Consider the following 60,948-nt stretch of genomic DNA (forward strand, 5'->3'; position numbering starts at 1 on the left):
ACATAAAGTCAAACACAAATTTTGGCAGCTACAATGTGTCTAAAGGACACTAAAAATGTTATTATTCAGACAGTTAAATTTTATGTTCTTGTGTGTGTATGACGCATCTGGTTCCACTGAAGAAGAGTATCAACATAGGGGCGGATTTGGTCTTTCTGGCGGCAAATGAAGGTACCGGAACAAGAAGAATTATGAGTTCTGGTAACGGCGGCCGTAGTTAGCGATTCTGCGGTGATTGTGTGAAGAGGAAATGTTTTTTGTTTTTATGATGGGAAGTTGTTTGATGAAAGTCACGGGAGAGAGAGGAAATGGGACGTTAGGAGCTTGGCAATGCCAACCCAACATTTTTGTCGCTTTTTAAAAAATTAAACTGTAGAGCCAGTTTGAGACACAATCCACCATGAATTGTAGAGCCGCATAGTATTTTAATTTTTATTATTATTATTATTATTTTGGGCTACTCAATTGGTTTGGATATTTTTTTTAATTTTTATTTGTCGAGATGGTTTTTGTAAAGTCAAGAAATTATTTTGGATCCTGGATAATGTTTAATTTGAAAAATAAAATTTAATTTTATTAATTTAAAATAATTAAAATTTCAGAAACAAAACAAAAATATCAATCTTTTCTTTTTGACAAATTAAAATATAACTAAAAGGAGTTAGTGTTTTACTGTGGACTGCACTTCCTTAGGGTTTTTTTTTTTTTAAGGTTATCTAATTTTTTTTAGCTTTTTTTTTATGTTTTTTGGGATTTTTTTTAATTAATTTTTTTCGTTTAGTTTAGTTTGTTAATGTTAAATTTTTTTCTATTTAGTTATTAGACTTTCATGACACATATCTCGAGTTTAACGGGTTAACCTGGTTTCACGGGTGAAGCCAGTTAATTTCGGGTTGACCCGTCAATTTTTTATTATTATTACTAAAAGGAGTCAGTGTTTTATTGTGGACTGCACTGTGCAGTCCACAGTAAAACACTGACTCCTTCCTTAGGTGGTTTTTTTTTTTTTTTTGCTTTTTTTTATTCTTTTAATTAATATTTTTCGTTTAGTTTAGTTTATTAATGTTAAATTTTTTTCTATTTAGTTATTAGACTTTCATGACACATATCTCAAGTTTCACGGGTTAACCTGGTTTCACAGGTGAACCCAGTTAATTCCGGGTTGACCCATCAATTTTTTATTATTATTATTTTCATAAATAATTTTTTTTAATTTAGTTTGTTAATGTTAAATTTTTTTTTATTTAGTTATCAGACTTTCATGACACAAATACTGGGTGTAACAGATTAACATGGTTTGACGAGTTAACTCAGATTTTTTTTCTTTTTAATTAATTTTTTTTGTTTAGTTCAGTTTGTTAATATTCACTTTTTTTTATTTAGTTACCAGACATTCATGACACAGATCCCGGGTTTAACGGGTTAACTTGGTTTGACGAGTTAACATGAATTTTATTTTATTTTTTTGCTTTTTTTTTCTTTTTAATTTTTTTTTTCATTTCGTTTAGTTTAGTTTGTTAATGTTAAATTTCTTTCTATTTAGTTTTTTTTCTTCTTAGAGGTTACACTGATTCCTTCCTTAGACATGTTTTTTTTTTTTAGGTTATCTAAGTTTTTTTAGCTGTTTTTTATGCTTTTTGGGATTTTTTTTTTTGCCTTTTTAATTAATTTTTTTCATTTAGTTTAGTTTGTTAATGTTAAATTTTTTTCTATTTAGTTATTAGACTTTCATGACACATATCCCGAGTTTCACGGGTTAACCTAGTTTCACGGGTGAACCCAGTTAATTCCGGGTTGACCTGTCAATTTTTTTTTATTATTATTTTCATAAATATTGTTTTTTAATTTAGTTTGTTAATGTTAAATTTTTTTTTTATTTAGTTATGAGACTTTCATGACACAAATACTGGGTTTAACAGATTAACATGGTTTGACGAGTTAACCCAGATTTTTTTCTTTTTAATTAATTTTTTTTTGTTTAGTTTAGTTTGTTAATATTCATTTTTTTTTTATTTAGTTACCAGACATTCATGACACAGATCCCGGGTTTAACGGGTTAACTTGGTTTGACGAGTTAACATGAATTTTATTTTTTTTTTTGCTTTTTTTTTCTTTTTAATTATTTTTTTCGTTTCGTTTCGTTTAGTTTGTTAATGTTAAATTTCTTTCTATTTAGTTTTTTTTCTTCTTAGAGGTTACACTGATTCCTTCCTTAGGCGTGTTTTTTTTATATATATAGGTTATCTAAGTTTTTTTAGCTGTTTTTTATGTTTTTTGTGATTTTTTTTTGCTTTTTTCTTTATTTTTTTTAATTAATTTTTTTCGTTTAGTTTAGTTTGTTAATGTTAAATTTCTTTCTATTTAGTTATTAGACTTTCATGACACATATCCCGAGTTTCACGGGTTAACCTGGTTTCACGGGTGAACCCAGTTAATTCCGGGTTGACCCGTCAATTTTTTTTTATTATTATTTTCATAAATATTTTTTTTAATTTAGTTTGTTAATGTTTAATTTTTTTTATTTAGTTATCAGACTTTCATGACACACATACTGGGTTTAACAGATTAACATGGTTTGACGAGTTAACCCAGATTTTTTTTTTTTTTAATTAATTTTTTTTGTTTAGTTCAGTTTGTTAATATTCACTTTTTTTTTATTTAGTTACCAGACATTCATGACACAGATCCCGGGTTTAACGGGTTAACTTGGTTTGACGAGTTAACATGAATTTTATTTTTTTTTTTGCTTTTTTTTTCTTTTTAATTATTTTTTTCGTTTCGTTTAGTTTAGTTTGTTAATGTTAAATTTCTTTCTATTTAGTTTTTTTTCTTCTTAGAGGTTTTTTTTCTTTTATTTTTTCTTTTTAATTAATTTTATTTAATTAATTTAGTTTATTAATATTAAATTTTTTTCTAGGTAGTTCTCGACTGATGCCTTTAGTTTTTTTTTATGCCTTTGACTGTGAACTGCACAGTGCAGTCCACTGTGAAAAGGCTGATGCTTTTTTTTAATTAATTTTTTTTATTTAATTTAAATTGTTAATGTTAAATTTTTTTCTATTTATTTATCAAACTTTCATTACACGGATTCCGGGTTTGACAGGTTAACCTGGTTTGACGAGTTAGCCCAGTTAATTCTGGGTTAACCCATTAATTTGTTTTTTTTTTTTAACTATCAAGCTTTCACGATGCAAATTCAAGGTATGACGGGTTAACCTGGTTTGAAGGGTTAACCCAATTAATTCATATTTTTTTTCTTTTTTTTTCATTAGTTTTTTTCTTCCTGTTGGTTTTTTAAAAAACTAATTTATTAAATTATCACACTTTTATGACACAACCTTGCAGCCAGACCTATGTCCAATGTTATTGGGTCTGGTATTGCAATCCAGACACTTTTATGCTAAGGGTTAACCCAAGTTTAATGTTATTATTAATATTATAAACATTACTCTTGGATCAGGCATTGCAACCAAACCTGAGACTCTTGGGTATAACTTTGTAAAAAAACCTAATATTTTTAGATCTTAACTATTTTTAAAATGCAAAAAATAATTGACCCGCGACATCGCGCGGGGCATGTAACTAGTCACATACTAAATTAAATAAAAAGGAGAAAATAACTGACGTGTATAAAGAAAACCATTACGCTAAAACAGTGCATGCAATTTCCTCCAATCTTCAAAGATGACCTTTTTTGATATTATAGGAATTGTTTTGGCGTGACTTTTTTATATAATAGCGCATGTTGACAAAGAAACTTTGATGTGGCTTTAACAACCCATTTTTATTTTTTTCTTTCTCTTTCTCCTCGGTTTCATTTCAACATCTAACTCTCTCTTAATTAGGAAAGTGGATTGTTATTTTTTTAATGTTAAATTCAATCATTGTTTTTTTAAATACTATTTGTAAAAACAATTATAATTTGAGTTGAAAAATCAACTTTTGATAAATCATGTAATGATGTTTTGAAGTCATTAACATGAAATAGAAAAAAATATTTTAAAAAACAATGAAAATGTAATATATGAGAAGGACACAATTCATTGTGAATTGTAACAGTTACCCTTATTGGTTTTTTTTTTTTGTTACTTAACTTTTTTTCTTGTAATTTAATCTTTTTATATCAAATTAATTTAGAATTGGACTTAATGATTTGTTTTGGTTAGTTTGATATAGGATTCTTGTGATGCCAAGAATAATTTTTTATTTTGAGTTATTTCACGATTTGACAAAATAAAATTATATTTTATTTATTTAAAACAATTGAAACTTCAGAAATCGAATTTGAGACTAAAATAAGTAGACCATATGTTTTTTTTTTCCATTGTAAACGAACCATTTTTTTATTGTTTTATTCCCCAAAGTTATTGTTTCTTTCATTTTTAGTCTTTGCTTCTTGAGGCTTTTTACATTTTAATTGAAAACTTTATTTTGTTCATATTTCAGTTTGAGAAAAGAGAGAAAGAATTGCAGGGAAACATGGGAGGAGAGAGAAAGTGAGTTGGTTGCTCTCAATCTAGTTATAAAAAAATTGTTATTGGTGTCAATAAATTTTATTTGATAAAAAGGATTGAATTATAGTTCTTAACCATTTATCTTGGCAAAACAGGTAGATTGATATCCAAAATGTTTTTTAATCGAACCGTATTTTTACTTTTAGGAAGATTGAAGGCTAATTTAAGATAGAATCATATATTAATTAAATCTAGCTTGGTTTATGACCTGACTCAAAACTCGGGTCATAAACTAGATGAGTTAATTAGAATTGACTCAAGTCAATCAAGTGCAAAGAAAAAAAAATTACAAAAAAAAATTAAAAAAGAATAAAAATAAGAATAAATGAATGGAATAAATAGATCAAGTGTAAAGTAATAAATATTATAAATGTAAAAATAATATTTTTTTTCAAGAAAAAAAGTGTAAAGAAAAAACTAAAAAATATATTACAAAAGAATGTAAATAAGAACAAAAAATAGTGATAAATAGACAAAGTATAAAAAATATGTGAAGTATAAAAAAAAATCAAAGAAATTGTTTTTTAAAGAAATAAAAATTACAGATTTGTCATCATTAAAGTAAAAAAAAAAATTAGAAAAATGTATAATTATGTTATTTCTATAATAGTTAGCAAAGTAAAGCAATCATATCATTATAAAAAAAAATCGGTGCCTAGAATAAAAATGATAAGGATACTCCGATCTTCTTTTTGCCATAGAAATTTTTTTATAAACAATGAAAATCAAGTAGTGGGAATGCCAATTTTTACCTAAGCTCGGCCCATTTAGCACCTCAATAAGCTAATGTTCTCTTTCGGTTTCTCTGCATAATCTCAATATAGGTCTGGATTGGGTCATGTTCTATCTTCCCGGCCCATATTTGAGGTCTCATTAATTTCAGCCTACTCCTTATTATTATTTTATAATTAAATAAAAAATAATTTTTAAATCCAATAAAATTCATCATGAATAGCGAATTTGAAAGGTTAAACTATGAAATATTTGTTGATTTAATATGCTGATGTCTTATTATTAAAAAAATCACCTTAAATCTTTTTTTTAAATTTAAATCATGTTTTTTATTAGTTGTAATTGAACTCGCCAAGTTGACTAGATTACATAGAAAAAACTCCAACACAATTCTTTAATAACAATGTCAAATAATTTTCTATGACCTTAACAATTTTTTTACATTCAAAAAATATTTTATTTGAGATGTCACCTAGTTTTTCAATCTATATGAGGGGATAAAAAGGTAAATTCAAGTTCTCTAGTGTGGTTTTTAGTTTTATATATATATATATATATATATATATATATATATATATATATATATATATATATATAACGTGGACATGTAATGAATATGTGTTGTATAAATGGACGGTATGCAATCAAGAATTGAAAGTATGAGGGTTGTTGTATCCAAAATCATAGTATTGGTGTTTTTCTTAACAAACTTTAAAAATACCCTCTAACTATATTGATATCTCAATTTTGCCACTAAACTTACTCGCAAACTTTCACAAATTCTCAATTGAGAACTTCCATTATTTTAAAGGTTTTTCATCTATATTTTCATCTGAATTGTATTTTTTTAGGTAAGGAGCGGGGTTATTTTATACGAAAATTAACTTTTTTATTACAATATGATTATATAATAGAAGTCCTTAATTGAAAAATAAAAATAATTTATGAATAAAATTGATATAAAAAAATAGTTTATATGTGAAATTGACAATACTATAATAGTTTGAATGTATATTTTAGGGTTTTTTTAGCAATAGAGGAAACTTTAGTTAATTAAGTCACAAGATAAGTACAAAGGAACAATCCAAATTTCTATTATAATAAAAACATGTCACAAGACTCGAACAAAACAATTCAAATCATTTCTAATATCCCAAGGATAATTATTCCAAGTAGAGGAGTGGATTTGGGGCAAGAAAAAGGAAAAAACACAGCTCTAAGAAAATATTCACAATATAGGGGTTGATTCAATCAAATTACAAAACCTGAGGGACCAGAAAATGTATTCACAAAATAACAAGAAGGAAACAAAAGAAAACAAAAGCAGAAGGCAGCATTGTATAGGATCCAACTTAGCACCATGTGGAATTTTTTTAAAGTAGCACACTTGGTCAAAAACTTTTGACAAAATAGCACATACCAAAAAAGTATTTGAAAAAATTAGAATAATTTTAATAAAGACAAGATTAGTAATAGTGATTTTAATAAAAAATATATAATTAGAAACATCGAACTTCATTGGAAAAGTCAAATTGTAAACTAATCCTAACTTTAACCTTAAATATAAACCCTAAACAATACCCTAATACCAAACTATAATACTAATATCAAAAACAAATCCAAATACTATCACTAATCACCAACTCTTAAAAAAACACTAATCAATAACCCTACAAATAAATCCTGACTAAATATAATAAAATCTTTTGTTTTTTCTAGGTTTTTTTTTATCTTTTGGTTTTGTCTAGTATTTACTATGAACCCAATACTAAATAATAAAAATTTCATATGCAATTGAAAAAAAACCTAAAAGATAAAAGAATAATTAGAAAAACCAAAAGATTTTAAAAAATGATAATGATTAGTGGTTTTTCAAAGCTAGTGATTAGTTTAGAGTTTAAGATTAATTTTTTTATTTTTTAAGATTTAGGATTATGGTTTAGGGGTAAAATATTATATTTTATAGTTGGTTTGTTTGCCGTCAGTTTTGTGTTTTTTTTATTTTTGAGGTGAAAGCTGTTTTTGATTGTAATTTTTTAAAAATCATTATTACAAATCATATGGTGTTTTTTCAATTAAAACTATATATGATATTTCCCAGAAATTGTTTTAGGCAACAGAATTTTATAAAAACTTTTAAACAAGGGTGTAAGAAAAGATAAATACCTGCTCCATGTGCACATAAATCTCACTAGTCATTAAGGACATAATATATATAATAAGAGGTGTCAAAACCCCTTTTCCTCGTTATAATGATGATAAAGCAGGTTTTTGGAACCAAACAGTACTTGGAATAAAACGACACTTTTTCACTATTTTGTCATTGAACCCACACCACCACCTACTGTCTGAGTGGAATCACAGAACGAGAAAGTGATGTAGGTCCAAACAGGAAGTGGCACATCATGTTAATTTGGAAGTAGATCAGCCGGGCTATGTATTTAAATATATAAAATAAATTTTGAGGGGTATAGTTTAACTGGTTAAATTTTAGATTTGTTTTTTAGAGGTCACCAGATCAAGTTCTACAAACTTCAGGGCCACTAGAGATTTATATGGTCATTAATTTCAGGATCTATAGGATTAATCAAAGTACGCGTAAACTGACCCGAACACTCACATTAATCATCGAATTACTCTTAATTTGACCATTGTTATTGAACTTGATTTGGGAATTCTTATAATGTAAAGCCGGAGTGTAAATTAATTGTTTTTCAAACTATAAAAACAGAGTTTATTTGATAATATATGATATTTTTTAAGTTAATTAGGTTAAATCAGATCAATTATTGTCTCAAAAGTAAGCCGACCGGACAGTGAAATAAGAGCACTTTCACCTCTCATATTGGGACAGGGTTATTTGTATGTATAGAAGATTGAGGACACTGTTGATGTAGCATTGTCACATAAAATGGCAAGAGGTCCAAAAAAGAGAATGAAAAGAATATGGTGCCAGTATATGATGGACGAGGACTTGGCTTGGGAGACATAAAACACTGTCAACTTTTGATCTTTGGTTTTAGACTTTGTTTGATGCTAAAAAGGAATAATCTCCGGGAACAATTTTACCTTTCTTTTGAGTTCCACTTTTTAATCGACCTCCTTTAGTTTATCCTTCAAATATTTTGCACTTGTGTATAAAGGAGAAAGCGGGGAAGAAAGGCCAAAAAAAAACCCTCCTCATGCGGGTGACTTTATCGATCGGAGTCAGACGTAAAGTGATGCCCTGCGGCCTGCCGCATGGGCAACGGGGGTTTCCATGGCCATCTCTCGCCCCAGTGCTAAAGGCGCATTAGCTAGCATTCCTTGCCGATATCTTCTCTCTTCTCAGAACCAGAGCACCCTGACAGTTTAATAATAATAAAAAAAAAATTGAATTTCTTTCTTGTCTCGTGTTCGAGTTTTGTAATCGTTAATATAATAGTCACTAGAGGCTTACATGGTCATTAACTTCAGGGCTCATTGAATTAGTCGAGGTGCGTGCAAACTGACCTGAACATCCACGTTAATAATAATAAAAAATTAAAAAATAATTTTGAAGAAAACTAGGGTTTTCTGGTTTTCTTACCGGGTCATTTTTTATTTAGAGTTCCATACAAACAAAGGTGTGAAGGTTTTATTTATTGATTTTTTTTTTATCTTATCTAATTGTAGTGTAAGTCTTGTAAATCCTCTTCGTAGCATTATTATCAACTCTCTATCATTTAAATTTTCTCTTGAAGTAAAATTTTATAAAAGAAAAATTTCAATAATTTCAATAAACTACCTAAATTAACATAAAAAAATATTTAAGTTAATAATAACCTAAAACTTTGAAAACCATGCATCGATCTGCGGTTTTCAACAAAATAATGCAAAAATTATTACAATAACAACTAAAATTCAACATAATTACTTCTAAGTGATAATATTTTTAATCATAAATTTATAAAAATTTATTCCAAATAGAATAAATACAAAATATTAATTAATTAAAATTAGTCCTACACATTTAATTGAATTTGTACAACAAATTGGAAAAAAAACTAAAACTCAACAAAATAATGAAAATCTTATTTCAATAACAACTAAAATTCCACACATTTATTAACTCATAAAATTATTAAGAACAGAAAAATGAACAAAAATAATGACAAAAAAGAAATAATGCAAAAAAAACAAAAGAAAGAAAGAAAGAAAAAGGAATGAAAAATTATCACCTTAATGGTGTTCTTAATTTCGACTGATAATTAAAAAAAAACAAAAAATAAAAAGAAAAGAAAAGAGATTGTTAATAAACCCAAAAATTAGAAAAATAAGGAAAAAAAATGAAGAAAGACAACATACCTGAGGATGAAAAGAGAAGAGAATGCATAATTTCGGCTGGGAAGGAGAGAGAGAAGAGAAAGAGAGAGAAACAGATCTATGAGAGAAGAAGAGAGAAGAAGAAAGAAGAGAAGATGAAGCTCTATTTGTTCTAATTTTAGTCTTTTAATTTAGTTTTACCAATAGAATTACCGATGACTTTTCATTATGTCGGTAAGGTCAAATGGAAATTTTTTACTTGCACAAAAAGTTTTAGAAAGCCCCCTCCAAATATTACTGACAACTTATCATTCCATCGGTGATGCCATTGGGAAAAAAATAAGCAGTTAAAAGAACATTAATTATCAGCGCATTGAGAAGTGAATAGTTCACATAGTATCTAGAATATACTAACAGACACATTCCATCAGTATACTTGTATGTAATGAACACTATGAATAGTGTCAGTTAGAAGAGGAACAGTTTCCATAGGCACTGAAATATATCGACGAACACATTTCATCGGTATATATACTCGTATATAATGTACAATCTGTCAATATTTTTATCGGTGTAAAACAATGTGTGATGCCAAATTCTATCTATATTCCTTTTTTATCCATCACATTGGCACACACAACATAATAATATCAATTCACATCATAATAATAAAATAAATATTTCCTTTTCATTCAATAATAAATTAACATCATTGTAATTACATTGAAGGGAATTTCATCCATCAATATTACATTATAGTTTATGGCATTAAAAATTCGTATTGTGCAAATTAATTAGAATTGTCTTCTTCTTTGTCAATTCACTCGTCCTCATCTCCATTGCAATCTTCTATATTGATTTCTTCATTGTCATCTTCATCAACTTGTGTATATCTGCTGGAGCTCAAAACATTATTCAACTCCTTAGCGTCAACATAAAAAAAATAATATTATTGGCCATGCAAAAATTTGAAATTTTTTAAGTCATTAAACAGAGTAACTCGATATGGATAACTCACCAAGTTGAAAGACATCATCTCCCATAATTAATTCATTATTGTCATCTTGAACAACCTCGACACAATCTCTAGGTTTGGTTTTCACTACGGATAATCAATCAACTCTTGAATGATCCTTTTTAAAAGGAATGAGCGTATGTGTGTAATAAACTTGCTGGCATTGCTTGGTGAAAACAAAGACATTGTCGACGTTGTGAAGTCTAGCCTTTGAATTAATTTCGACCAAACCATGATAAGGATCTATTATGATTTCTCTGTCAGTGGTGTAATATCAATAGCATTTGAATAAAAAAACTTTATTCTGGTTGCTATGATATTGCAATTCAATGACCTTTTCCAACTTCCCATAATAGTCAACTTCAAACTCATTAGAAGTCGATCTCTTAATACAAACCTCACTATTATATGTTTTTTTACCCTACCCATATTCTTTAGTATGAAACACATGTCCTTTCTTTCGGGATCCACACTTAGTAAAGACAAGGTAACACAACATTGTTTCCTAATTGATAAACCTGATAAATGAAGTACAACCATAAATAGTTAACAATAAATGTGTAATGAAATTAATTTTCCTGAGAGATAAGAATAATTAAAAAAAATACTTACATGTGTTCTGAACCATGTAAAAAATTGTTCATCTTGTAATTGAAAGATTTAGGTTTCAGTCAGCCGTGGGTTTTGGGAGAATAAATATTAATGATATTGTCTATGAGGAATTCAATAATGCATTATTCTATGATATTATAAGAGATAAATTGTTAAAAAATAATGACATGTTAAGTAGTTTACTTACTGAATAAAATGTCTTAATTCATCATAGTTAAATAACATATAATTTTGTGCTTATCTGAATTTTATTTTTGACAAATATCTTTCATTCACATCTTTTTTTGGTATACATCATCCATGATGGGGAATATTAACAAGTTTTCACATGAAGACACTTCCTTACCATTGTCATGCCATGAAACGCGATTGATTTTTGTTCTTAATTGAGGCTCGAAATAGTACGAGATAAATGTTAAGATTTTTTCAACAATATAGGCCTCACATATCGAACCCCAACATGCGTCTTATTTTTTACTTTTCTCTTAAGGTCGAACATATATTTGCATGGAATTAAATGAATGTTTTGAAATATGCAAAAAAAAAAACAATAAAATTTTAATTATGATGCATGTGTAATGCCTAATCTCTTGAATAGATATATCTATCTATATTGGAGTAAGCCTCCAACTTTTATCTCAAACAGTAAATATATGGGTAGATACTCCATCGAGTTGAAAAGTAATGTAGATAATATCATCTCAAGTTTGTATATTATCTGGACGATATACAAACATAAATTGTGTATAGTTTCCAACATTACTTTTAACCATTTACATCAATTGTATAGAGTTGATTTGGTATTTGGATTTTTTTATTTGAAATAAGTTTTAAAATTATGGAATTCATGTGACTTGAATGAGTGAAAATACATCATTAAACTTGCTCTCATCTCTATATATATATAAAAAATTCCAACCACAAGTGATAGAGTAAAATAGAGAGATGAGGGTGTTAGTAGAATTGATTTTTAACACATCAATTCTGAAACAAATCTCATTCCTTTTAGTGTGATTTATAATTTTATAAAAATCTCTCATTTTAATTTTAATTAATTGTAGAATTTATTTATGTTGTTTAAATCTTTTGAAATAATAGAATTGAATAAATGATGTTAAAATGATTTTATTCTGCTACTCAAATCTTAAGTTTCTAATTAGCCGAGGTAAATTTGATTCAAATATTTCAGAGAAAATACTAAAATAAGTTCATTTGGTTCAATGGATTTTGAACTACATAATCAAGATGATCATTCTTCAAATCCTTATGGGTTTGAATATGGAATTCTTTATTAATTAAAAATCTCGAATCTTTAAAGGATGATTTTATCCTTGTAATCATTAATAAAGCTAGTTAAAACTTGAATATTGATGAGGTGAAGTTTAATTAATTAAAAATATCCAAAACGTCATCACTTTAGGAATTTTACTTTCTTATGGAACATTTCTAGCTAGGAATATAATTCATGCATGTCTCTCCTTTCTTCAACATGAGTATAAGCTCTCCAAAATTTTTAATTCTATAAACGTGACACTTTAAGGCACGAACAAAACCCAGTATTTAAGAATTAATATGAGATTTTCCAAACAAATTTAAGTGTATGTGATATTCTTGATTCTAGAAAAGGCAATGAATAAAAGTTTCTTGATTCCAAAAAAGCTAGTAAAAACTTCAAGAATTTTTTTTATACTTCCAATTAATTGATTCTCTCCTATAAAAAATAGAAAAAAAATCTTGTCCCCTCTAATAACTCATACTCTCCACTTTAAATAAAATATTATTTCTCCTCTTTCTCACGTATGTTGTATGGGATACTCTCATGTTGATTTTTCTTTTTTTTATGAATATTGCACTATTTGTTTCTTTTTTTTTTAATTTCACTTTGAACCAATTAAAATATTAAAATTGCACTTTTTTTGTTTTAGTACAATTTTTGATGTCAATGAAATCTATTTAATTTACTCTATCATGTGTTTTGGTTTCATTACGGATTTGTTTTTAATTTGTGAAATTGATCGAACAAGAATTTTTATTAATATTTGTCCAAAAAATAACTTAATTTAGGATGAACGAGATGAAGTATTGTAGTTTTGAAATTGATTTTTTTTTTTATAACCTGCTCAATCTCTTTTTTTTTAATTGGAAGCCTTTTTTTCCCTGGTGGTTACCTTTTCTTGCCAGGGAAGTTAGGGAATTTATTTATTTTTTATAAATAAATACATTGTGGCCTCTTTACTTTTTAGTCAAGTATTTGTGTATTCTCGATGATCATGAGCATTTCAAAAATTTATTTGGTTTGAATCTTCCGTGAGAATGCACAGTGCCTTTGTCTAGAATGTATATATATACACAAACCGAAGCTTGTTTGTTAAACTTTTCTTACCATATCTTGGAAATACTAGTAACATGTGAGCTAATTTAATGGACTTAGAGGGTGCAAAAGTCCAAATGTTTTGATCAAGTTTCAAAGTCCAAACCTAACCTTGAAGAAGTAAGGTACATGGAAGTGGCTTGTTTATGTAGGTTATAAGCTAATTAAAACGTAATGATGGGATATTCTCATGTAATCAAGCTTGCCCAAAGAGAAAAGGGATTGCTGAGGGGAAATTAAGAAATTAAAAAAGAAGAGAAAAAGATCAGAAAGATATATGGAATCTTTCTGTGAGGAAGAAACGGATAGTATTTGCAGTATCTAGCTTAATTAAAGATCTTCAAATGGGTTCGAGTATCCTGAGGTGACACAATTCAAAAAATGCTTCCATGGGAATCTCATGCTTTGCTGTAATCCTTAATTCAAACTTCCAAAAGCGAGAACTAAAGGGCTAGTAAAACTTTCCTTGACAGATAGTTAAAGAGAGATGCATTTGAGGAAGGAACAGAAAAAAACATTTTTGTCCCGAGTCCTATTTCTTACCAGAGTGCTTTTGCAGGGAAGCCAAATGTACCCACAAGGCCACACATTCTCCCTCGATATGCCAAAAACTCTCTCCCCCACATATGTTCTTTCGTTTTTTATCCCTCTCTCTCTCTGTCAGTCCTGACTCCTGAGCTCTCTCTCTCTCTCTATATATATATATATATATGATTCCACTGACATTCTTTATTTCTTACGAGTAAAATCTGCGACCCTCCTGCAAAATTCTTATCTTTAGCTAGGCCCAATAAAACTTACTATCAGTAATTTTCGTATATTCCATTCCGCATACAGTCACGAACAGCCTTTTACTGTAGTCAGTAAAATACTAACTAACAAAGAATGGAGCACAAGAAATTTTCATGTATGACACCAGTTCCTGCATGCCTAGGGCTAAAGTCCAATCATTTACCCTTATGGCGAACCCTTGATCAGAAAAATTCGTGACATTTAAGCCTATTCTTTTTCTAATGTCAAGGCGACAGCTTGCACCTATGTGATTGGAAGATGTAGCTAAAACCAAAACAAGTGATATGTATCTGATAATTGTTTCCATAAAAAACATAATAATGGGTCCTTTTCTTAGATAAGTAGAGAGCTGGGGCATGAAAAGCAAGCACCATGGGTTTCGTGATAATTCTCTCCATATAGAGAGAGAGAGAGAGAGAGGGAGAGAGAGAGAGTCTGTGTCTCTCTCTTAATTTCTCTGAGGAATTGGCACGCAATATCTTGGATTTTTCTTCAACAATATAGCCCAACATCAATCATCATGCCCTCCTCCTCCTCTTCGCCCTTCTCACTTTCTCTTCACCACCATCATCATTACCCCCTCATCACCTCCACTACCTCATCCACCCACCACTCCTTTATCACTTACCATCAACTTCATATCCCAAAACCAAAACGAGGAAAGGCAGAAGAAGAAGAAGAAGAAGAAGAAGGAAAGGGAAGGTTTTCTCTTCTGAGAAAAATAAACCAGCTGCCTTTTCAACTTGAAATCTCTTTGTTATGAATATTGAAGGGTCTTTTTCACCGAAGGATCCAACAACTACTCGGGGGAATCAAGCGTATCGGTCCGATCTTTAATTTGCTAGATCAAGCAAATCTCTACAAGGGTTTTCAATTTGTTCTTTCTTTCTTATCTCCTTTTTATGCTAAATATATCACTCTCTAGTTTGCTTTAATATGTCAAACTTCTATCAAGTACTTACGGTATTTTTATGATTTTATATATTTTTGAAGAAACCACGATGGTGCTATGTGCCTATGTTTGTATTCGTTGTTTTGAATAGATCCTTATCATTTTGATCGCATCTCTCTCTAGCTATGTTTGTTCAAGTTTTGTAATTATAACTTTTTTCTTTGGGCTTTCAATTCTTGCTTGTTTCATGATATCTCTGGCTTGGAATTTATTGCTGTTCATAAAGATTTATGATTTGCCATAAGTCGCTTTCTTTTCTTGTTGAAATTAACCATCAACAATCGCACACAGTGCAAACTTTCCATTCTCGACGACTCTTGCGGAAATCTTAAATTGTCACCCGGCAAGCCCATGTGGTACATAAAACAAATTAGGGTTTGCTTCTTTCATGCATGAGAGATCATTATAGCTCTTCCCTAACATTCTTTTTTGATTTTCATGAGATCATCTGCTCTGCGGTACATATTCATCAGTGTAACAAGTTAATGGGAGCTATGCCTATATATATATATATATGCCAACGACTTATGTGTGCTATGTGTTTGTCTCTCTCTATAGATGTGCTTACGTTACATGTTATTACCTTAAGAGTATATACTTGTCCAAAAACCTGTCATGTCTAGCCCGCATAAGGCCTTGGGGATCGATGTATACTTTTTTTCCTCCTTTCCTTCAGTTGGCAGAGGGAAAAAAACATGTTTAATCCAGGATCCAGGTAGTCAATTTATTTATCATTCTCTGGTTTTCCATGTCCCTGTTGAATTTCATTGTCCATTTTTGTCTCTTTAAACGCATGCATTCTCTTCGCAAATCTGACTTTGAAACGAAATCCCCGCATGCTTATAGAGCATTTTTCATATGGAAAATGATATGTACAGCTTAGAGTTCACATTGCATCTTCTTGAAATAATAAACAGTAGTCAAATCTTCAAAACTGCTTAGTGTTCACATTGCATCTCCTAAAATTAAAAGACAACAGCTTGCTGATGACTACTAAACCTTAATTAGCATATGATTAGGAGTAAATAATATAAAGAAAATGAACATAAGGGCAAAAAACTTCTCACCGCTTTTTGACTACACAATATATATAGTTAAGTTAAACATTATTAAAATTATAATTTGCATAAAATTCAATTAATTTCAAGTCATCAGTAAAGCTTGTACATTGAGATTCTACACAAAGCTACTGTGTACCTAAGAATGCCTATATTGTAAAAAAAAAAAAAGGGGAAAAAAGTGGCATGCATATTGTACTTCGAATATTAGGAATCCAAGAATTTAGTACTTTACAAAACTATAATTAATATCAGATAATATCAGCAAGTAGGGTAGACATCCTTATGATCACCAATATGTAGATTGAGTTTCTGCACAGTGAAACGATGCGTAGCTCCGTTCAAAATCGAGGCTTTCATTCATACTCAATCTCCACCATAGTATTGCTTCTTTGCCATTTATGGTGTTTATTAATCTAATTCTATTAGAATTTCACATTGGTTCTAGTTTCAAATCTCTGCCCATCAATTTGTTTTTCCTGGTTATGCTATCGTGAAAACTCAGTAAGTTTATATTTTCCTTGATTTTTTTCAAAGTCCCTTGCCATGTACAAAAAAAGGTGACATGATTGCGGAGCCAAACTGTCATATTGACTTGCATTAAACGGCTGTTTCCAAATTCTAGTTTCAAAAGTTGACAGTTTATGATGTTCGATCTATGTTAAAGTTAGGAAGAGGGAAGAGAATTTAAATGGAAAAGATAATAAATAAATAAAGACCCAAAAGACGTGCTTTGTGTGTCCCAGAACCGAGCTCTAAAACGTGCGATTTTTATTCATTAATTTTGAGCAAGCAACTGTGTCCGAAATCAACACTTTGGTGCAGCGTGTCACGACTCGCTGCAAGAACTATAAAAGAAAACGTTTTTTTTTATCTCTAGATGTCAGATTATGATTTGGATCGTCAATAATCGATGAGTTTCATTAATGTACGTTAAAACATAAAGATTGCGATTGAAACTATGAAACTGAGTACAGTCAGAAACTCGGAATAGACCTGCTTCATAAAGCCAATGCATAATTTTTGTTAGATTAGTGGCCAATTCATCGCTTTGCTCATCCAAAACCCACGAATTTCATCACATTTGCAGTGGTAGATTCAATCGTCACCTGCATTTTTGTTGGTGAGAAAAACTAGTAGTGGTGGTTTTGAAACACTCAGAGGATAAAACACTCTATTTTATTTCAACAACAAGATAACTAGAAGCTTTTTAAACACATCCTCTCTTTCTTTTTAGTATTTCCTCTTATTTCTCACACACTATAACATAAGCTTTAACTGTCTATTTATACACAAATTGAAAGTAAAAAAAATTCAAATTTCAAGTATAAAAATAAATAATTGTTGGTATTGTGAAGGCGGCTAGTGGTTGGTGGTTGCAGTTAGTGGTTGTCTTCCTAGATCTTCTAGATTGAGTTTACCGCAACAAATTCCACTTTTAAACTCAATCGAGGGGTATCATGCCAAGCATGAACTTCAAATCTGATAAATGTTTCTCCCTTCAATGGCTTTATAAAGATATCTCCAACTTGATCATTTGTCTTGTATGATATCAGTTCAACTTCTTTGTTCTTCACATGTTTCTCCCTTTAATGGCTTTGTAAACACTACATAAATTTATAAGTAAACCAATACCCAATGCCTATTGACTCACCTCAAGGCATAATATAATAAGATGGTTAAAGTGGTACATGTTGAGAAGTTGTTGATCCATTTATTTCAATATAGTCTGTGTGATGTTGCCCTCAGTTAGTATATGTAATTGAACAATACCAAGATCAAAAGGTGGAAGGACTTAGTCAATGTTTTTATTAAGCAATACGAGTTACACATAGATGTCACATTAGATAGATCTAGCTTGCTCATTATGAAAAAAAGAAATAAAAAATCTGTCTAAGAATACATTTAGAGATAGTGTGAAAAAGTTACTCAAATAAACCCATTATTGTTAGAGAAAGAGATGGCCAACTTATTCTCTAACACTTTTAAAGCTCTTTACTTTAAGCATCTTGTAGGAACCACAACGTAACACTTCATCAACATAGTGATTATAGTTGAAAGAATTAAGCAAGCTATGACAGTTGGTAAAATTATTGACCCATCTTAAGAAAAAAATGTTTTACTGGAATGGAGAAGGAGACATAAGTGAATAATATTGAAGAATAAGGTTACAAGGGGAAGAATAAGGATTATCAAAGCACTAATAATTTTCAAACACCTGCCCATTTCATAGCCAACATAAATTTTCCCATACTATTTCCTAGAAACCAACTCCATCACCAAAATAACCAACCTACATAACCAAAATGACAACTTCCCATGAAGAAACTTCTAAATAAACCAAGAACAACTGTCATTATTGCTCATACCACTAAGTAAAATGTACCAAAAGTTGTTATATATTAGTCAGGTTGTCCATGTTATGTTTTGTTGATTTTATTACAACCATCATTCCTAAAATGGTATAAACCATATCAAACCTGTAGATACCATGATGGTATCGCTGGACATAACATTGATAGTTGTGTTGTATTTAAAAGGACAATTATTCAACTTATTAAGGTGAGATGGATCACTTTTGATAAAGCACCTAATGTGAACTCCAACCACTTCTAAATTATGCCTATGGAAGTGGAGGGGTCAATGTTATATAGAAAGAGAGTAAAGGTAAAGTTATATTGAGGGTTATCATAGAAAGGTTGCATGGTATGTTTGTGTAAGCATGATGTTTTATGACACTATCCAAGACACGACTTGAGAGGGATATAAGCAAGTTTTGCAATAATCATCAACAACTTGAGCATGATATTGACTATTATGAAGAATTATACAGTATGGTGGAAATAATATTGACCTTGGGTATGTTGAGAATATAAGGTGATAAAAAAAAGCTCTAAAACTAGGATGATAACTGGTCAAGATAAGAAGGCTGAATTTTATAAATATCAGCCAACTATGGAAGAACCATTGAAGATGATCTTGACTAAGCCATTCTACACAAATAATAGAAATTATAAAGCATTACTTTATTATTATGGTTACCCATTCCATGTTGATAACCCTACTCTTGTTTTTCATATTAAGATAAAAAGGTTTGACCCAAAATGAGAGATGTTTTACTCCCAAAAAACTAGAGAAGCAAAGAAATGCTAAATGGTAGGACATAATAGAATTTGTCCAAAATGATAAAATCAACAAACAAGTAAGAAAGAAGCAAATAAGTTTCCCAAGCTTATAAAACACAGTGAGTACAATTTAGTAGACCAGCTAAAGAATACATTTGTTTATATCTCATTGTTATCATTAATCTTGAGCTTAGAGCTTCACCGCAATGCATTATAAAAGGTTTTTAATGAGGCTTATATCCCTCAAAATATTATGAAGGACTCCATATAATATTTGTTTGATAGAATCCAAGCTATCAATAACATGTTCTTCAAGAATAAATTTAACTGTAAGGGAATTGGTTATGACAAGTTGTTATAAATCATTGTGAGGTGCAAGCAATGTGTAATTACCAATATGCTCATCAATTACCTGTTTTTCATGAAAAATGAACTTCACTCTAAAGGAATTGGTTATAACAAGTTATTATAAATCACTATGAGGTGCAGAAAAATATGTAATTACCAATATACTTATAGATAATAGTTCTGCTTTAAATGTGTTATTGAGATATGTGTTAGATAAGATATTAGTTGATGTCTCTCACATGATGTCAATTACCATGATTGTCAGATCTTACAATGGTCATTGAGACAAGTTGTTGGGAATATTATGGATTAACATTGCTTGAGTTGTGACATCATTTTTACTCTAGAGAATAAAACTTATTATTAATAATGGCTTGTTCAATGTGAATGCTGAATAAGTCTTATCAATGATAAGGAATGTAGCATTTCCTTATATTGAAACTAAAGATAATAAGGATGGCTATCTACATTCTTTTTAGATAATGAATGTTGAATGGATGCTAGAAAATACAGTGTTAAGAAAGCCCTAGATTTTGAAAGTTGTTAAGATGGTTGAAAAATGCTTCTTAAAGTAGGCTATCGTTCTAATATGACCCAACCATATGGATGCTTGAGAGGGTTAATATGATGAAAATAAAGTGCCTTGATCAGATGTTTAATATGGGGTTTAAACCTAGTAAGAAAGATTATAAGAGGGATATTGAGAATAAAAAAGAAAAGAGATTGGCCCCAATTAAATGGGCCTCATAAAGAAGTGCTGGAAATTCCTCTCATGCATATGACCTTTCTATAACCCGCTTATATGATATGGCCTGAAGAAGAATTAGAGAGCCTAAGAAAAAAGCTCAATGATACTAATATCAACCATGTAGAAGAATCTAAAAAAAAAAGACCATGATAGAGACCTTAAAACTATAAAGAACTTTCATATAAGAAGCTCATATAATGCTAACCCAATTAAAAGGCACGAGTCTAATAAAGAAGGGCTGGAAATTCCTCTCATGCATGACCTTTCTATGACCTGCTTATATGATATGGCCTAAAAAGGAATTAAAGAGCCTAAGAAAGAAGCTCATTGATCCTGATATCAACCATCTAGAAGGATCTGAAGAGAAAAACCATGATGAAAACCTTGATACTTTAAAAGACTCTCATTAAATGCTACCCTAGATGACCATCAACACCCTAGAAGATCTCCCAACTGAATTTGTAAGAAGGTTTGCTAAAGAGGAAAAGCTGAACAATTAAAGGATCTAAGATGTCCTAATTGTTTTTAAAAAGCAATTCTTATAATGTGCTTTGTTTTGTTTTAATGCTATGTTTTTACCTTACTGATAATCATGATTTAAGATATTGGCATAAGGTTTTTAAGCTTTTTAAAAAAAATTAATGAGATCATGCATTTTTCTTTCAGATTATGCCTTTTTATCTTTCCTTTGCCTATTTAATTTTTTTGAATGCAAATTATACACTCGCATCAAAACACTTTTCGCTTTCAGGAAATCTGAAAGCAGATTTTCACTAAATATATAAATACATTAAACTGATAGTGATTGACTAAACTTTGATAATATATAATTGTAATGGATGAGGGAGAGTGGGAGAAAAAAGAAGTATAAGAGTTTACGAGACTAGTTGAATAGCCTGAGCATGCCTGGAAGCTATCCAAAAAAAAGCTAGAACTGATAAATATAGGCATTAAGCAAGATAATAAAGAATTGAAATTTGGGATGTTGATCATTGCTTATGTGAGAAGTGGTTTGGTTGCCCTATTACAAAATTATAATGATGTTTTTGCTTGGTTATATGCTAACATATATGGTCTAGACTTTAAGATTATGGTACGTGTGTGTTTGTATGTGTTGGAGGGATGGTTCACTGATGATTATGATACTTTGTATGTAGTTTATGTTTGATTCCATCATGATTGGAGTTCCGCCTTGCGTTAAAAAAATGGTTCACTGATGATTATTACACCATGTTTTTGATTTTGCTTGATTGAGTTTATTTTCCCTCCACATAATTAACACCTTACCCAAACTTTAGTAAATTAGTTTTAGGTTTATAGGACCATTAACCTTAGTGGTGCTCCTTTACCTATTTGTGTGATATGTAATCATTATTTTTTTAATTCCATGAAGTTACTTTTATCAAATACCATCTCGTAAGTATGTGAGGATCGAAGTTGGGTCATAAAAAGCAACAATATGAATATATTTATGTATAAAACATAATTATACAATATGTTCAATACATATATGCATAATTTTATATTAAAAATGCCTATCCAAAACTCTTAAAAAAATATTTTTGTAAAATTCTAAAACAAAAATCTTTATACTTAAAAACCCAAATGAGTTAATGGTGTTAAGTTAAAGTTGGATTTTTAGATTTTTAATATGATAATTTTGTTTTAGAGTTTTGTTGATAAAAATATTTTAAAAAAAAATAAGAGAAGCAAATACAATAGTCTTTCTTTTATTTCATAAACATATTATCGAGAATGAAGAAATTATATGCACTTAAAGCTTGATGAAGGGTCCATGATTTTGAGAGTGTAGATTTCTCCTATAATCTTCTATTATTATTTTCCTTAATTTAAAAAGGTATAAGAAAGAGAAAAAGCCACCACCCTTGGTTATTAACACAAAATTTCATAATTATATTAAAAAGCTAGAACTCTTTAAGAACTTTGAAATAATTGTTACACTGATGTTAATACAATATTAACATTATAACATTTCTTAACAAGTAAATTTTACATGATTACCTCTAATTAAGAGAAACACAACAATGAAGAAATCCTTTAAAAGATATTTTCAAAATTAGGTTAATCCTATTTTTCCATTTGTTTTTATTTATTAACCACATAAAACTCTAAGTAATATAAAATAAGTTTTTTAAACCACTCCTAATTTATATAGTATATTATGAGAACTTTATTTTGCCTATGAAAACTTTATAAATGCTTAAAAATAATCTAAAAAGTTCATTGAATTATAAAATTTGGATCCTTATATATATATGAAATTTTTATATTGTTTTATATTACTTTTTGCTCATTTGGAGAGAATTATCCATAAAATTTATGTAATTCTTTTTGAAAACTTCTGCTAATTTATATAAAAAAATGCTTAACAGAATAAAATTTCATAAAAATATTATTCATACCTATATTGTTTATAGGTTCTATTCACATCACACACACACACACACACACACACACACATATATATATATATATATATATATATATATATATATATATATATATTGGTTTGATTATCTATTTTATTATTAAATATATTTGGAGAAATGATCTGATGAATAAATAAACCATAACTTAATTTATATTATCTTTTTAACAATGAATTATCCTTTTTTTGATGATTAAAACTATTTTTATGATTTTTATGAGTGGAGAAGTTACTATTTTGAATTAGTTAAAGAAAAATAATACTCATTATAAATCAAAGTAAAAATAGTGATCTCTATATATTTTTCAAATATTGCAAGTTTCATAGTAATAAAAGTAAAAATAAATTGTTTTGCAATTTATTATGTGTTGTATCAAATATATCTTATTACAGTCGAACACAATTCTATTTTTATTTTCTAATTTATTTTATTTAGTTTTTTGTTTTTGTTTTAATACCGAGACAATAACAAAACATCATCATATAAAAAGTTAATATTATTATGAATTATTTAGGAAACCAAAAGCATACAAAGAAGTATTAATACAACAGTAATAAGAATCTATAGTATAAGACAAGACAAGGGAATTGCTGATCTTTCATTTCATCCCAATAATCTACTTTGATAGATCTTCCTCATGCTACAAATTTTTATTTTTGTTCATTCAATCCCAATACAAATTAGTTACGTTCTACCCTGGAACCTAAAAATACAAAATAAATTAAATTGGGCTAAGTCCAAAATAAAAATAAGGGCCCAAGCCCAGAGAGATCTCTGCTGAGCCCAGAGAGATCCCTAAGCTAAAAAAAAAAAAGGACACGTATATAAAAGATTGTTGAGATTTAATTAGTTTTTGAAAGAGTAGTGGATTCGATTTCCATACCTAATAAATGGACCAAGCGCAATTGGGCACCTAAAATAAGGAAATTCATGTACAAATAGCGCAATTTAAATTTTCTTCGATTTTGTTACTATAGCCGGTACTGCAGCTGTGTCAGATTTGTAATTTTTAGTTTTTTTAGAAAATAATTTTTTAATTCTATCTTTTATATTTGGTATTTTTATTATTTTACAGTTGATTTATTTATCAAATTTTTATTTTATTTTTTTGTCAATTGTTTTTAGTTTTTTTTCCTTTACATATTTTTTTTAAATTATTATTTTTTATTCTTTACATTTTTACTATTTATCACTTTACACTTGGTCTATTTATATTTTTTTTTATTCTTCTCCTCATTCCTTTGTAATTTGTGTTTTTTGTCTTTATACTTTTTGTTTTTTTAAATAATTACTATAAAAAGACTAAGAAAATGATATTTTACTATATAAATGATAATATTGTCTCATTTTTCTACTTCGTTAAAATTAGTTTGAAATTAAATATGTTTTTATTAATAAAAGCATCAATTTTTTGATTCACGGTTATATTTTTCACTTGATGTTACAAAACATGTTAAGAACACCTACACGTTAATTATTTTACGTTAGAAAAAAATTATTCTATCTACAACTAGGCGAGTCAAATAGACATGTTAATATTTTTTTATATTTATTGATGCAGATAATTCTTAATTTATTTAATTAAATATATATAAAAAAATTTTAATTTAAAATTAAATTTTTTTTGTAAAATATATACATTTTAAAAGCTTATATATTTAATTATATATATATATATATATAAAAGAATTCTCAAATCCACAGTAAAATACAGGTAAAATAACTTTATAGAAACTACTAGTGACGTGAAATATTCTTTGCAGGAAAGACCCTTTCTCCCTGTTTCAGAGAGGTACCCTCAAAATGCACACGTCAGCTTGCTCACCTCATATTTGAGAATTCATTGCATATTATTATTAGATATTGAGAATGTGGCACGGTTTGTTGCCACCTAATTCTACTTGGCATATTGAAGAGGGGTGCATTTAGAGATGATTTGATTCAGTTTTTATTAAAAAAATAATTAAATTAAAATATTTAAAAAAAATCAAAATCAAACTGAAACCGGTTTAAATTGACTTGTTTCGATTCGGTTTTTTAGATAAAAAAACGGTTCAAATCGGTTTGGTTCGGTTTTTTTCTGGTTTTTTCAGTTTGGTTTCGATTCGCTTTGGTTTTTTCGGCTTCAGGCTTATAAAACCGAAATCAAACCGGTCAATTTTTTTAAAATTTTAATTGATTTAATTTGTTTTTTTTTCACGGTTCGGTTTTTTCAGTTATTTTTTTTTCTGGTTTTCTCGGTTTAATTGGTTTTTGGGTTTTTTTGCTCACCCCTAGAATATAATACTCCATTCATTATTTAATATATATAATTGAAAATCCCTGTCTAATTTTATTTCTCTATTTTTAAGTATTTTATGAGATATTACCACACATTTTAGGAACTTTAGAGGATTCAAATGAGATAAAAATAATAGTGAAAAATATAAATGAAATAAGTGAATTCCTCGTTATATATATATATAAAGAGTGAAGTGAAGTTTAAGAACTCCTAGTTATGAAACAACGTATTTAGTTCTTAATTTGTTTTTTAGTTTTTACTCTGCTTTATACAAATAAGTGTTCGGTAAGAAATTTTAATCCCCATTACTTAAGTTTACGAAGTGAAAGGTGGATGATAAAAGAAAAGAAAAGAGAAAAAAAAAGAACAAAGAAAAAAGAAGAAAATGTAAGGTAATACCATTTATAAGACATATTATTTCAAAAAGCACGTGGAAGATGATTTTGAGGTGAAAATATAATTATTTTTATGAAAAATAAAACAAAATAACCTTGATTTGTTTTAATTTAAAAAATTGAAAAAGAAAAAAATATTATTATTTCACATTCTTAATCTTACATTCACAAATATAAGTGCTATAATTTTTATTTACAAGAACAATTGTACTTATTTTTTTATCTCAAATATATATGCAATTAAAATATTTTTATGGATAATGATGAACATTTCTTGTTATATACTTCTTATAATATAAAATAAATAAATAAGTGGATTTAAATTAAAATAAATACAAGTGTGGAAATTATATTAAATTAATATAATGTTTGAATATACAATAATAATGTTAATCTCTTATTAACTTAACTACTAAGAGTCTTATAATAAGTTTGTGTGCTTTATGATTATTTTAATTAAATAGATCAACAATAAATTCTTCTAGAACACATTATCATGGTTTATTTTTAAATTATAATATAACATAATAAATAAAACACAATATAATACCCCAAATCCAATGCAACCCCAACCTAATTGATACTTTTTGTGTGTTTATAGGCTTTTAGAAAACCATTGGAATAATTTAGGGGTGAGCAAAAAAATCTAGAAACAGGTTAAATCGAGAAAATTAAAAAAATCAAATCTTGAAAAAAACCAATTAGAATTTTGAAAAAACTGACCGGTTCGGTTCAGTTTCGGTTTTATAAGTTTGAAACCGAAAAAACCGAACTGAACTCAAATTGAAAAAACCGAGCCAAAACTGAGCTAAATTGGAAAAACCAAGTCAAACCGGTTTGAACCAGTTTTTTCTAAAAAACCGAACAGAACCGGTCGATTTGAATCGGTTTTTATTCTAAAAAACCAAACTGACTTTCAGGTTTTTTCTAAATTTAATTTAATTATATTTTTTGATAAAAATTAAACCGAACTAAAAATAATTAGCTCTGAATAAAAAACGAGAGAAAGTCTTAGAGATAGAGATGGGATTTTTGTTAATGATGTAGGGTAAAAAAAGAAGCTACCCAAGTTTCCTGCTTTTCTTTTTGACAAAGCAACCAAGCTTTTATCAATGTTGTTGAAAAACAAAAAACGAAAGTAAGCTAAATTCCAAAAAGCTAGAAAGGACATCAGGCTCTTATGGCCAGAAGCTGAAAAAAGGAACGGCCAAGATCAAACAAGAAAGACATGCAAAGATTTTTTTAGTAAAGTATAAAGTCTTAACGCAACTATATTATTAATTTATTTTTCAATACTTTTTTTTTTATCTTTCTTGAAAGATAGAATAAAGAGAGTTAGGTCAAACTGAGAAATTTGGCTTCGAAGATATTAACTTTTTGGAAGAAGAAGAAAAGTCTACTAAATTCAGAATGGTCAGCATCAATCAAAAAAATATTTAATTATATTATAACTAAAACCAAAATGGACACTATTTTCCCACACTTATTAGCACTTTTAATTACATTAGTAATTTATAGTATTTTAATTTTTTGCATTGTAACCCTTTTTTTTTCCTTCGGTTAATGATTTTTTTTTCTAATCTAGTTAATATATGATATATTTATAAGATTTAGAATTGATAAATTATTTTAATTTACTTTTTATATGGTTATTGCAGTATCAAAAAATTATCTCAGCATTGCGATATGATCTATTTTAAAAAAAATAATTAAAAAAAACTAAATTAATAAACTTTGTGGAGTCAATGACTCGATTTGCGAGTTTAGCAAGGTAACTCTGGTTTTCCGGTTTGTAGGTTTAATAGGGTATTTTTTTTCCTAATTGAACTTGATTATGTAATTGTTAGTTTTTTTTTATCATATAGTTAACAAATAATTTTAGAAAAAAAACATATTATTAAATTTTAGAAAGTCCATTGGCTTGTTGACGAGTACGATAAGTTTAACATTTTTTTATAATTTTTTTTTATTTCATCATTTGATTTTAGACTGATTGATAATCGAGTTTCATAATTTGTTTCGTTTTACTTTCTATGAGGTTATTATAGTCTTAAAAAAAGTCTCAGTATTGGTTTAATGTTCAATTTTGTGATTATTTATTTTTTTATCATATAGTTAAATAAACAATAGTTTAGGAAAAAAATTGGCAAGTTATTAAATCCAATGAAATCCATTACCCAGTTTGCAGGTTTTACATGTTGACCTGAGCTACCTAATTCATGGGTTTAGAGGTCGTTTGTTTGCATGGGTGCTTATGTGTTTTAAGCAACCACAACAAACATTATGTTTGGTTACGTAAAAAACACAGCTTAATTTTGGTGGGGCCCATGATTTTGGCGAAGCAGCTCCTTGTTGCTTTTTGAATTTCAGCGTTTACATGCACAGTACAATTCACTTGCACTGTTTGCGTGAATAGTTTTTTTTTCAGTGTATTTAATTTTTGTACATTTTGTTTTTTTAAAAAATAGTTTATAGTGAATTAAATTTACTCGTAATGTCATGTAAACAATATTTTTTTTCCCAAAAAATTAGTGTAGAGTGAATTAAATTCACTCGCACTGTAATATCAAATCAAATTTATTCCTGATAATATTTTATTTAATTTTATTACACGCTCAAAAAATTATAAAAACTATAGTTCTTGTCGGATGAATTTTGTACGTAATGGAATTGTAGATGATATAATGGAATAATAAAAAATATTTTATATAAAGTATTATTTATTTCATGAAGTAATAACAATAGTTAAATCTACAACATTTAAATTAAAAACCATCAATATTAATATATATTTTTTAAAATTATTTTATAACCTCAATTTCAAAAGTATTCTTAACCAAACACATTAAATTACCTTTTCTTCTACCTCAATTTTAACCACAGTTTTAACCAAACACCTATTTTTTCGAACCAACCTCAACTAAAAGTACTTTTTATAAAATAATTTTTTTCAAACCACAACCACAACAGCTACCGCAATACCAAACACACTCTTGGTGGGTTTACCCATCAAACCTTATATATTATTTTTAGTTTCTGGTCCTTTAATTTTTCTAATTATTTTTTTTATTTCACTCATATTCAATATTGGATTGGTTGAGAAATGAAATTCATGCTTTATTTTTTCTATTTTTTATAGGGTTATGACGATCTCAAATAAATGTTTTTTTTTATGATTAATGCTCGATTTTAAAAGCATCTAATGTTATCATAAAATTAAACAAAAATAATTTATATAAATAACAAAATTATTAAGCCTATTGAATTCCATAACTCAGGTCGCAGGGTAAACAAAGTCGATCCAATCTGACATCGTTTAAATATTAAAAAAATAGTCTTAAAGTGTTTTTAAAAAACTATGTCATATTTTTACTGGTTATTCAAGTTGTTTTTGAATTTATTAAATTGAATAATTCATTTTGGATCAAATCCCACATGGTTTATTTTGAAACTCGAAATAGATAAAGAGTCGGGTTGACAAGTTTCAAGATCGAATTGTTTGATTGAATGTAATGATATTATCAAAAGAATCTTTATATTTTAAATATTTTTTAAATTTAAAAAATGAATAATTCCACCCGCAGTGGAATGTATGTAAATATGATAGTCTAATACTATAAGAACTAATAAATTAATATTCACGTGGGTACCATCGGTCTAAGATTCGGAATTTGCCTATGTAAGGTTGCTCTCATGAGATCTGGGTATTAAAGGTGTTGCTACCTAACTCTCCTCCACTGGTTGAAAAGTTCATTCGTTAGGGCTGCCATTTTAGTACTTCTGCACTCGTAAGAGTTCGAGTACAATAGCTCATCAGAAATTCCTCGATAAAATCATATATATATATATATATATATATATATATATATATATATATATATATATATTATTTTAATATATTTTTAAAAAACACTTTAAAAATAATCATAATAATGCCTTTGTGTCTGCATCTCTCGCCATTTTGACAAGTTATTCTTTTCAACTCTCCAACCATGATTATTACCCCATAAAAGCAATTAGATATTTTCTACTCTATTTAGAAGAGGCTGTTGTTTTGATGTCCTTTTTATTAAAAAAAAAAAGAATTATTACGTGGAATCACATAATATATCATATTATAATTCTACAACTTTAATAATAAATCTCGTGCTTGAAAATTTTATGTGGCCATAGGATATGTCATGAAAAACTAGTACCAAGTCGCACAATGATTTGTAAAAACCATAAGATAATCTATGGAATAAGTGCGGTATGAATATAATATATGTCTACTTCAATGACAATGCAACCAGATACCTTTACATTATTACTGAAATTAATAATATGTTTAATAAGGAGAATTACAAACAAATAAAAAAACAGAATAAAAGAAAATAATAGAAAAATAATTTTAAAAAATCCCTTTAAAAAATTTATTGTTCACCGAGACTCAAAATTATATTCATTATATAGTGTAATTACAAAATTTTTTGTAAGTCATAAAATATTTGAACTTGATATTGAGAGTAAGATGGTTTTTTTACCGTGACATAATTATCTTTTATAAATTGTATAAGATTAGATTAATTATTTTATTTTTTATTACATGATAAATTTACTAATTTAACCATATTACTAATCTTATAAATATAATGCAAGTCAAGAAACATTTAGTTTTTTTTATTTTTTTCAAAATAGTATAATTATTTTGATGCCCTTAAAGAAAAAATCAACATAACTCTCTCACAAAAGATTTTTTATCATTTTGCATTGGTTTTAATGTCAATTTGAAGGTTACTCAGGGACATTATTGTAATTGATCATATATTAAATATTTCGATGTGGTGTTTGGAAGGTCTTGCCTCCCCTATATAATAGGGAGGAGCGTGTGCCACACGCGCTAGTGATTTGACACTAGCAACCATTTCTTTTTCCTTCTTCTTCTTCTTCTTCTTTTTTTTTTTTAAAATCTCGTGTTAGCCTTTTTAAAATTTCAGACCAACTCCTTCAATTTTATTTTATTTTTCATATTTGATCTATGTTCTTTTAATAGCTATTTTTTATTTTGAATCATCTATAAAATTAAAAATATTTTTTTAATTTCACCCCCTTTCATTTTTTAATCTTTCAAGTTCGATCCTCATTTTCTTGATCATTATTTGTTTTGTTTGATATCATTTTTTTAGATTGTTTTTTTCTTACCATTTCATTCTTCATGGGTTTTTTTCTATCAAATTTGATCCCTATTTTTTTTTATTGCTATGTTTTGCTTTGTTATTTTTTCTTGGTTTGCCTTTTATGAGTGTAGTCTCGGGATCAAAAGTTAACATGAGTTAATTTTTTTGGTTCTTTTTTTAAATTTCATCATTCAACATTTTGATGTATTAGATATTAGTATTCTTGAATATTTTTTCTTTTCTTTTCTATTGTGTTATCTTGATCCTGTGTCCATGATCGTAAGGTTAGCAGGTTAACCCGAGTTGACTCTGATTTTTTTTTTTAGCCTTTTTTAACTAAACTTCTCTTTTTATTTTTGTCATTTGAAATTGGTTTGTTTCATGATTGAACTTTATGATTTTATTTAGTTTTCTTTCAAACGCGATTATCCTAATATCATGCATGAGTCAAAGATTTTGCATCTTGACCTGGGTGGGCTCAAATCAACCTTTTTTTAATTTTATTTTTTTTTTAATTTTCATCTTTCAACATTTTATTTTCTAGAAATTGAGTTTCAACATTTTTCTTTTTATTTTTCTTTCTATGAAGTTATCATTTTCTCATTTTATTTGTTATGAATTGACATTTGGACTTTTTTTTCCTGCTTTCATTTTATAGGTTGCAAGTTTTAGAAAATAGACCAGGTTTATGATATTTGCCCAGGTTTACTTTGTTTTTTTTTTTTACTTTATTTAAGCTTCAGTTTTTTTTAAGAATTTTGCTTTGTTATTTTTTTACGGTTTGCTTTTTATGGGGTTAGTCTTAGGTTCATGACTAGAATCATCAATTTTAAAAGTTGACACGATTGAATTTTGTTAATTTTTTTTTAAAAATGAATTTATTTCAATTTTATCCTTCATTTATTAGAAAATGTTCTTTATACTTTTTTTACCTTTCATTTCTATTGGGTTGTCCTAATTGTGTAGTCATAGTCGTGGGGTTAGTGAGTTAAACCAGGTTGACTCGAATTTTTTTTTTCTTTTTTTTTTTATTGATTTTTTTTGTTTGTATCATTTAACATTAGGTTGTTCGATAATTGAGTTTCATGATTTTATTTGATGTCCTTTCAAACATGATTACCCTGACATCACGACCAAATTAGAGATTTTGTATCTTGACCCAAGCGTGCTCAGATCGAGTTTTTTTTATATATATTTATAATTTTTTTTTAGTTTTTATCCTTCAACATTTTATTTGCTAGAAATTGAGTTTCAACTTTTTTCTTTTTATTTTTTGTTCTATGAAGTTATCACTTTCTCATTTTATTTGTTAGGAATTGACATTTGAACTTTTTTTCCTGCTTTCATTTCATAAGTTACGAGTTTTAGAGATTCTATCAGGTTTAAGATGTGTTGCCCGGGTTTGCTCCCTTTTTTCCCCTTTATTTTAGTTTTTTTTTTAGTTTTGCTACGTCATTTTTTACGGTTTGCCTTTTATAGGGTTAGTCTTGGATTTATGACTAGAATCATCGGTTCAGTTGACTTTTGTTATTTTTTTTTTAAATTGATTTATTTCAATTTCATCATTCATTTATTGGAAAATGTTTTTCATACTTTTTTTCCCTTTCATTTCTATTGAGTTACCTAGATATTACGATTACTAGGTCAGAGATTTTGCATCTTAATGTGAATGTGCTCAGATCGAGTTATTTATTTATTTATTTAATTATATTTTTTCTTAATTTTGTATTTCAACATTTTATTTAATAGAAATTGAGTTTCATTTTTTTTTTCAACTTGTTTCTATGGAATTATCGCGTTCTCATTTGATTTATTAAAAATTACTATTCAGACTTTTTTCCATACTATCTTTTTAATGAGATTATCTCAGTCTTATACTCATGATTACGGAGTTTGCGAATTAGCCCAGTTTAATTGAAATCTATTTTTTGTTGTTTTTTTAAATTATTTTTTTTAAAATTTTGCTTTTTAACATTAAGTTGTTTAGTAATTTAAATAGGCTTAATTAATGTTTTTTCAGTTTTTTTGTTGTTATTTTTTATTTAAATTACTAATATTTATCCAAGAAGTAAAATCCCATAACTTTTTTTTCTTAACATTTTGTTTTACGTCAAAAACAGGATTTTGTCATCCCGCGGCAAAGCTTGTGTACGCTTATCCATTTCTCGAAGAATATTAATTTAGGTAAATCATGCTAGCCTATCATTTCAGTGGGACTAATCAAAGCATGTGGAATTACTCTTTAGTCTTAACCATAGAAATGCCAACATTTTTACCAGTATTGCTCTTTACTATCATTACATTTGACAATATTATTATTATTATTATTATTATTATAAAAGCAGTATATCAATAATTGCGTTGGCGTGGTAATCAGCAATAATACTTTGCCTGCTACCTCACCTTATTTAGAGCAAAAAAAAAAAACACAACAGCGAGAGCATTCATGACTGGTCAAACAGCAAACTAATTTGCCGAGGTAATTTTGCCAGCTACCAAGACCAATTCCTTCGTTATATATATATATATATATGAAAAGACAATCTCGTAAATACCCGAAGAAATCAGGGCTAAACTTTAAGGCAAGTAGTCGCTTATCTACGAGTGCCTCCAGTCCAAAACCTTCTTCTCTCCTTTCCTCGCCAGCAGAATCCAGAAAAAATAACAGTCAAGCTCTCTAGGCCCCTGCTGCTTTTACGCGGTAGAGTAGAAATAGACGACGGGCTCAGTCTCTTCAAGCCAAACACCAGTTCTCCTCCATGCACTGAATCCAAACCCTAATCCTAATCCCAACCAATCCTTTCGCAATCTCTCTCTCTCTCTCTCTCTCTCTCTCTCTCTCACTCACATCACAAGCCATGGGTGGAAATGGGAAGCGCAGGTGGAAAATCTCCTTTTATTCTCGCTCAAAACCCACACAAACCCAACATCAACAACAACAACCTCCTAAAGAATTCCTTTGCCCCATTTCTGGATCCTTAATGTTCGACCCCGTTGTTGTCTCCTCTGGCCAAACCTTCGAGCGGCTCTCCGTCCAAGTTTGTCACGATTTAGGCTTTTTCCCCACCCTCCAAGACAACTCCCTTCCTGATTTCACCAACGTAATCCCCAATTTAGCTATCAAAACAACGATTCAAAACTGGTGTGATTCTTCAGGCACCCAACACCCCCCCGCACCGGATTACTCCTCCCTCGAGGAAATTATCCGTGAGAAAATGAAATTCTCGTCCCCGTCAGCATCATCGTTATCCAAGTCGATGCAGTTAAGTCCAGATATTAGAGTTTCCGAGAGGGAGTTGCTCAAAGCAGTAGCTGAAAACCCTCCGGTTTTGTTTTCCCATGCCAACACTGAGTTGACTCACCGAGTCAACCATTTCTACTCCAGCTCCTCCGAGGAATCTGTAATTGTCAACACAGCCGCCACTCCATCAGCGAGTCCACTCACTCCTTTGCCTCTCGCGACTCGGCCAGCGTGTTATTCTTCCACTTCATCGTCGTCCAATTCGATTGCGGAATCCGAAACCCTAACCGTAACCGAAAATCCTAAATTGTCGCGTGAAGAAGATGAGATACTGGAAAAGCTTAAGAGTCTTGATGTACGCGATCAAGAACAAGGTCTGATTTCGCTACGAAAGATCACGAGAACGAAAGAGGAAACCAGAGTTTCACTTTGTACGCCACGATTACTCTCTGCTCTTCGTACTTTATTTCCGTCACGATATTTTTCTGTCCAAACAAATGCCATTGCTTCACTTGTTAATTTGTCGTTAGAGAAAGTAAATAAGGTGAAAATTGTGCGGTCTGGTTTTATTCCTCTATTGATTGATGTGTTGAAAGGGGGATTTGATGAAGCGCAAGAGCACGCGGCTGGTGCTTTATTTAGTTTAGCTTTAGAGGATGAGAATAAAATGGCAATTGGTGTTTTAGGTGCGTTGCAGCCGTTGATGCACATGTTGAGGGCAGAGAGTGAGAGAGCTCGCCATGATTCCTCATTGGCCTTGTATCATTTGAGTTTAATACAGAGCAATCGGGTTAAGTTGGTGAAACTTGGGGCTGTTTCGATGTTGTTGAGTATGGTGAAATCGGGTGATCTGGCGAGTAGGTTGCTGCTTGTGTTGTGTAATTTGGCTGCTTGTAATGAAGGGAGGTCGGCCATGCTTGATGCTAATGCGGTGGCAATATTGGTGGGGATATTGAGGGAGGGTGGTGGAGGGGATTCAGAGGTGATTCGGGAGAATTGCGTGGCTGCATTGTTTGCGTTGAGTCATGGGAGTATGAGGTTTAAGGGATTGGCTAAGGAGGCAAGAGCTGTGGAGGTGTTGAGGGAGATTGAAGAGCGAGGGAGTAATAGAGCAAGAGAGAAAGCTAAGAGGATTTTGATGATGATGAGAGGGAGAGACGAGGAGGACGAGGAAATTTGTTGGGAAGAGGTTTTGGAATCAGGTGGAATCAGTCGGACTCGGTACCGAGCTGGTGGCAGAAATTTGCCTGGTCCAAACTCCACTAATTTTTGATTTTTGTAGAGTCTGTCATTATTTATTGTCTTTTGTTTATTGATACATCTTTGTGGGTGTGAAGGTGGGAATATGTTTTATGCCCCTTTCTTTCTCTTATTGTTGTTGAGTTCGGTTGATGGTAATCAAAGCTGTAATATATTTGGAATGTGTTGGATATGTACATAAATAGCTAGGATTTGGAATAGAGATTAGAAACAAAATTTGGATTTAGTATTGTTGGATATTTCACTAATGATATGATCTATCTCTGTAAGTGTATGCACATGCATAATTATTGGAGCTGACCACTACATTGTTTGTGCCAAGACCCAGGATTTTTATTATATTATCCCATATTGACCTGTTCTTGAATGGCTGCGTTTGTTGCGCTGTGTCCTCTTCTATTAGTGGTTTTCTGGGTACGTTACATTTATGATGGGAATGTTAGGTATGCTTCCCACTTTCCCCTTGGCATTTGGCAAAGCTCACCTGTCTATGTTGGATTCGGGATGTTGTAGGCTACTCTCTGTTATACACACACACACACACACACACACACACACACACACACACATGTATGAATGTATTCTGGTGCTCGCCATTCGCCTGTCAAGTGTTAAATGGAACTTTTTATTTCCAAAAAGTTTAGGCTGTGGTTGAAATGAATTTGTGAAGGAATGATGAGTTTGAAAGAGCTTTCAGTTTTCTCCTCTTTTTCTCACATCAAATCAAGATTTGGACCCGGTGCCTCTGTTGCAAATGAGAAAATAGTTATGATATGTTTTAGCTGAGCTGTGCATTGATGCGTAGCAATTCCCTGGTCATTTGTTCAATATGTATATAGTTATTTTACCTGCCCTTTATAAATCTGTATTTTCCTCTGTGTACTGTAAGGGAAAAAGGGATAAGATGCAGGGAATGGCGTTCTGATTGACTAGACTTTAATCGCCATGTAAACACGGATGAAAAAATTTCAGTAAAGAGAGAATTCGTTAGATGAATCATTGCCCATTTGGTTTTTTCACAAGTGGATGGAGTTTTCTGCAGACAGGGTATTGAAATTAGGATGCTGGTCCTGTCATAAAATAGGATACTGATTGTCTTTTGCAAAGATCCCGTCAAAAAATAGGATACCAATCTTGTTTATTCGAAAAGTTCCCACTCGGTCTCTCACTCCATGCAGGTATGGATTTGAAAAAATTTTAAAAATTAAAAAAAAAATTAATTATTTTTTTTATTTTTAAATTGTTTTAATAAATGAGTTGATGTTAAAAATAATTTTTTTAATAAAAAATTTTTAAAAAATAATTATTACTATATTTTTAAACAACATGATAACATTGAACTAGCCACTGGAGAGACATGCAGCGCCTCACGTTGACAATTCATGTGTTCATCATGGCTTCTCTCTCATTTCTTGTCTGGGTTGAACAACCAAGTTGGTGTTGTCTTTTCTGTTTTTTTTTAAGACATCAATTGAGATTGCTTGCAATTTGAAATACCCATGAATGTTCCAAGAGGCACTAGTAATGGAGTGTGTTACTATAGCTAGGCACATAGGAGCATCTGTTGTAAGAAACCGAGCAAGGACAGCGGCAACGTGGGACTCACACATTGTATTTCTTTGATTGCCTTTTTTGAGAGGGACGTGCCCATGGCTTGTCGATCATAAAGCATGATCTTCGATCATGCTCCTGCCCAAATGAAAAGCTAGATGGAGATGGCAGAGAAACATGAAGAATTTTCATGAAGTCTTTCCGATTGCCAGAGCGTAGTTTTGATATTTGGAGACGACACTTCAGTGGAGAAGGCCGAGGTGGATAATGTTTTGTGCCTGGCTAAAGTTGTGTTATGGTGAGTATTGTGCAAAAACAATGAAGTGCTCATAAGTTGTTTCCCTTGTCATTATTTTTTATTTTATTTATTTTGTATATAATATATAGGCCAGAAATCATTATTTTTAAATTCATATATTTATTTTTTCAAAGTGAATTTTTGCTTTTTAATTTTAAAATCAAGGAAAATTAGAAAATAGGCATCTTTATGTGAGATTTTAAATTATTTGTCAAATAAATACAAAAAAATAAAAAGAGAGAGGAGGGACACGATTTTGGTAAAAAATAAGGGTGCAAAAACGAAAAGAAAGAAAAGAAGAAGCAGAAAAAATCCCTAAATGGCGAATCCCTGGGGTTATTTATTGCACCAAAATCCAAGTATTAATATTCCATTAAAAAAATAAAAATAAAAATAAAATCCACCCTAAAACTAATAGGATCAAAATCAAATTCTCAATTAAGTTCAAGGACTAATTCGGACCAATAGTTTTTGAGGGTTTGGTACCTTTTCGCCTTTCCATCTAAACCCTCACTTCTGTGACTGAAAGAAAAATATGCAGACCGGACACAAAAGAAAGCAACAGCATGAGCTTAAACCTCGAACCAACAAAAAATCAGCCGAAACCGTAAGCAACATTAAAGAAGAAGAGCCATTTCCAACTCACGCTCGACCTACACCTGAAGAATGTAGAGCCATACGAGACTCTCTCTTGGCCTTCCACGGCTTTCCTCAAGAGTTTGCAAAGTATCGCAAACAGAGACCCTATTTAATAACTCTACAAGACAAAGAAGAGTCCTCCCACTTAATCAACAATTGTGATGAAAAGAATGACAATGGGGTGAAAGTGGAAGAAGAAGAGGAGGAGGAGGAGGAGAGTGTTTTGGATGGTTTAGTGAAAACAGTGCTATCCCAGAATACTACAGAGGTTAATTCTCAAAGGGCTTTTCTTAATCTCAAGTCTGCCTTTCCAACTTGGGAAAATGTAAGTTTAAATTTTCTCTCTGTTTTTGTAAATCTTCTTGTCCCTTTTTTATTTGCTGTGCTTACAAATCTCGCGCTTTCTTTTGCTTGTAATTGAATTTTTTGGAATTTATGAGTGTTATTGAACCTGGTTTTGATGGGCACAGCTCATTTAATTGATAATAAATGGAAAGTTGGAGCCAATTTGATATGTTTTTGGACCAACATTTTTCATGTCTTGTGTGTGTGTGTGTATTTTCTTTCTTATGAGGCTCTTTCTTTGTTTTGGCGTGATGGGTGATTAAACTTTTGTAGAATTTCTTAATTGTTGTTGGAACTGATATTTTTATGCATTGGCTTGGTTTTGAATGGTCTACTGTTGTTTCTGTTCAAGGTACTTGCTGCTGAATCAAAATTTATAGAGAATGCCATAAGATGTGGAGGGTTAGCTCCAACAAAGGCTGCTTGCATTAGGAACATATTGAGTTCTTTGATGGAGAACAAAGGAAGATTATGCTTGGAGTACCTTCGAGATTTGTCAGTTGCTGAAATTAAGGCTGAGCTCTCTCATTTCAAAGGAATTGGACCCAAGACAGTAACTTTTCTATCAATGACATCATTATGCCATTCTATTAGTTAGCTATTCATCTGCTAATAATTGAAAAATAGATTAGCACTTAAAAATATAACTAATTTGGTAGGTATCCATGAAATGTTTTTAACAATGGAAGCCAGCCGTTTGGTTTTCATGAAAAGTTTTGATTATGCCATCTTCTGTTAATATCTTTTATCTGGTTTCATTGCTTCAACTAGGCTCATGCACATGCTATGGAAATTATATATATCCCACTAATGTCTAATTCAAGCCTCAGTTGCAGTTTTGCTCCTTGATTTAAAATGTACATGTATTTAATTTTGCACATACATGTTTGTTGTTGTATACATTGCTGTATGATACTTGTGTTTGCCATATCTGGATTCTCTTTTATGTGATACATTAGTTAAAAAGGAAAGATGTTGGAAATTATATGATGTTTATTTATGTTTTTTGCCTGGTTTTGTGGGATATAGGGTTTGCTTTAATACTCAATAAATTGTCATTATCTTCAGAAAGGTGGAGTAACTCTCTCTTTTTTTCCCCTTGCGAAGGCATCAGCTGAACTTGAAGATTATCATTTCATTTCATTTCATTTCATTTCATGTTGCCTCATTCTAGTTTTTTTTTATTATTATTATTATTGGCAAGATAGCAATGTTCTGGCCTTTCCATTCAAATTATATTTAACTCAATCATGTCACATCACAAAAATACAGTTTTGTAAATTTTGGATGCAAACATTTATATTATTTTTCGAGATAGGCATTTTTTGATGAACTAGATTCTTCTTCAACTCTCTTAAACTTATAAGAAAAGGAGTTAGGAATATGCTGGGGGAGAGAGTCTTGTACTGTCTGCTAGTGCAGTTCAGTAAAGAAAAGGCTAATAGAGGTAATGGAAACTGGATTGAAATATTGGAACAATGTAGACAAAAAATTCAGAAACATTGGGCAGTGATTACTGCAAGTTTATGAGTATTGACAAGAGGATACATGGATGATATCTTGCATAAAGAGAAAGGATGAGTATGAAAGCAGAGATAGTTAATTCCTTTTGCCAAGATAGGACGGACATGTTTGGACAATATAATTTTGATTACTGACTTTGCACCTAGCGCTATTTGGTGATCCTTAATATTTATGTAGGCCCAATTACCCTGAAAGCAGCCTCAGCTTATGGTTTTTGGAGATGGGCATATGGAGAAATAATGATGTCACCCAGATGTACAGCCACTGCCTGTCCTGCCCTGGTCTGTGGCTGTTCTGTTCTGATTTTATTTTGTTGATCCAGCAGGCGTGCAAGGATATATTGTAGATCCCAAAGCCTAAGAAAAGTAACTCCATCTAACACTTTAGGGAGGTGGAGCCATGGTACTACAATTGTCCTTGTGATCTCCAGAAGTTGGTTAGCAAGAATGAAACTTTGAAACTGTTATTTGATTATCTGCTAGATTTGGCTGGACTAGTACTGTTTACCAAAAATTTTACCTTTTTATTTGATTATCTTCCCTCCAAACTTGGATAAGGAATGCGAGGACTAGACTATGGTCTATGTGTAAGCTGAAATGAACTAAACCATGCTTTCAGCAATGTTTCCTGTAATCTGAATAGAAAATAATAGGGCCATAAAATATAGTAAAAAACACAAGCTGGTTAACTGTCACTTTTGCTAGAATTAGTATGTTTTCCCCATTGAATCACCCAAAATCAAAGTGTAGAGCTGTTTGATTGGTGGGAACTGATATTTTATTGCTCACACATTTCAGGGAGTACCTTCTGGTTTCTTCCTAGGGATTTTAGCATTTTTCTTTTCTGTTAAGGTCAAGGTCCACGTATATAAATTCCTCAACACTATTGTTCTAGCATGTAGACTGTGAAAACAAAGAAAAGCTAATATTAGTGTTTGCAATTATCAGTTGTCATGCTTTCTTTATGATTGTTGGTTTGCCTAACATGTAATTAATTTCACGAACACCCATTTGTACTCCTTAACTTGGGAATCAAATACTCTTTTCTTTGTCTTGCATGAGCACAAGCCCACCTATTTTCATATGCATGTTTTCATGTTTCATGAGAATCTACTGTAAACAAACATTATGTTACCAGAAGTTACTGTTAATTTACCTTGCCAATTGATTAAAATTGTATTAGATTTGGTATTACATTAAATTTCATTTGTATTGGTAATTTATTTATTTATTTAGTTGTATATGTTATTATGGTTAAAACTTTGCCATCTTCAACATTTGTGTTGCTATCCCAATTGTTCAAGAAATTAATAATTGTGAAATACACGGCAGGTAGCTTGTGTTTTGATGTTCAACCTTCAGAAGGATGATTTCCCAGTGGACACGCATGTGAGTGTTGTCTTGTTCATAAGTATTTCAAAGTTTTCATCACAAGATATCTTTTGGACTAGTTCGAACTTCAAACCAGTTTACACAAAAAACTTACATGTTGCAGGTGTTTGAAATTGCAAAGGCCATTGGTTGGGTACCACCAGTGGCAGACCGCAATAAGACATATCTTCATCTCAATCATCGCATACCAAAGGAACTAAAATTTGATCTGAATTGTCTTCTATATACACACGGTAAGCTTTGCCGTAAATGCACCAAGAAAAGTGGCAGCCAGCAAAGAAAGGAAACCCATGATGATTCCTGTCCTCTACTATATTATTGTGTAAAATTATCATGACCAGAATGAACAAAATAGTTTTAGGATTTCCAAAACAGCCATACGTGGCCACTTTCCCCCCCGAAGAGAGAGCATTACTATTCTCTCCTGAACACTTAAAGTTGTAGATCCTACTGGTGATTTGCTTGGAAAAACAGATAAGATGGAGGTTTTATAACATAGAATCCAGCTATCTATAACATTTTCCTAGATCATGTGTACATATATGATTCAAACATTATAAATATATGTTCATCTTTTTCTTCCTGAAGCAAGAAGCATTCTTTTGATTGAATAGTTGTGTGAGGTGAGCAGGAAAGAGTGTGGCTTATTAGAAGTAAAGTTATTGGTAGAAGTAGTTATGGATAACAGTATAATCAAATGTTTTCAACAGTTCCCAAAAGCTTTAGTGTATTGTCCTACAATTAAGCACAAAAAATTGTCAGCTAATGAAATAAATAGTGGCTGAAAACTTCATATTGTTACAAATATCTGCTTCTAGCCATAAAAAAATTGTGCCTGCATTGTGTGAAAGATTGCCCAGATCTTGTTGGCTTCCTTTAGATTGTAGATATGCTTACATCGTTGTCAACCTCTTTTATTCTTTTATTTTGTAGTTATGCAGTTTTGCTCGCACGAGGCTGTAGGAATTGGCGTAACAAGGCATAAGTAGGAACTGATCAGTCAAGATAACCAAGTTAAAAACAAATGGAAATGTCTCGCGTATTTTTGACTTTTTATGTTAGAATATATGTCTAGGAGGTTATATTTGATATTGATTTTGTTTATATAAAATATATTTATTATTAATAGAATTTTTTTTATCTATAATATTTATTTATATTTGATTAATTTGATTAATGAAACTAGAATAAAAATAAAATCCTAGAGACAAATGATTTGCAAAGAAAATTACAAAGTTGTTATAATTATTATATAGATATAGACATTGAATTGACATGTATGAGAATTTTATATGGAGAAATCACTTGTATCTATATAAATAATTATGTGACAATTGTATGAGTGATTCTTAAACTTAAAATCACTAAATTATATTATATAAATAATGTTATGTTTTCATCTGACTATACGTTGTTCTAATTAAAGGTAACAAAATAGCAGACATTGGGTATAACATGAACTACATGAAAGTATTTATAGTGATTAAGAGAGTTTATCACCTTAGGTAAATTAGACAAATATTTTATTTGTTCTCAAATATTATTGATTGTGAAATTCGTACACAAGGTGGAATGAGATTTGAAAAAAATTTCAAATATTATTCAAAAAATCAATGACTATGGTGTTGAAAACGAACATGATTTGACAGAATAGACACACTCCATGCTATAATATCTAAATCGAAACATTTTCGATGAAGAAATAATAATTACACTGAGAAACTAGTCAATGAAAGGTTAAGTCAAATCACTTTTGATTTTTTTAATATTTGAGAGATCATGACACCTTGCAAGATATTGTATTTAATCTTTAAATATAAGTTAATCAATTTATTGAATTGATAATGATTTAGATTATTTAATTTATTTAATTCTATTTTATTTAAAATTATGATTTATATTTAAACCAACTTATTAGGGAACCTAATGGGTCATCTAGTAAGAATCATTGTTCATAAATTAAAATAAAATAACTAATCAAGTGTGATTTGATTATAAATAAATTTTAAAAATTAAGGAATAGAATGTAATTAATTTATGGAATTAAAATTTTAAATCTTGAAAAATCAAATAAAAAATCAAATAGAAACTCAAATGAATAAATTTCTAAAATTATTTTGAAATAATATATATGATACTATTCAAGGCGCAAATTGATATTATGTCATTTATAATGCTATTAGGTTTTTTCTATAAATAGAATGTTATACCTTATATTTTTTATGTGCCAGTTGTACAGATGTTACAGAATATACAATACAAAGAAACACCTCAAACACAAAAAGAAAGAGTCGGCAATCAAAGACATAATAATCCATCTCTCCTAAAAAGGGTTTTAAGAGATTTCTCATTAGTGGTTTGTATGGATTACTATTAGAAATCAGATAATTAGACGACTTGTAGTTTGAACAACCCAACCTTGAAGTAATCCTCGCTCACACCCTAAAAGATCTTAAGATTGTCTAACAGGATTTTTGAAACTCCTGAAAAATTTTAAATTTATCATTTACATTGTGTTTATATCTTTCAGGAAATCCAACAGTGGTATCATAGCTATCGTTAGATAATTAGGGTTGCTAATTACATTTTTTTATTATTGATGGCGTTAATTATGAATTTAATTCATGTTTAATTTCTTTTCCAAGTATAATTTTTCTCTCATTTTTTTTTAAATATAATGCCCAATTACTATTCTCGTCAAATCTAGATGGGTTTTCTAGATCTGGCCAAAATCCTCATAAAATCATGTTTAGTGGATACACAACCGCCAAAGATATTTCTAATTGTGCTAAGTGCATGGCTAGCAGCGCTAGGCATTGTTGGAAACTCAACGCGAGGTAGAAGCCTCATGTTGGTGATTGTGTAGCGTAAGCGGCAGTCCCTTATATTGCTATAGCCACCAACAAAAAGAAAAACAAGGAGGGGCAGAATTATGATTCTACCCATGTAATATATTTTAGGGTCTAAATTACTATTTTACCATTATACTTTATACCTTATTTAGTTTGGGCATTTGGGGTAGAATTATGATTGTACCTCTTAATTTATAAAATGTTGATTTTATATTTTAAAATTAAAATTCTAAATTAAATTAATTATATAATTAATTTTCCTAAATTGACTAGGGTTGAATTAAAGTGTTTAATTCCATTTTGTTTTGATTTTTGTAATATCCTAATTGGATTAAGAATTAATTAAACTACTTTAGAAAAATAACTTTTCTAAAATAAATAGAGTTTTTGAAGCCAAACAATTTTATTTAATTAATCCTAAAATAGTTTTGGATGTTAATAAAAAAAAGTAATATGATTAATATTTATTATTAAATTTTAAAAAAATAGTTTTCAAATAAAATATGTATTGAATAAAATTTATTAAGTTTGGAAAATTATCAAATTGAATTTGATATAATATTTCTAAGTGTTAGAAATATTATTTTAAAATTGCATATAAAGCTAATAATTAGAATTGAAGCATGCATTATATTTGATTATGCATATTAATGTGTTTTATTCATAATGTATGATTATGGATATTAAAAAACCAATGTGATTGTGTTTTTTGTTAGTTAAAATGTTATAATGTGAAATAAAATCTAAGTGTCTTGCCTTTTTTTTTCTACTTATTCATCTAGGTTGTAAATCTTTTTCTCATCCAATTTATCTTGAATGGTAGGAGATCAAATTATGATTAAATATCTTTTCTAAATTTAATTATAAATATGCATGCATGAAACCAATAACTTGCAACCTTTACATGAATAAGTTGATAGACCACTATAAGTAATAATAAATCCCTTCATAACATACTTGATGCTAATAAAATGACCAGACCAAACTTTTTGGACTAGTATCAAATATGAGAATTGTTATCTACAAGAAAAAATGTTATATGATCTGGAAAATTTGATTCTTCATCCCCTTAATAAAGATGTTGATAACGAACTTAGGAATGAATATTAACTTCATAATAATGATGGTAAGTAGGCTATATGTATAATGTTAGCTAGCATATTACTTGAATTTCAAAGACATCATGGGAGAATGGATGCCCAAATTATAATTATACATCTCAAAGAGTTGTTTGATGTAATTAGTGTAACTGAGAGGTATAAAGCCTCTAAGGAATTGTTCCACTGCAAGATGATAGAAAGTTCCTTTATAAACTCTATATTTAAAAAATAATTGGTTAAATGAGAAATTGGATCATCTGGGCTTTGTCATAAACTATGAGTTAAGAGTTGACTTGGTCTTATAATCTTTACATCAAAATCACATAAGCCTACTTGAAGCATCAAGAAAAACAAGGGTATTTGTCATCATTGTGACAAAAAAAAGTCACTGGAGGAGGAATTGCAAAGACTATATTGTAATTGTAAAGGCTAAAAACCTTATTGAAGCTTCTGTCTTAGGTATGTTCATGATTGTATAAAGAAACCATAGACTTATGTGTTACCAATAGAGTAAGAGTTGTTGCATTAACTTTGATAAGTGGAATATTAATAAAACTTAGTAAATGTTATTTTATTCTAGTATGTTCTAAAAACATCATATCCATTTCTTACTTAGCTTTGAATTAATTAAAATTTATTACTAAAGATTAATGTTATTTATTTTATAATAATGATGTTTATCATGGTTTTGGTATTTATACAAATTGCTTGTATATACTTAAGCTTGAAATGCCCATATTCAATATAAACAACAAGAAGAATAAATTGAATAATCAATATCCATTATATTTATGACATTATAGATTAGATCATATCAATGAAACAAGAATCACCAAGTTAAATAAAGAAGGATATTTTAATCTTTTTTTATTATGAATCATATAAAACTTGTGAAGCTTATTTATTGAGTAAGATGACCAAAACAACTTTTATTAGAAAGAGTGAAAGATCTAATAAATTGTTAGGTATAATACATACAGATGTTTATGGACCAATGATGATTTATGTCATAGGTGGATATATGTATTTCATAACATGTACTGATAACCATATTGGATATAGTTATATATATCTGATAAAAATTTAAACTTGAAATGTTAAAATAATTCAAAACTGAAGTTGAAATACAAGCTAGAAAGAGTATTAAGATACTTTAATTCGATCATGGTGGTAAATACTTTAGTCAAAATTTTTAAGATTATCTAAAAGAGAATGAGATTCTCTCATAATGGACACTTTCGCGAACATCATAACATAATAAAGTTTATAAAAGAAAAAATCTCACCCTATTGGATATGGTGTGGTCCATGATGAGCTATGCAGACCTTCCACATTCTTTTTAAGGATATGCCCTACAAATTGTTGCTTAACTTTTAAATAAAGTTCCAACAAAATTTGTTGATCTCCTTATAAGATATGGAAATGTAGGATACCAAACTTATCATATTTAAAGATTTAAGGATGTGACACTCATGTAAAACACAGTGTATCCAAAAAGCTAATAGTTAAGTCAGATAAATGTTAATTTATGGGATATTCAAAAGAAACTATTAGATAGTATTTATAAATATCATTGAGTAAAAGGTGTTTGTATTAAAACATGCTACATTTCTAGAGAAAGGATTTGTTTTTTAAATGAGTAGCGAGGAGAAATTACAACTTAAAAAAAGTTTAAGAAACACAAATTGACATCTAAATGGAACCTGAGCCCAATACTATAATATTGAATGTTCAACCTGTAGCTTAAGAAGCACAAGAACGTAGTAGATTTGGTAGGATACGACATACACCAATAAGATATGGACTTTTTATGGAAGCTGAAATGATGAATTGTTCTTACTTGATAAGCCTGTCAACTATATGAAAGCAATATCTAATATTGATTTCGAGAAATAGATTAAGGCATGAAATCTGAGATGCATTCTATGTACATTAACCAGGTTTAGACCTTCGTTGATCCACTTAAAGGGATAAAACTCATAGGATATAAGTGGGTCTTTAAAAGAAAAAACAATATGAATGGCAATGTGCAAATATACAAAGTTAGACTAGTTGTCAAAGGTTATAAACAAAGACATGAGGTTAACTTTAATGAAATCTTATTACTGGTAACTATGTTAAAATCCTTAAAGATTTTGTTTGATATAGTTTAATACCATGATTTGAAGATTTGGAAAATAAATGTCAAAACTGTTATTGCTTAATACCGTGATTAGAAGATTTGGAAAATAGATGTAAAAACCGCTTTCCTAAATGGAAATCTTTATGAAGATGTGTATATAACATAAACCAAAAGTTTTGAACCTAAAAAATTTGCCAACAAAGTATGCAATATATAAAAATACATTTATGGACTCAATTAAGCTTTAAAAAACTAGAATATCCATTTTGAAAGTATAATCAAACAGTTTGATTTCATAAAAAATATGGAGTTGTTTTTCTAATATTATATGAAGATGATATATTATTGATAGAAAATGACATTTCTTTACTCCTGTCAGTAAAGATCTGGTTGTCCAAGAATGTTTTCATGAAGAATATAAGAGAAACAACCTATATATTAGGAATAAATATTTAAAGAGATAAATCTAAAAGGTTGATTGAAATGTACATAAATAAAATGCTAAAATGGTTTAGCATGAAATAATCCAAAAAAGTATATTTACCAATTTTGCATGGGATACATCTTTCCCAGGATACATGTCCTAAGACATGAATTCAATGAGATAGGATGAAAAAGATTCCCTATACTTTGGCTATAGGATTCATTATGTATGTGATATAATGTATAAGACCAAATGTATTTTATGTTTTGAGTATAATGAGTAGATACCAATTTAATCCGAATAAGGGTCATTAGAAAATAGTTAAGAACATTTTTAAATACTTAAGAAGAACTAAGAATGTCTTTCCAATATCTGAAAGAGATGAACTTTTAGTTCATGGTTATTCATATGCTAGTTTTCAATCAAATATTAATAATAACATATCTCAGTCAGAATATGTTTTTACTCTAAATTGTGTTGTTATGAGTTGAAAAACTTCCAAATAAGAGACCACGGTATATTATACAACTGAAACTGAGTACACATCTATGTTTGAGGGGGATAAAAGAGGTTATTTGGATCAAGAAGTTCATCACTAAACTAGATGTGATTCCTAGCATTGTTGATTTAGTAACTTATATTGTGATAACAATAGAGCCATTACACAAACAAAAGAACCAAATTCTCAACAATGATATAAGCATGTACTTAAACAATTATATTTGATTAGAGAATTAAAGAAATGAAATATGTAAAGATAAAATGAGTACCTACTCAAGAGAGTCTTATAAATCTTTTTACTAAGTTATTATCTCAGTGGAAGTATTATCACTATAAAGAGTGATATGATATTTGATACATGAGATATTAACTTTAGTATAACTGAGAGATTATTAGGGTATATGTCTTGTAGCCAATCGATTGGTTATATATAGCACCGACTTTGTTCATGCAAACTATATTTATTATTAATAAAGATTTTTTTTATCTTTAATATTCATTTATATTTGATTAATAAATCTAATATTTGGTTAATAAAACTAGAGTAAAGATAAAGTTCCTAGGAAAAAATGATTTGTAAGGAAAATTATAAACTTGTTATAATTATGACATTTTTATTACATCAAAGCATTGTACCTAAATATTTTTAGTCAATTCTCTATTAAAACTGGTACATATTATTTCTTTTCTTTATGAAAAGAAATAATTATTCTCATAAGTCGATATATGATGAATATTTAAAACTAATATGTAGGTGCTTGTTAGATGACATGTACACTAAATTGATCAGCATGAAAATTTCACATGAAAAGATTGCTTGTTTTTATGAAAATGCTCATATAACAGTTGTGTAAGCAATAACTAGAATTAAGATCACTAAGTTATCTTTTATAAGAAATGTTATGCTTTGATTATGACTACATGTTATCATAATCAAGGGTAACAAACAAGCATATATTAGGTATAACATGAGCTACATAAAGATATTTGAGTGATAAAGAGAGGATTCCTCATCCTATGTAAATTAGAAAAAATATTTCATATGGTCTCAAATATTGTTGATTATGAAATCCTTGCGCAAAGTGAAATAAGATTTGAAAAGAGTTTAAAATCTTATTCAAAGAATCAATGACTATTGTTGGGAACAAATATGATTTGATAGAACAAACACACTCCATTCTATAATGTCTAAATTGAAACATTTCTGATGACGTGATAATAATTACAATGAGAAACTGGTCACTGGAAGGTTAAGTTAAACCACTTTTTACTTTTCTAATATTTGGAGGATCATAACATTTTATTAAACATTGTACTTGATCTTTAAATATAAGTTAATTGATTTGTTGAATTGATAATAAGTTAATTTATTTAATCATATTTTATTAATGATTGTGATTTATAATTAGACCAACTTATTAAAAAACGTAATAGGTCACACATATTAAGAGTCATTGGTCAGAAATTAAACTAGGATAAATAATCAAGTGTGACTTGATTATAAATAAGTTTTAGAAATTTAGGACTAAAATCTAATTAATACAAAGAATTACAATTTTAGACCTAGAAAAATCAAGTAGGGACTTAATTGAATAAATTTCTATAATTATTTTGAACTAATATGTATTCAAAAGGTAAATTTATATTTTACCATTTATAGAATTATTAGATTTTTTCTATAAATAAAATGTTATGCCTTATATTTCTTTTGTGTGAGTTATACAAATTTTAAGAATATACAGTATAAAAAAACACTTAAAACATTTAAAAAAATAGCTAGCACTTTAAGTTATAATAATCATTATCTCCTCAAAAGAATTTCAGAAGATTTCTCACTAGTGGTTCATGTGGATTACAGTTAGTGACCGAATACTTGGATAACTTGTGATTTACGACAATTCAGCCTTCAAAAAGTTAATCAAACCTAAAAAAATAAGATTTGATTTTATCATTAGATTGTTTAACAGGATCTTGGAAACTCCCATAAAAAATTAAATTTATCATTTTTGTTGTATTTATGTGTTTTGAAAAATCCAATAGGTTACACCTTAAATTTTATCATTCCCATCATTTTTCAACCAATGTATAGCACTTCAAAATGCTCTAGTGCTACCATAACCATATGTCAAAGTGCTTAGTTGCTTTTGGACTAAATTGTTAAAATAAAATATCTTATCATCTCTTTGATATAAAAGGGATTAATGCAAATCTATTCTCGTATATGCTGTATTTTTTTTCTAATATGCATGAGGGCTTATTGGTTTGGTTTTTTTTATCCCACATTTGATTATGTTATTCATTTAAAGCTATTCCATTTAGCTATTATTTATATTAGTCAACCCAAATTGATGTTCCATAAATAGAATAAAGCCTAATATTCCAAGGGATATGCTAATTTCTTACATAGGGATTTAACAGGGATTGTATGAAATACCTTCTCGTCCTTTTTGGTCTCAACATAATTGATGCATGAGGCCTTATTGACGTGAATTCTTGTATTGGAGGTGAGAAACAACTTAAAGGATGTTAAGAGGAGAATTGAAATGGAAAGTCCGTGGATGAAGTTTCATCTATAAAGAATGCAGAAAAAAAAAGTTTGATGAATGAACTAAAGCATAAGAAGTACGGATGCCTATTTTTACTAGAGGAGTTTGGGAATTCATAGGTTTAACGGGGTCACCAGAATGCTCATAAGATGAAAAGGAAAAAAAAAAAGAATTCAGCTTCAAGATAGAAGTGGTAACTCTAATTTTTATACCTTCATCCTCTTCAAAGCTAGAATGATCTTATTTATGAACATTCTCTTCCACACTTTGTTTTTTTTTCTTTTCATGCATCTAAATTCACATATTATAATGAGTCTTTAATTTATTTTAACCACTCACAATAGAATTAGTTCTTCTATTGTAACTTTACATTTAAATCCATATTTCTCAGATCATGAAATGTTGTATCTAACACCTATAACAAAACACTAGTTGTCTCGCCTTCACCATTATATATTTCATAGGGTCGTGAAAGTTTGTATATAAAGTTAGACTTATGGACAAGTAGATATTTGTTGTTTCTTTTAAAATAGGTGTTATTAAATTTGCAGAATGCTTATTTGTTATATTGCCAATAATTTTTGAAAGTGGAAAAGTAAAATTTCTGGATTTATTTATGATTCCGTAGAAATTTTTTAAAAAATGGTGACGAAGATTGATTATGGTTTTATGAGTAGTTTTTTAAGGAGACATTTTTTTTCTTAAACTAAATTTAAGGCGAAATCCAATATTATCAACATTTATGAATTGAAACAATGATAGATTTATTTAGCAATATTCATTTCTTTGGTATGCACTGCTGGTATACTTCAATACTAGTAGGAGAGTCTTTGGATGCCTCGCATTTTAACCCTTAATATTATAGGATGTCAATAAGATTCAAATAAACTTCTTATTGCTTGCTGAGTATAATGATATTTCTTTTTAAAAGAGTCGAGTGTCAAATATGAAGTTGATAATGCTAGATTATCTTGACAAAGCATATTAGTGCAAGGATGATAATAGTTTGAGTCTGGTTTGGGGATGTTTTACACACTCTTCAGTATTTTAGCTATAATTTTCTAAAGCGTTTACCATTACACACACACACACGTATATATTATTTTAGGATATAATATCTAGTTAGGTTAGTTTCTTGATATTTTAGGTGCTATATTTTCATTTGTTCTGTAGGGTGTTCAAGATTGGTTTTGATTTTGGTCTTTAATTTATTATTGATCAATGGTCTAGAGATTATCATTTTGGCATTACTTTTTTAAGGTCTTGCATGCTAAGTCGTAATGGTTTAAAACTTATCATATGATACATATCTTAACTCGTGTGAGTGAAATACAACGGACCAACAAAAAACCATACATGTTATGAAAAACTTTTGTTGTTTCTTTAAAGTTCAAACTTTTATTATGAAAAATTCTAGTTGTTTCTTGAAAGTTTAAACTTTTTTTCATGTATATATATTGGCGTTGTAGTTTAATTTTAGAACATATTGTTTTTTAGTTTAACCATTCACTGCATGCTTGGTTTTTTCTTTATTTTATGAAATGAAAAGTTTCAATCACTCACAATTAAAAGAAAATTATATGTTGAAGTTTGGTTGAGATGTAAGATTATTATTTGGATTCATCACACACATGCACACCTTTTATTTATAATTAAGTTTTCATGATATAAAATGTAAGAAAAAAACTAATTATTTTAACCATTCACTGCATGCTTGGTTTTTCCTTCATTTCATGAAATAAAAAGTTTCATCACTCACAATTAAAAGAAAATTCTTTGTTGAAGTTTGGTTGAGATGTAAGATTATTATTTGGATTCATCACACACATGCATACCTTTTATTTATAATTAAGTTTTCATGATATAAAATGTAAGAAAAAAAATTGTAAATTGCCTCTTTGAACTTAGCAAAACAATACATACTTTTGAACTATAAAATCTCTAATTTTTTCCTTTAAACAATATGATCTTTTAGAGGTGAGAAATTTATAGAAAAACCCATGAAACACCCCTTAATTTCTATCCTTTTTCTTAACAAACTTAGGATAACATGTTTAGTAATATAGAAAAAAGAGAAGAATTTGAGAGGATTTTTAAGGGCTTTTCCATCAATTTATTAATAAAATCCTAATAAAATGGACAAAATCATAAAATTTAGGATGTAAAATCATGGATTTTTTAGTTCATACATATTTATGTTTTTGCTCAAGTTGTGGGAGTGTTTTATAATTTAGCCCATAAAAAAAAATGCATGTATATTAAACAAAAGGTCAAATTGTAAATACTCCTTTAAGCTTAAGAGAAAAATTAAACACCTCACAAACAAAACATAAATTTTTTTATTTTTTGAATTTCATATAAACAATTGACAAAAAAAACATTATAAAAATTCTTTTAATTCCTTTTTCTTTCTTAATAGAGAAAAAAAAAACTAATTTTGTTTTCTATTTGTTCTCTCCTCAACCTCTAAATCTAAGCTTGTAAATTATAAAAGGTTATTTTGAAACCTGTAAATTGAATTCAATTCATAAGTTAAATTAATTTTTGTGTTAGGAATCCTTTTAAGGATATTAACTTGAATTCCATATTGAATTAATTCATAAAAATTATGTGAAATCAAATTAGGTGAAAAAACGAAGTAATTTCTCTTAAAATTATAATTGAAAATAATATTTCAAAAATCCTCCCCTTTTTATTTCGTCCTAAAAACCCTTCGAAGTAAATTGAATATCTCAATTAAATCTATCTCATATACCTAATTCAAGATTTTCTAATTATAATGACCTCATATCCAAGTTTTTATAGTCTCTTTTTATGTTAAAATTGGTGGCGTTTGTACTCAACCTCTTCAGTAATCCACTATTTGGGAAGGAAAAAGAGTATGAAAAGAGAAGGAGCAGTAGTACTGTACTTGAAAACACTATACTAGTCCTATCTAGAACAGTAGAAACTTGCTGGAAGTTTGACCAAGATTTGATTGGCTGCTCCTAGAATCCTCAATTTTGATTGGCCACTCCTAGATCCAATACTAACTGTAATGGTGGAACTCCAATTCTCTCCTCGAAAAATCCAGCTTTTTCCTTGTATATCCCATTCAAGTCATTGAAATTATCAAATCGATCTTCTCGACTCTCACAAAAACCAAAGAAAATATTACTTTGATTAAAACTGAAAGAATCATAACCATGTTGGCTTGCAGATTTCGGACATGGGTTTTGTTGCTTCTTGTGATCTTTCCTAGTTTATTTGACCCTTCATTCTCCCACTTCGATTCAGCTAAGAAAAAGCAAATGCGAGAGAAAGTTCGAAAGATGTAAGCAAATTTCATGCTCCCATTTTGGGTTCTTCTTTCCATTTTTCCTGATGGGTGCGCAATTTTGTGCATTCTTGGATTAGTTTGTGTCTAGAATTTTGAGATTTCATTTTGGTTTTGCATGAAATCTTTCAATTATTCCTAGGCTCTTCTCAACTTATTGGTCTGTGATTATCAAGTCATGATTTCTTAGATAAGTTCGTCTAGTGCCGTAAAAAGATTAAAGAAACACAATTGATTTTAAAATATGTGATTTCCTTATTTGGGAGCTTGACATTATTACTTTCTTACACACAAAAAAAAAACAACTATTTAGCATGGTTTGGCCATCTTGAAAAACATTGCTTTATAGAGATAGAGATGTGATCAACTGAAATTCAAAGGCTCTGTCTTTTAATTGATTGCATGCCAAAGGTTCAAATCTTGAAGCACTTGGCCTTTTATTAGAAGCTGTGTGGAATAATCCCAATTCAATTTGGGCGTTGTATGAGCTTGTTGATGAAGATTGAAACAAGGGATAAGAGGCAAAAGCAAAGAGCTTTATCAACAGAATGTTGAATTATTTTGTCGACTAGTTTGGCTAGTCGAAGTGTTTCTCAGTAGATTCGCTTTATTTGACCTTTCTTGCAGGTTCTACCATGCATATGAAAACTACATGACACACGCATTTCCGGTCAGTTATTCTTTTTATTTATCCATATTTTCGGATTAGCATGACTGTTTTATTCTGCAATCTTGAATTTGTTCAATCAAATTGCAGCATGATGAGCTCAAGCCTCTTAGCAGAAGTTTCACTGACTCTCTCAGTGAGCTTGGAAATTTGAAGGTGATTGACTATACATTAGCGGGAAGTGTAAATAATAGTTAATTGCTAATAGAATTGATATTCTGTGATCTTATTTACAGCTTGAGCACTTACCACAAAACTACAATGGGACTGCCCTTACACTCATTGAATCATTATCTAGGTAGGCTACTTGAATATCCAATTAGTAGATTTCAAAATATAAATCTATTATCTGTGTCTCTATGTTTCTAATGATACGAGTTATTCAGTTTTTTTGGATTCTTAATGTCAATTAAGTACTAGTATTGTTGAATGATTTCTATAATATAAGTTTCCTCTTGATCTCTTTCTCTTACAGCCTTGTTATTTTGGGTAACTACACTGAGTTTGAAAGGGCAGTTCTCTGGCTTTCTGAAAATCTAACATTTGATGTTGATGCAAGAGTAAACCTTTTTGAGGTACTAATTTGTTACTCATCTAGGAAATACCTGGATTTTTTTTTCCTTAAAGTTTCATGAATTTTAATCTGCTTTCCTGGCTCTACTTTTTCCCAATTTTGAATTCTGGGAGAAGTGGTTCACAAAATATCTTGAATCAAATTACTTTTGAAGTTCTTAATGGAGCTCTTCCACACCTGTTCTATTGTGTAGTGCAACATAAGAGTCCTTGGAGGACTTGTTTCTGCTCATATTCTTGCAACTGACTCTACAAACAGGTTGGTTCAAGGATCTTACAAAAATCAGCTACTTGTTCTGGCTGAAGATTTAGGACGACGCTTCCTACCTGCATTTGATACACCTACTGGATTGCCATATGCCTGGATTAACTTGAAGGTACTAGCTGAAAGATGCTTAATTTCAGAAGTGTATTCCAATTTCCTATAACAAAAAACTTGAGCTTAATTCCAGATTCTCTTCTAAAGAACAAGGAATGTTAGCTTTTACATTATTGATACAAGTTCTTATATCCCTTAAACACCCCCCCCCCCCAACCAAAAAAAAAAAAAAAACACACACACACACAGAGCAGGAAACATTGAATTAAGATATGCAACTCATTATCCTTTTCCCAAAATACTATGTGATGTATATTGCTTCAAAGGAATATGTGCTCAAGGCATAGTTAAAAGATATCATATTTCATATTGATGTGCACATTCACCTCAATGATGTCCTTTCAGAGTAAATTCCTGCACGTATTATAATCTAATGCAGAAAATTGGTTACTTCCTAAGAACCATGGCAGAATATGCACTTTGGTTCTTTTTGTTAATAACAAAAACTCCAATAAGATAGATGGTTATGCCATTTCAAAGAATCAGATGTTTTAGAATTCTATGTGCAGACTGGATTCTAATTCTTTGATAATGCTGTTCAGACAGGTCCAGGCATACCTTAACTGTCTCTTCATTTCAATGAGCATTTATTTCAGCTTTTCATAAGTATGAATATGTTCTGCTGATTTTGTTTGTAAGAAGGATATATGACACTGCAGCAATGCGAAATTCTGTGGACAGTATGGAGTCATGAAGAATGAGACTACTGAAACAAGCACTTCAGGATGTGGTGAGAACCATATCCATTACATTTTATGCTGGTGCCAGCACAAAATGTGCAATCCTGAAATTGGTTAACTTTCATGTCTGAACATAGGTTCTCTTATTCTTGAAATGGGAGCCTTGTCACGATTAACTGGTGATCCTAGATATGAGTCTGCAGCCTTGCGTGCTCTACGAAAGTTATGGAGTATGCGTAGTTCTCTAAATTTGTTAGGAACGACACTGGATGTGGAAACTGGGGAATGGATTGAACATTCGTCTGGGATCGGTGCTGGTATGTGTTTACAGTACTTTGATAGCCTTTAGATGCTTGGTTTTGTAGTTCACAAGGTTTCCAGTATTGAAAATCTAATTCATATCATTAACTAGTACTATTAGATTCTTTAATGGATTTGAACTGTGTTATAGCTTCTGATGGGATTGTTAAAGCTCCTGATGGAATTTCATGCTTAAATTACCTTTCACTTCATGTTTGTTACCTAACATTGATATTAGAGACTCTTGATTGTGTGTGGATTCATGTAGGAGTTGATTCATTCTATGAGTATCTATTCAAGGCTCACATTCTTTTCGGGAAGGAGGACTTCTGGAGAATGTTTCATTCTGCTTATCTTGCAGTACAGAAATATTTCAGACATGGCCCATGGTACTGCACTGAGAGAAGTTCTAAAGCATCACACTTGTGTTTGGGTTCTTTCTTAACAACTTTTTTTTCCCTTGTTCTTGTTTCTTTCTTGTTTTTCTCATTATTGTTGGTACGACTGGGGTTGGTTGGGGGATGAGGGTTTTATCCTTTAGGTGTAGATGGAATTTTAGAGGAAGCTCATCCTTCCATTAGTAATCTGGGCTTGTGGTTAAATCAAGATTCCTTGGTTGCACCCTATAGCCACATAATGTCTGACTGAGTTCACCAGGGACATCCTCATTCTCACTTCCTGGGATTAAAACATGGATCAGCATCACATTTCCCTTATGATAGAAGAAGTCCCATTGCTTGGGAAGCATATGGTGCCTCCATATAAGTATGTCAATAGGATTCTTGACAATTAGCCAGATTCTCAAGGGACCTTAAGATAGACTCATTGACCCAAATAATCTGGTAAGGATTTGATGGGCACTTTCTGATGTAAGGTATAAGATGATTGTAAGGAACTTCATCATAGTGCTTCCTAGTTCATAAGTTAGGGGTGGTTGCTCTCTCTAGACTGCTAAAGATAGACTTTGAGAACTAAGAAGCCGTTGTCCATACCCCGTACCTATTTTGAATTTCATGTTGTGATTCAAGCAATAGGTAATTGAATTTGTTTCGTGAGGAATACATAGTTCACTGGTGATGGAAAGCATGTTTCTCTAATTTAGGTACCATGAAGCTGATATGAGGACTGGAAAAGCAACATATTGGCAACTGACAAGCCTTCAAGCATTCTGGCCTGGCCTACAGGCAAGTAATTGAAATCTCTTATGCCCAAATGGTATTATCGATCCCTCTAAAGGTTCCTCTGATCTTAGTTTAATGATATGTTAGGTTCTTGTTGGGGATATTGCAGCTGCCAACTCATCACACCGTGAATTTGTTCATGTGTGGAAGAAGTTTGGGGTGTTACCAGAAAGGTATCATGCATTTGTTTTTCTATAATCTTCTTTGCTTCTGTTACGGGAAGAAACCTGTCAGCTTGTCATTATATGCAAGGTTTTACTATTTCAGTGCTCAATAATTAATGGAATTGAAATTAACATGTGTAATGACCTCTTAGGTATTTGCTGGACCATCAAATGTTACACCCTACAGAAAAGTACTATCCACTGCGCCCTGAATTAGCAGAGTCAACATTCTACCTATATCAAGCAACTAAAGGTCTGGTTGTTTTATTTTTCAGTTCTTTATTTTTTAGCTTTACTCTGGAATTTTTAGATTTTCACTGTACTTTTTTCAAAATCAGTACTTGAAAATGCTATGTTCTGATTGTTTTATTTTGTGGTTCTTTATTTTTAGCTTTTCTCTGGAAGTTCACTTTTGCCCAAAATTATTGCTTTAAAATGCTACTGTGGTGTGAATTTGTGCATCCATATACCATTCAAAGAAAATTCAGCTTGCAAAAACTATAGTAACACAAGGGGAAAGTTGCTGTTTGCTAGACTTTTTTAATGTCGCAAATTTGCGCTGCTAGGTTCTTGTATCATGGACTTGCTTTTTAAACCATACTTGCATATCATGGCTTTATATATGGCTTCTGGTTCCCAAGTCATGTTCTCTTACTGACATTTTTTTTCCTATTTGTGCTTTATCTGTATACGTATGTTGTATGTGCATGTGCGCGCGCCATCAAACAAAATTGCCTTTGGGCATTGACCCATTTGAGAAAGGGGTGGGTAGGTTTTGACTACTTCCCAAGAGAAAACTTAGCAACAGAGAGAGAGAGAGACGGGCATAACCCACCACAAACCTATGGTTGAGACTAGAGACTGCATTGATCAGGCTGGCAGCCTGGTTACTTCTCTTTGTTTCCCTTTCCCCTGTTTTTTCTGCTTGAACATTGCGGCCATACAAAAGGCTAGAATGTTGATCCTGCTCTTTATATAACAATGATGGCATGAAGCTGAGTGACTTCTGTCAACAAATAACTAAACATGATGTAATTTTTAGAACAATTGTTGATTCTATTATTCTCAATTTAATTGGAAAAAGGGGCATGACTGAGGGAGGACGGACATTTTGAGCTTCTTGCAGGCATACATTTAGGCATAAATGCATTACTGATTGCATAGCTCTTGAATTGTGCTATACAGTCTTTGAGCTGAAGGAAAAGGCTCCACCATTACCTCTTCTAAACTTTGTACATCTATCATGTTTATGAATATTCCCAGATCCATGGTACATAGAAGTGGGTGAAACAATTGTTAATTCTCTTAATTCATACACCAAAGTGGAAGGAGGATTTGCAAGCATTAGAGATGTCACAACCATGCAAACAGAAGATCATATGCATAGCTTCTTCCTTGCTGAAACGTAAGTGGTTTTTGCCCTGGCATTCAGATACGTCTTTTCAGCTATGATATGCATTTATGAGAAATGAAATTTCTCATGTAATATATTCCTTTTTGCAGGTGCAAGTATTTATATCTTCTCTTTGATGATTCTTTTTTGGTTGATCGGAATTATATATTCACTACTGAGGGTCACCCTTTGCCTGTGCTAAGTGCTTGGCACGAGAGACTGCCAGAGATATACATCCCATCAAACTGGACTTATATCAAGGTCTGCCTTACAGCTTTCTTCATGTCCAATGCTTCCTAATTAAAACAATAAAAGTAAAGGAAAAGCCTATTGAGAATCCAGAAACTTTCCGCACCAGATAAGAATAATTTACTTTCAACTTTTTCAGAAGTTAATTAAATGCTTAATACGATTTGGCCCTACTTTAAAAAAAAAAAAAAAACAAATTGCAACTTGGAGCTGTACAGGTTATATTCATTTTGTTCCAAATTAAATGTGAAGACTAGTTGGGTGATCAAGTGCTTTTACCTGTGCAGAATGAAAGGCAAACAAAACGATCAAGTGCAATGTCTCTGCAAGTCTGTCCTGCATCGAGTTTGAATGCAGGACATGGTGAACAACTGGTTGAGAGCGCTTGCCATGTCCCTGATGATCAAAGTGATCACAAGTGTTTCAGTGATGAAGAGTGTGGAGTTGACTCGACTAGCTGTAGACGAAGATCGTGTAGCATGGCTGGTTACTGTGGGCTATGGTTGGTCGTATGAGACATTGATACATCATGATATTCTTTCATGACAAAGTGATTTTTTACTAGGAGGTGAGAGGAAGAAAAAAAGGATTTCATATTCTCTCAAGAATGGTGGTGTGGAAGGAAGTCTCCATGGCAGGCATGCACTCACAGCACTAGTTAGGCAAAAGAAAAAAGATGAGAGAAATACATGATACAGAATTTCTTCAGAAAACTGCAGTTTTGTATTTTTAATCTCATTCGTGAATGTTTGTTGAAATGCATGTATTATTTTGCCGATACCGAAAAGAATATCAATAAGGCATCTTATCACTGCAGAATCTAGGGAGCTTTTCTTATGAGAGATTAATGCAATGGCCAAGGTTAACCTGACAAAATTTGCTAGTGCAAATTGCACTGTAATGTCATTATTCCAAAAACAGAAGGAAATACACTGGTCATGTAGACCTGTCATGAAGTATTTTGCGACCTGCGAGAGGATGCGGCCTTCATTGAAGCATTCAACACCAATCCTTCAAACAAAGGCTCAGTCCCTGGTCTGGTGATATGTTGTCATGGCCTGACCTTATGTTGTATCACTGATCTTATACTGTGAGATCTTCTGATTGATGTTTCTTGAACAGTGATTTCTTTACTCCCAACTCATTGTAGTTCAAAGTTATTTCCCATTATTGTAGAAAACACCATGTCTTGTGGACCAACACACATGGACCAAGACACATGACACTATGATTGTGAGGGTGTTAATTTTTGTTCGTCTCTAATTTTTTTTTCCACTCTCGAATGATCAAATTAAAGGGCAATTTATGTAAATTTGTTGAGCAGGTGAAAAATTAGAAGACAGATAACCAAAATAAGAAAAAGTTGAGGAAATGGGTGGCGATTTCAAAATCGGCAAGAAAAGTTCACTTTCATCCTCC

The 60,948-nt window shown here is 30.1% G+C and overlaps 3 protein-coding genes and 1 long non-coding RNA gene across 5 annotated transcripts in view; 3 read left to right on the forward strand and 1 right to left on the reverse strand.

Annotated features, from left to right (window-relative positions):
* LOC133675531 (uncharacterized) overlaps window positions 1-379 on the reverse strand; it is a 3,414-nt gene extending 3,035 nt beyond the window's left edge. Inside the window, exon 1 of the long non-coding RNA XR_009835438.1 lies at window positions 1-379. This exon is cut by the window's left edge and continues 121 nt beyond it. This is a non-coding gene — a long non-coding RNA (uncharacterized LOC133675531).
* Window positions 380-33,445: 33,066 nt separating this feature from the next.
* On the forward strand, window positions 33,446-35,655 carry LOC133676224 (U-box domain-containing protein 38-like). The gene has a single exon (XM_062097848.1). It carries the CDS (start codon window positions 33,692-33,694, stop codon window positions 35,345-35,347), a length of 1,656 nt encoding a protein of 551 aa, XP_061953832.1. The 5' UTR covers window positions 33,446-33,691; the 3' UTR covers window positions 35,348-35,655.
* Window positions 35,656-37,034: 1,379 nt separating this feature from the next.
* On the forward strand, window positions 37,035-42,229 carry LOC133675307 (putative DNA glycosylase At3g47830). Of its 2 annotated transcripts, XM_062096648.1 has the most exons (6): window positions 37,035-37,183; window positions 37,713-38,147; window positions 38,520-38,720; window positions 41,023-41,079; window positions 41,186-41,315; window positions 42,016-42,229. In XM_062096648.1, the coding sequence occupies exons 1-6, from the start codon at window positions 37,181-37,183 to the stop codon at window positions 42,069-42,071; spliced, it is 882 nt and encodes a 293-aa protein (XP_061952632.1). In that variant the 5' UTR covers window positions 37,035-37,180; the 3' UTR covers window positions 42,072-42,229. The 2 variants fall into 2 exon arrangements, with proteins under 2 accessions (XP_061952632.1, XP_061952631.1); XM_062096647.1 differs by lacking the exon at window positions 42,016-42,229 and having other exon boundaries at window positions 37,046-37,183; window positions 41,186-41,669.
* Window positions 42,230-53,486: 11,257 nt separating this feature from the next.
* LOC133676110 (alpha-mannosidase I MNS5-like) lies at window positions 53,487-60,669 on the forward strand. Its single transcript, XM_062097689.1, has 15 exons — window positions 53,487-53,940; window positions 54,571-54,613; window positions 54,701-54,766; window positions 54,847-54,908; window positions 55,086-55,185; window positions 55,378-55,560; window positions 56,244-56,292; window positions 56,380-56,559; window positions 56,811-56,931; window positions 57,645-57,726; window positions 57,811-57,896; window positions 58,040-58,140; window positions 59,151-59,292; window positions 59,391-59,541; window positions 59,817-60,669. Exons 1-15 carry the CDS (start codon window positions 53,813-53,815, stop codon window positions 60,042-60,044), a joined length of 1,722 nt encoding a protein of 573 aa, XP_061953673.1. The 5' UTR covers window positions 53,487-53,812; the 3' UTR covers window positions 60,045-60,669.
* The last annotated feature ends 279 nt before the right edge of the window (window positions 60,670-60,948 follow it).

Source organism: Populus nigra, chromosome 16 (assembly GCF_951802175.1).
Source record: "Populus nigra chromosome 16, ddPopNigr1.1, whole genome shotgun sequence".
NCBI lineage: Eukaryota > Viridiplantae > Streptophyta > Magnoliopsida > Malpighiales > Salicaceae > Populus > Populus nigra.

Coding starts and splice junctions, on each gene's coding strand:
- LOC133676224 (XM_062097848.1), top strand. CDS start 33,692: ATGGGTGGAAATGGGAAGCGCAGGTGGAAAATCTCCTTTTATTCTCGC.
- LOC133675307 (XM_062096647.1), top strand. Junction 38,721..41,022: donor AAGGAATTGGACCCAAGACA/GTAACTTTTCTA, acceptor AATACACGGCAG/GTAGCTTGTGTTTTGATGTT. Junction 41,080..41,185: donor ATTTCCCAGTGGACACGCAT/GTGAGTGTTGTC, acceptor TACATGTTGCAG/GTGTTTGAAATTGCAAAGGC.
- LOC133676110 (XM_062097689.1), top strand. CDS start 53,813: ATGTTGGCTTGCAGATTTCGGACATGGGTTTTGTTGCTTCTTGTGATC. Junction 56,932..57,644: donor TATTTCAGACATGGCCCATG/GTACTGCACTGA, acceptor TCTCTAATTTAG/GTACCATGAAGCTGATATGA. Junction 58,141..59,150: donor CCTATATCAAGCAACTAAAG/GTCTGGTTGTTT, acceptor GAATATTCCCAG/ATCCATGGTACATAGAAGTG.